Source organism: Primulina eburnea, chromosome 15, assembly GCF_022965805.1.
Source record: "Primulina eburnea isolate SZY01 chromosome 15, ASM2296580v1, whole genome shotgun sequence".
Taxonomy (NCBI): Eukaryota; Viridiplantae; Streptophyta; class Magnoliopsida; order Lamiales; family Gesneriaceae; genus Primulina; species Primulina eburnea.
In genome coordinates this window covers 7,470,219-7,542,307 of record NC_133115.1, presented here as the reverse complement: position 1 = coordinate 7,542,307, position 72,089 = coordinate 7,470,219, and the positions used below count along the sequence as shown (strand labels likewise).

General features: G+C 38.8%; 2 protein-coding genes across 2 annotated transcripts; one reads left to right on the top strand and one right to left on the bottom strand.

The window, feature by feature from the left end:
• Positions 1-39,031: 39,031 nt before the first annotated feature.
• On the bottom strand, positions 39,032-45,812 carry LOC140815428 (uncharacterized). Its single transcript, XM_073174542.1, has 7 exons — positions 44,610-45,812; positions 44,427-44,561; positions 44,172-44,348; positions 44,052-44,070; positions 43,556-43,711; positions 40,506-40,587; positions 39,032-39,119 (listed from the first exon to the last, which is right to left on the bottom strand). The coding sequence occupies exons 1-7, from the start codon at positions 45,810-45,812 to the stop codon at positions 39,032-39,034; spliced, it is 1,860 nt and encodes a 619-aa protein (XP_073030643.1).
• A 10,094-nt stretch (positions 45,813-55,906) lies between these two features.
• Positions 55,907-57,081, top strand: LOC140814437 (bZIP transcription factor 53-like). Its single transcript, XM_073173422.1, has one exon. It carries the CDS (start codon positions 56,313-56,315, stop codon positions 56,778-56,780), a length of 468 nt encoding a protein of 155 aa, XP_073029523.1. The 5' UTR covers positions 55,907-56,312; the 3' UTR covers positions 56,781-57,081.
• Positions 57,082-72,089: the final 15,008 nt, after the last annotated feature.

Here is a 72,089-nt window from a genome sequence, read left to right as displayed (position 1 = left end):
TTGTGCTGTTGTGTGGTTTAAAAGATTTGAGTTGCACCATTACCACTAGTTATAGCTATTGGTAAAGCGGTAAGCACTCGGTCCTACAAGAAGCATACTACCAGAAATGAGAAATCAACTTAGGTTGCATTTGGAGGAAAGATTTGGATTTAAAATGATTCAGTGTTGAGATGAATTTAAAATCCACTACAATCACTTAAAAAATAATTATTAGAGATTTTAAAACAACTGGCCAGTGAATTTACCAAAAAAAAAAAACAAATGAATTTATTATTATAAATTTTACAATCCAAATACAATATTTAGATAATATGTTCAGACATATTAGAAAATCAATCCATAGATAAGTTTACGACAACCTTAGAAATAGTACTCCCTCGTCCCAATTATATAGTCCGCGTTTCATTTTTTTCGTATATCTCAAATATATAGTACACTTTTCACATTTAATAAACCATTTTAAATATACCCCTAATTGTCTTCAATTTGTTTTCTCAATATCATTAAATAAAGATTTATTAGCAAATTTGTCTCTATAATTTATTAAATAATGTTTGAACTAATGATAATCATTAAATATCTATGATATCATGACAATAGGATCTCTTTGGATAATGTGGTCAACTAATTAATTTTAATTCTAAAATATCAAGAAACCAATATTCAAATTAGTTTTGATCATGGAAGCCAATTATGATTTAATTTATTGTCTCTTTCCTCAACATACTCGGAATGTGTACCAATTGATGCGAAGAAAAATTTGACATTTTTTGTTTGGCTGTACTTTTGGAAAAAGTCACCCAACTAAATCGACCTAAACCAGATATATATAGTAGTTGTTGCAAAATTGGTCTTCTCTTAATTCGTACCATCTCTATCTAAATTATAGAGGGGACATGTGTGTGTGTGTGTTTATTACTTACACAAATTATTTTACATTTATAATAATTAGCCATCATGGTAATGGTTGAAAAATACATCATTGACTAAACTAAATTCAAGATAATTGTTTGTTTAAAATAATGTAATATGTAGTCAATGGGTTCAAGATAATTGTATTGCTACAAAACAATAATAGCAACGGACTATGTTTTATATATAAAAAAGAACTGCCTTATTTAATAGCTTTGGTGATGATATATTTGTAATATCTTACCAGGTTTGAGTTTATCTTTTTGATGGAAATTATACCAAGTCCACTGAAGTAACAGTGGAGTCTTGGGGGCAGATAGAGATGGTTATAATTTCTCGTTTTTCTTTTTATCAATCTATATTTTGTAAAAATGCGGTATCATCCCCAACGGTGTAAACATGGACGATGTCGCAATGTTTTAATACTTAATAAATAGAATTTTTTTTTAAAAAAAAAAGATGAAAGAAACTCAAAGATAGTTTCATGCACCTCTGCCCTGGAATTTTTTTCAAGATGAGTTTGAGACTAGTATTTATGGCGTAAACGTAATGTTTTATTGGCAAGGGCATGAAGATGTTCATTCTCACATATGAATGATCATATGATGATACACTGAACAACTTTTTCTCAGAATGTCCAAGTGGTTCTTACTTATCGAGTAGAATAGTCCGCAGTTATGTTTGTGCACCATTAGTCTTTTGATCCGGAACAATGCAAGGGCTATACGTACTAGCATGTACTTTGATCTGTTTACCGGCTCCATTGATGGTCATCAGTGTTTAGGTTGAGTGTAGTTTTGAAATACATATGAGCAAATGTATTGTAGTCGGGGATTCATCGTTCGCTTACGGGTGAAGATATCCTATGTGATCTGATGAGTTAATAGTGCAAAGAGTTTCTAGCTAGAGCAAAAAATGTGCTTTAGAAAAATGTGTTTTCCTAGTTGCACATAATATTCCACTATCAGTGATAAAAGATAAATCACGTCGTTGTCGAATTCATATGCAAGTCTCGATATACCAATGGTTGCAAATTCGATTGAAATTTATGTGTTGAAGGGACCGTAATGTATGATAACCATGACTAAAGGTTCTTCCAGGCACTATCAGTGATACCTAGTGGATTATGGAGCGATGCTACTAGATACTCTTACCATGATCCGATGAGTGCAATCAGAAAAGAGTTCTGAATTCTTGATCAATGAGTTGATGAAAAGAATGAGGTTAACTAGAGTAAACCGGAATAAGAATAAATGTTATTCTGAATCACATGAAGATGTGAACCAATGTTTAGCTGTATTCGTTAACCATTGAGGGCCACACAAGTATCGGATTTTGTGTTCCTGTTGAGATACTCAAATTTCAAGGAGTTGAAATTTGACGACTATAGTTTGGTGGAGATCAAACAGGAAGCTTATAAAAGAGTTTATGAGCTGTTTTCATAATATGGAAAAATGGAAGTTAGTGTGATTGCTAAAAAAGAAATAGAGTGGAACTGTCTGTTTTGTGAAGGGGTTCACTATAACTGACAGCTGCCAAATATAGTAAATGAAAATCTTGATCTTCGAAATTTTCGATTTTCATTATATGTGTTGCGTGTTTTCACTACCGCAAGTATACGGTGTCAAGTTTAGTACTGTTAGAGTACATATATCGATTTCACGAATATTAATTATTTAAAACTGTATATTAATTACCATAATTGACATAGCTCAACTTTATTTAAACAAATCAAATAGTTGGTTTAAAATCAATTCAAAAAAAATAACAATTCCTATAATTCTAGCACGCAGCAGAAAATTCACTGAGGAAATAAATCTAGAGATATGATTTCATCAAGTCTCCCTATGCTAAATTAACATTGACTAACATTTAATTAAATTTGCACCATGTTTATTAACCAAGAACTCAAAATATTTTCTATTCCCTCTGTCGAGTGCTAAATAGAAATGTACTACCTATTACCGATTTTAATATGTCTATTCAAAATCACGTAACACGTAATAAATGTAAACAAGGTTCTTTTATGGATTCGTCAGAGTTATACGTCTTTTGCACGTTATAAATATCTAACGATGTGATTTCTTCTGTCCTAATTTCAACCCCCTCTGTCGAGTGTTAGATTTCAATTATGTAATCAATCGAATTATGACCAGTAATTCAAAAGCATTAAAAACAAGAAATCACAAATAAACACGATGAAATAATTCAATGAAAATTCAAATCGTCATTAACATAGGTTCAACCACGACTACATCAATCTCTAGAAAATAAAATTAGTTCATGCTCAAATTAAGATCACAATGAAACCTGTTTATGATCATTAAAACGTAAAAACAAAGAACCGAATTAGAAAAGTGTTGAAGGGAGATAAAAGTGCGTCTCCGTGTCCGGATTTAGCGTCTCCAGTCTCCGTTCTTCGCGTTCCGTCGTTGGCTTTCGTGTTTCCCTTGCACTCTATGATGGCGGCTGCTTCTAAAAATTTCGGAATCCCTTCAAAAATCAACGCCGAACCCTTTTATTTCTGGACATCGCGCCGCGCGCATATGCGCGGCACAAACTCGCGCATATGCGCGGGTTCTTCTGGTGCTGGCATTCTTCGCGGATATGCGCACTGCTCTCTGGATATCGCCTCAATCTCTCTCACGCATATGCGCGCCATGAGCGGCGCATATGCGCGAGGCTCACTGTATGGAGCGCGCATGTGCGCAGCTTTGGGAGGCACATGTGCGCCGATCTTTCTGTCCTAGTTGCACTTGCTTGGCTCACATTTCTTCTAATAAGAGCCATTTTGGTTCATTTTCACGCCCATGTTGTGGCCGCACCTAGGCTCCTGCACTCACACCAAAAACAACACGAAACGCATAATTCTGCCCAAAAAGACTAACAATCTGTATGAATTATAAAGATAATTTAAGTGCACAAAATGCACTTATCAAATCCCCCCAAACTTAAACTTTGCTAGTCCCGAGCAAAATCAAAATAAAAAATAAATAAAACATTAACTAGACTCGACTAAACACATCCTAAAAAAAATAAATAACTGAACGAACAAGAATTGTGGACTAAAAGGATAACCACTAGCCTCAGAGGTTACAGTTTCCAGGATATTGAATCGAACACATGCCAAATTACTCACAGTTCACGTGCGTGTGTGTTTTGATATTCTCGTTTACCCACTCCAAATGCCAAGATAAGTTCATAGATGTTCATCTCATAAAATTTTGGACTCCTCGACACAAATGCAATTAGCAAAATCATTGAGACACACATTTACCTTCACAAATCAACAGGACTTATAGGGTAATATTTGGCTAAACAAAGTGGTATTGTGAAGACAACAATTAACCAAATAAAATCCAATATCATGAGATGAGCACATGTACAAAATCAAATTCTTTGTCTATCAACGACATTTTTCAAGTGTCCATAGGCTTGACTTTGACAACTCTTCTCCACTACTATATTGGGTACGTGTGACTCGGTTAATAGGTCTTTTAAGCTTATAACGTTAGGCTATGTCTAATGGCTTCAAATGAAGGTGGGGAGTCAAAAGTGAGAGAAAACAAACCAATTTATTTTTCAACACGCGTCTCCTTTCTTTTGTCTCACTTCCACTTGCCTTGCCACAACATTTTCACCATTTTGTCCTCCTTTTCACATCACATGTCATACTCTTTCCCTCTTTATTCAACTTTTTCTTTCTTTTTTTTTTCTTTTCATGATATTCTTATATGCACACAAGGGAGAAGAACTTTTGTAGTGATACACAGGTTCGTTTTCTCTCAGTTTTCGGTGGGTACTAGTGTATATGCTCAAAAGTTGGTAGTTGACGTAGGAGTTTAGAATTGATACGAATGGGGGCTTTTGTGTGCCTTGGCACACTCCATTCGATTTTCATTAAGCTCAAACATGGGACACTAGGGTGTATATGATGTTATGGGTAGGCTTGAAAGGCTCAAACGTTCCAAAAATCGCCTAAATCATCCCTAAGTCACACAATACCCGTATCTCGCCTCGAAGAGTGCCAAACCAAGTTCTAGACTACTTTCAATTTACCAATCAATAAACACAGACAGATCATGTTTTCGGGTATTCAAACAGAAAGAATTCCACATCTCATTCTCATTTAGGATCAAAGGGCTAACAATTGACAAATTTTTCAAGGAAAAACAGGCCCAACTTAAATCAAAGACTGCCTGAATCATTTTTGTGTTAGTGAACATATAACTCAACAACAAGTAATCAACATGCAGGTTTTGAAGTTCATTTATTCATTTCAACTCACAAACCACATGAACACTCTCTCGACAACGGGTGTATCAACAATCATAGCAATAGTGAATTAATGTGTAAACGGTTAAGTAAGGATGGCATGCATTCAGATTCGTAATCAAGGAATAACATGAATTTCGGGTCAACTCTCATCATTGTTTGGTTATTACCTTAATTCCACAATTCTAAAAAAAAAATTAACGACTACGAAAAGAAAAACATAAAGATTAAGTGTAACATTTTTTTTTTCAAATAAACATAAAAAAAAACATCAAAGCAAATAACAACTCAGATCAAGCACAAATCAACAACAACTTAGATCAAGCACAAATCAACTCAGATCAAATTCAGCTCAGATAAAATAATCAAATTACCCCCCAAACTTAAAATATGCATTGTCCTCAATGTATAAACAAGAAAGAAATGGGACACGCATACCTCACACGACGAGCGTCAGTGCTCGCCGTCATCATCGTCGACATCCTCATCCATGTGCTGGGGTGGGGCCTGCGGAGGAGGTCCTGGATACTGCGGTGGCCATGCAGACGGCTGGGGAAACATGAGATCCTCTGGACCTATAGGCGGGAACCGCTGAGCAAGCACGGAAGTGAAATCCATCATGAATCCCATAAACTGGTCGGTGCGGTACTGAAGCGAATCCAGCACCTGGCGCTGCTCAAATAGTAACTGCCTCTGATCCTGCATCTCATTCTCTAGTCGCCTCAATCTGTCTCCCCTGCGCTCTCTCGCTGCTGCCGGTGGTGGTCCTGGAAGCTGTGGATGCGGGAGCTCCTCTTCAGCTGGATACTCGTGGGGAACATAAGATGCCGCTCCAAAGAAAACGACAATGGGAGCCTTAGGCTTGAGTACCGGCTCATCAGGGGCCCATGTGACACCGACCTGGTGGCATAGCTCGGTAACCGTGTGAGGACAAGGAAGAGCAACCGTGGCTAACCCCGCGCCAGCTCTCATAATCGAGCCATAAATGAGTTTCCCCACGTCAACTGATTTGCCCTTTAGGATGGCATAAACCAATGCGGCTTTGTCTTTAGTGACATCGTAGTAGTGAGAAGACGGGAGAATTCGGGCTAGTAAAAACGATGTCCAAGCGCTGGCGTTAGGGCCCATGTCGGATTTCTTTAAAGATGTAGGCCCGCTTGCGCTCATTTTCCTTACAGCGCCGGCCTCACAAATGGTCCGGATGACCTCTGTGTAATTAACTCCTGCTTCGAGGAACTCACTGTATTCGTCCTGATCGAAACTGGGCATCTGATATAGCGTGTTGATCGTTCGAGAATCGAACGACACCAATTTCCCTCGGACTAATACTTTGGACTCGTCGTGCCGAATCCGGAGGTTGGCATAAAATTCTCGCACAATGGAGATAACTGCGTCCGACGGGTGTTGAGCGAATTCCACCCATTGCCTTCGTTCCAGTTCATTTATAATCACACCACGTGCAATGGACAAATTAAACCCCCGTTCCGGTATTATGGGTCGTGTCATAGTACTGTCATATATCTGCTGTGCCTCCTCTTTCCAAAATCTGTGAGAGTCGAAGCTTGACGAGGAAGAAGCACCCTTTTTTGACCTCTTTTTCGGCGCCATATCAATTGATGTATCAAAATATCACAATCAACACCAAACTCAACCCACAGTAACACCAAAATCGAAGATAATCGGACTTCCCAATCTTGAACAATATGATTTCACCACACCAATTAATCCAGTGAGCAATAGACGTGCAAACCCAAGAATCACAAACTAATATAGAATAAATTGAAACGCCCACTTCACAAAAACAGAGGTTCCCCCAAAGATCGAGCACCAATTCTAACAAATCTCAAAATTTTAACAAAATCTGAAGAAAATCCCTTACTTGAACTAGGAGATGACCAGAATTAGGAGTGCGGGCGTAAATCACGGCGGTGATTGGTGGTGGTCGGCTTTTCGAGGGTGACGCGGCGGCGGTCGGTGTTTCGAGGGCGGCGCGGCGGTGTGCTAAGAAAGAACAAATGATGCTGTGTAAATCTGAGGGTTTTGCGAATGTGCACTTTTTTTTGCTTAAACTGAGTCGCGCGCATATGCGCGTCTTAAACCCGTGCATATGCGCGTCTGCTACTGGCATGCGTGGTCGAATGTGGCGCATATGCGCGTCCTTTGTGGCGCATATGCGCCGAGGCTACTGTCTCGCTGGAGGTGCTTCGCGCATATGCGTGATCTAATGTGGCACAGATGCGCCGATGTCTCTGTGTGTTTGGGGCATGTGCGCGCCTTGAGTGGCGCATGGGTGCCGCGTCCTCTGTAAAAATCGCGCATGTGCGCGCAAATACGTCGCGCATGTGCGCTGGGGCACATTGTCCATAAGCTCTTTTTTCATTCATCATTTTTTTAATAAAATACCTGCAAAAATAACAAAATTCAAATTAATACTTGATTAGAGAAAGTTAAAATTAATAAACTAAGGAATTGAAATAAAATAAAATAAAATTTAAAAAAAAAACAAAACAAAAAAAAAAAAAAATATGGGTTGCCTCCCACACAGCGCTTGGTTTAACGTCATCAGCCCGACTATCACCAATCCTGTTCATGGTGGGTCGTATGATTTCTTGGATGACCTTACTGCTACGAGTTGACCTTCAACTTCCATGGTCATCTTTCCTCGTTTCACGTCAATGATGGCTCCAAAAGCAGCCAATAATGGTCGTCCTAGAATAACGTGAACGTCCCGACTATTCTCCATATCGAGTACCAAGAATTCTGCTAGAACTTTCAATTTGTCATTCTTCAGTTCAACATCATCCACAATACCCAATGGCACCTGCACCGATTTATCTGCCAGCTGCACGTTTAATTCGTTGGATCTCAACTTGCTCAATCCAAGTTTCTCGTAGAGAGATCTTGGCATTATATTTATACTTGCCCCTGAGTTACAGATAGCTTTTTCTACTAAATGACCCCTTATTTCACATGGTACAATAAATTCATCGGGATCTAGCAATTTCTGAGTAACATTCCTTCGTGTTCCTTTGGTAAATTCACCTTCCACCTGATCTGCAAACTCAATATTAGTGTTTAGGTTCTTGAGATCTTCAAGACCTTTTTTCTTTTGAAATTCATCTTGTAATTGTATAAATCTTTGGGGGTAGGGAAGTAAAGAAATATCAATGCATTGATTTAAATCGTACCTCTCAGATTTCTTACCTCGGGCTCTTGGTTGGAATTAGCTTTTCATCTCGAACAGGTGTGGGTTCAACCTCCTTATCTTCTCTGCATACCACATCAAACTCTTCATGCTGCATAAAAATGGCATTCACTTCTCTCAGATTTGGGTCTGCAGTCTTTTGGACTGCGCCTGATGGTTGAGACGTGAGTTGCTTCGTTATCTGCCCCACTTGCGATTCAAGGATTTTCGAAGTAGCACCAATACTCGCCATATGTGTCTCAAGGTTGTCAAGTCTAGACTTAGTTCTAGACATCCTCTTACCAGATTCAACAACAAATGTCCCCACTAAATCCTCAAATGATGGCTTCCCTTCCCCATTTGATGTATTGAACCCCGATGGAGGATTCAACACATTCTTATTGTTTGCATAAGAAAAATTTTCGTGATTTCTCAACCCAGGATGATAAGTATTAGGGGGAGGGTTACCTCGATATCCGCCAAAGCCTCCAAAGTTCTTGTTGTTGATGTATTGGACTTCTTCAGGAAAATGTGATTCTTCAACAACAACCGGTGGTCCCTCAGTGTTTGATGTACCCACTTTATTCATAGTCGCTATCTGTGTAGTCAATGCTGATACTTGTGCAGTGAGTGATGTGATAGGATCCACCGCATAAAGTCCAGCAGTCCTCTGTACTCCTGACCTCTCAGACGGCCATTGGTAGCTGTTAATAGTCATTTGCTCAAGCAAGTCGTAGGCTTGAGCAGGAGATTTGGCAAAGATCGTGCCACCTGCCGCTGCATCCACTGTTGTCCGTGTCTGACCATTCAACCCATTATAAAAAAACTCAATCTGCACCCAGTCTTCAAAACCATGATTAGGGCACTTTCGCAACAACTCCTTGTACCTCTCCCATGCTTCATAAAGCTGCTCAAAGTCAGTTTGCCTGAACATGCTAATCTCAATCTTCAACTGTGCAGACTTTGCAGGGGGAAAGTATTTTGCCAGAAATTTCGTCGCCAGCTCCTGCCATGTCGTGATACTTCCCAAGGGAAGCGATTGGAGCCATCCTCTTGCTTGATACCTGAGAGAAAATGGAAACAAACGCAGTCTAATAATATCATCAGAAACATTATTAATTTTTACCGTGTCTGTGATCTCCAGGAAGGTCCTTAAATGAACATGAGGATCAGAAGTGGCAGTTCCAGAAAATTGGTTCTGTTGAACCATATTTATCAGTGCGGGCTTTAGCTCGAAGTTGTTTGCGTTTATGGTCCCTCTTGCAATGCCAGAATAGTGCGTGTTGATCACTGGTCGGAAGTGGTCTCTGATTGGTATCGCATCAGGCGACATCTGTCGGTTGTTTTCTCTATTATCAGCCATCGCTTTGATTTCTTCCCTTCTCGCTTTTCTTAGTCTCCTCGCAGTTCTTTCGATCTCCGGATCAAAGATAAGCAAATCAGGGCTGTGCAATCTTAGCATGCACTGCAAAACAGAAAAAATTATAACGTAACAAAATAAATAAATAAAATAAAATAAAGTCTAAATTAAAGTAAAGACTACTTAGTAATGATATCAATATGCAATTAAATAGTTTACTCCCCGGCAACGGCGCCAAAAACTTGTTGCGTGTTTTCACTACCGCAAGTATACGGTGTCAAGTTTTAGTACTGGTTAGAGTACAAATATCGATCCCACGAAGAGTAAATATTTAAAACTGTATATTAATTACCATAATTGACATAGCTCAACTTTATTTAAACAAATCAAATAGTTGGTTTATAATCAATTCAAAAAAATAACAATTCCTGTAATTCTAGCACGCAGCAGAAAATTCACTGAGGAAATAAATCTAGAGATATGATTTCATCAAGTCTCCCCTATGCTAAATTAACATTGACTAACATTTAATTAAGTTTGCACCATGTTTATTAACCAAGAACTCACAATATTTTCTATTCCCTCTGTCGAGTGCTAAATAGAAATGTACTACCTATTACTGATTTTAATATGTCTATTCAAAATCACGTAACACGTAATAAATGTAAACAAGGTTCTTTTATGGATTCGTCAGAGTTATACGTCTTTTGCACGTTATAAATATCTAACGATGTGATTTCTTCTGTCCTAATTTCAATCCCCTCTGTCGAGTGTTAGATTTCAATTATGTAATCAATCGAATTATGGCCAGTAATTCAAAAGCATTAAAAACAAGAAATCACAAATAAACACGATGAAATAATTCAATGAAAATTTAAATCATCATTCACATAGGTTCAACCACGTCTACATCAATCTCTAGAAAATAAAATTAGTTCATGCTCAAATCAAGATCACAATGAAACCTGTTTATGATCATTAAAACGTAAAAACAAAGAACCGAATTAGAAACGTGTTGAAGGGAGATAAAAGTGCGTCTCCGTGTCCGGATTTAGCGTCTCCAGTCTCCGTTCTTCGCGTTCCGTCGTTGGCTCTCGTGTTTCCCTTGCACTCTCTGATGGTGGCTGAAATTTCGGAATCCCTTCAAAAATCAACGCCGAACCCTTTTATTTCTGGACATCGCGCCGCGCGCATATGCGCGGGTTCTTCTGGTGCTGGCATTCTTCGCGCCATGAGCGGCGCATATGCGCGTTGCTCTCTGGATATCGCCTCAATCTCTCTCGCGCATATGCGCGAGGCTCACTGCATGGAGCGCGCATGTGCTCGGCTTTGGGAGGCGCATGTGCGCCGATCTTTCTGTCCTTGTTGCGCTTGCTTGGCTCACATTTCTTCTACTAAGCGCCATTTTGGTTCATTTTCAAGCCCATGTCGTGGCCGCACCTAGGCTCCTGCACTCACACCAAAAACAACACGAAACGCATAATTCTGCCCAAAAAGAGTAACAATCTGTATGAATTATAAAGATAATTTAAGTGCACAAAATGCACTTATCAATATGAACAAGACTTGTATCCTTGATACATCGACGGTCTCAGATTGTCGATCGGGGTTATCATGAGTTCACGAATCATTTATTTAGTGATTTTATAATTTACTAATTAAATGTTGGAACTAGTAATGGTGACTACTAACATGTATATATATTATTATTTATCATGTGTTATCAAAAATCGACAAACACATAATATAATAAATAATAATATAAGATTTTATATATAATGAAATTAGAGCCCTAGTAGGTAAAGACATAGAGTCCTAGTAGGAGAGAGACTCTTAATTGGATTACAAGTCTCACTCTATATATACATCACTAGGACTCATAAATAAATACCATATATAATTTTGCACACAAATTCACAGCAAATCCTCTCATTCTCCATATACATGTCTCGGCCATACCATAGGTTTTGGGAAATATAATTCGGCCACCTTGTTTCTTCCCACCGCGCGCCGCCATCGCTGCACTGTCTCCGGATTTTGGAAATTCTGAGACCTTAATCTCAACGCAAAATCGTTTGGAATTACTAGTGCAATCCAAGCTAAGAATACTGCTTCTGATCGTGGATCGAATTAGGTGATCAAAAGAATAATCGTTCGTAGTGAATTAAAAGAATGACTATCTCCACCTCGCACCTGAATAGTTTGGAGTCCAGCATTTAATATGTGAAGTTATAACTCTTAAACACCCTATGAATTAAAGTTTTAAACAAACGACGCACAACAAAAAACTTTAAACTTCTGTTGTGTCTTGGGTGCGAGAATACAATGTTTGGAACAGTGGTCTCAGAGCCGGTTATTCTCAATCGTGTGTTTTAATTAAATTGTGTTGAGTTTATTATTTCTAACCGCGTAAGAATTTTACAGAATAACTCCCCTCAAATTTATTTTTGAAAAACCAGAGTTTTTTTTTAAAAAATGTTCTACCCAGAACTGTTCTGGGCAGATGTGAGCATAGGGCCGCGCGCAGCGTCCTCACGGTATGAGGGCACGACCATCACGCCACTCTAGCACGGCGCGCGCGGCCAGCGCACAGCACGCTTGCCAGCGCCGGATCGGATAGGCAGTGGGCGGGCAGCGCGAGCAGGTGCATGGGAACGTTTCGAGCACCGCGCTGAGTCGTGGACTTGAATTGTTCGTGCCTAGAGGACGATTTTCTGATTTTTCAAAATTTCTGGTTACATTGATATTTTATGACAATACAGAAGATTTTACTCCTACAATAATTTTGATAAATTAATTTCTTACAAAATAAATAATTGAAATATGATTTTAATTATTTATGATAAAAGGTGTTCTATAAGAAATTTTATTATTGGAAATTAAATTAAAATATTAATTTAATTTGATAATTATGGCGGTTAGTGATAATTTACGAAAGACACGATTTATTGATGATATATGATATTATCGGATTTATATAATATATGATATTATATGACAAAAGAATGATCGAGAGACATGACCAATGTGCTAACTGTATGTTATGATATTTTACCTGTTGTGTAACGTACCGTACTTTTCACTATTTAAAATTTGCGAAATTTTTTAAAAATTTTCTTAAATAAAAAGTGAACCTTCGAAATCCTGATAATGTAAACCGTTCATCCCACAACCAATGAAACAAAAGATCTCAAAGTAAAGTTTACCAAAATATTTACTAAAAATCTCATAACCGATAACAAGAAATCAGAGTATTTTTAAACATTTCATAAAACTTAAAACTTGGGCGGTCCTCGGGTCTAGCCACCAGCTCAGTCCAAGCCTGCTCCTTGGTTCCCACCATTCGTCTCCTCGAATCCTCAACTGCATCGATCAATTCTAGTGAGTCTAAATACTCAACACGTATAAAATGGGAGTAACAAGTACTATATAATAAAACCACATGCAACTTCAAAATAGAGCATACATAACTTGAAACTTGCACTTAAACTTGAACGTACATACGTATCTACGTAGACGTGCCATAAACATAAAACTTTTCTTAAACGTGCTTGCATACTTGTACATACACGAACATACGTAAACTTCATCATTTTGTGTGGGGACCCGGACGCTAATCATCTTCTTAATCATCGTTGGGATTTATATCAGTTCTGATAAACAAGGTCTAAAAATTTTTGTTTTTAAAATATAAATGCGGAAGGTAATGACATCTAATAATATACCTATCTGTATAAAACTACATTTCAGTATAAAGGTACAACACTGTACAACCTAAATCTAAGGTTCAAATACTAATTTCAAGTATTAAAATCAAATCTATCCAAGTCCGGAATCACCATGCTAAACTCGTCTTCTCTCGTCGTCTTCTCGACCCTGATCCTCTCCCACCTGTTGTCATGCACACATACAAAACAAGACAACAGCCGGATAACTCCGGTGAGAGTAAATCCCAGTATAAAACATGGTAAACATGCATATACACATAATAATTCATGAAACATGCTGTCATGAAGAAAAGCAATAACAATAGTAATAGAGTTCATCATCTATGAAATCTAATCTAACTAAACATGCATCTCAAATCAGATAAACATGCTATCATAACTGAAGGCAATAACAAGGGGTTCCATAATCTATGAATCCCATTCATATAAGCATGCAGTTCTAGTCAAATCATGTCTAGACTCGACTCAACTATAACTCTAGGGATCCCGGTGTGAATAAGACGTCACTGGCTGTCACCTACCCAACCACTCGGGGCGACTGTACGTCTTATTCCTAGACTTCGGTCCGAGCTGTATCGACGGCTGGCAACAGGAGTAATGGCTACTCCTAAGTTGAGATACACCGAACGTCTAGAAGTCTGACAATGGCTGTCAAGACTTTCCTATCTTAAATGCAATGAATAACAATCTGTAAACAAAGCATAATCATATTCATAACTGAATATCACAATTATCTTACATGCTTGAATACAATTCTATAATCAAAGCATAATCAGGTAACAATATAAACAATAATCTAGTATGTGATTTTATTGGGAAACTCAAATTAATCTAATTTGAGTTATGCTTCCCGAATATCACATGAATTATACCTTTGTCGTCCCTGTCTGACGAAGACGATGACCTGTACTCAAATCTGTCCATATCGAATCTGAAATGACAATATCGAATACGCTGTATCAGTGAATAACTCAATACGCAACCTGTTCTGATATGTACTAAATTCAGTACATAATCTGATCAATATCTGAACAAAATACAATCTGATTTATATCAACGAATATCACGATGAAATCTAAATCATAACTGAATCTGATCAATCTGAATCAACTGATGTTTTAACGGTACAACAATACAGTCTTGTTACCCCATAAATCTCAACATCACAGATATAATACTGGAATTCATAATCTGTGTCAATACAATTCATAATCTGAATACTAACACAATTATGGTATAGAATCTCAGTCAATATCTTTCAAAAATCATAACAATTGTATAAACAGTTTGTTTCTCAATCTGACTTCGATTCTATGATGTCTAACATGACAAGAACATCATATATGAATCCTATTCAATTCTAACCATAGCATAATTTCAAAACATGTCTAAACGTAACAAAACTTACGTCCAGTTGTAGCCTGTGTTGATAGGAACACAGTACTGAAGTCGGATTCAAAATCAGACGGACGGAGTTCTCACAAAAGGCGTAAGGATTTTCTAGAACTATCCCCAGACCCTTTTCTCGATTTCTTACCTTCTTTCTGAAGGAACAACGTATATATGTATTTATATATACCAAATCGGTCGGTTAAAGAAACGTGTTTACTTTTCATGCATTTTGGTCGGCGCTCGAGCGGTGCAAATCTACCGCTCGAGCGCGGTATCTTCTGTCCAACAATTTCAAGTCGCACCCTTGGCGCTCGGGCGGTCGAAATCTACCGCCCGGGCGCCGAACCTTCTGCCCGAACGATGAATTACCGAGACATTGGCGCTCGGGCGGTGCTTTTCTACCGCTCGAGCGCCGAGGTTTCTGTCCAAAAACTTGGCTAACAATTGCAACGACGCTCGGCCTTGTCATATCGGTTCATTTGAGTTCGTATAACCTCGATCACGTCAATTAATCAATGTCTGATTAAAATAATTAAATCTCGGGCATTACATTTTGCGTAGAGGCATGTTTCAAAGCAAGTGACCCATACATAAATCGCCTGATCAGACTAAACCACAGTACTGGGCTGACAGGGAAGAATCCATTGCCACATACATGAGATCCCCGTTCATGCTTTAACGGGTGGATTGGTCCCCGTTCATGCTTTAACGCTTTCCAATCCTGATCTAAACCCGTTCATGATTTAACGGGGTGGGTTGGTCCCCGTTCATGCTTTAACGCTTTCCAACCCCATACATAAATTGGTCACAAGATATTTAGCATACCTCAAAAACTTGAAAATATTTTCTTGCACGTCAACATACTTACTTGGCGTTGAGGGATTCGTTAGGTTTCATTTGGGGCCGCTGCTGCACATACTAACATGAATTTCAACACTTAACTTGCATGCTTAGACGTAGGTATTCTTGCTCACCACAGAATTAATTAGATAGCTTATGATATTCTAGATCACTCGGGACTTGACCTCGTTAAATTGTCGTACTAACCCATGACATCGTACCCCGAAAAATCTCTAAAATGATGTGAGGACATTTTTTCAAAAATAAAGACATGAACTCACTATAGAACTTGAAAATAAGAAAGAACCAAGCATTTTTACAGATGGGGCCGCGATCGGGCGGTAACTAATTACCGCTCGAGCGCCAGGTCTACTGCACATTACTCTCGGACAGAAAGGAAGGCGCTCGAGCTGTAAGAAATTACCGCTCGGGCGCCGAGCTTACAAAAATAAAACTCTCGGCAGTGAAGGTGGCGCTCGGGCGGTAAGAAATTACCGCTCGGGCGCCGAGTGTTACGCGATTTAGAAACTTATTCTCCCCAAATTCGATTACGCCGACAGTGAACAACGCCTCGAGACCCATCTTAGGGCACTAAGACACCGATCGACTCCAAAAAAACGCCCCGAACATTCTCAAAGAAACGACGAACCACACGTAACGCAATACACCCATAAACTCAAATTTTGACACCAATTGTTTCCTAAGATCTCTAGTGCAACCAACGACTATCGACACAAAACGAAACATCAAAACTCATCCCAAACTCATATTCCATATACCTAAACACAGAAGCGATCACCCGTCGATCCCCAACGAAGCCTGCAACAATAAAACTTCAAGAACACATCAATATCATAATTTTCTGAAAACGTAGTTTGAGCAGTCCCACAAAAATTATCATAACTCACTCAATTGTTATCCAAATATTTTGAATTTACTGTAAAATCGAATCTATCGAAAATTTCTACAATTTTCATGTTGAAAGTTTTCTCAGAATCACGATCGAAAAATCGCAGTATTTAAAAAGAGAGCAAAAACGTGATTTTTGATCCAAAAATAGTTTCAAAAGTGATCTAGCATAATTGCTCAAACTTCTACACATCACACATTTATTTTTACGCATAAATAACAACACAACGAATAATATGACGAGATCGACGCAGAGATAACTAGATATACATGCCTTTAAATCTTTAACGTTACTGAAACGACGATACCGAAGCAGGAAGAAAGCGATGCTTGATCCGAGACGAACGTGGCGTGATTTTCTTGAAGAAAAATCAACGAAAACTCTTTGGAAATTTCAGAGAGGGGCAGCTGCACTCTTGCTCCAGGAACCCTAATATTTTCTCAAACTAAAATTCTGAAATATGTGTTTGTATGTGTGTCGTGTATTTTAATATAATTAAGGAGAAAGATTGCTTAATTAGGAGTTAATAAGTCTAGTTAAAAATTGCTAATCAAAATGCTAATCAAAATGTTAATCAAAAGAATAACTTTACTAAAATCCCTTAATTAAAATAAAATACATAAGTGCTAGACTTTAAAAGTTTTAATATTCTAAAATCAATAAATTAGACTCTTAAAATGCTAAAACTGAATAAATTATTTAAAATACCCCATTCTCAACTTAAAATAAAATACCACATTCAAAATTGCCAAAATCGTCATCGGTCTCTTTTCCTCAGTCCCGCATCGAGTAATCGTGTGAAACATGAAACTCGAGAAAATATTTTAACGTGCATCACATATAATAAATAATTTAAAATAATGCATTTAAATAATTCATGCATCGTTAAAACACATTTTAAAATTAAATAAATAATTTAACAATTAAATAAATACATGGGTTATACGAGTACTGAATTTGGGCACTACATGCTGTAATTTTGATTATTTGATAATTAAAAGTGTACCTGGTTTATATTCCATTCCCACCCCTAAATTTGTATCCCAATGTGCCATATATATCTTATATAAATACTAGAATTAGTGGGAGATCAAGATTTGAAGACGGTATGCTCGATCCTTGGAAGGAGTTTTGAAAATCGAAGACATGTAAAATATTGGAAGCTTATGTAATATTGCATTTGAATCTCTGCATTTACCTAAGTTATGGACATGGATCCGCATGTGACTCGTACGGATCATTTAGCTCTTGGTTCTCGACCATCCATCCTTTATTATTTATGATGTATGTGATATAATATAAATAATCAGTATGTGCATTATTATTAATATAATAACAAGAGTTGCATAAATCCGGCAATCAGACAAATAATCATGCTATGTGTTTTAAAATTAATCATAAGATGAGTTTTTAGAATAAAATACCTTATTTAGATGAAATTCAAAATTTAAATCAAGCCCATTAAAAGGATAATTAAAAGAAAGTGTAATAATTCATTGCCTTCCATCAACGGTGGTTGCGTGATAAACACTACCTGCGGTCAGTGCTAGCTCAAATTATTAGGGAGGTGGACGCCGGAAAGCTGTGACTTTCACTGACATATTTGATCTAAACTACGTGGAACTCCAATATTATTGGTGATCTCATGGCGATTGTCCACTAAGGTTCAATATTGATGGGTTGGGCTCGACACGTGAAAAGAAATGAGATCATATGTTGGACCCTCCTCAACGTGATGCAAAATTACATAAGGGTTGAAATGTAATGCCCGAGATTTTGATTACAGTAATCTGAGATTTTCTGGAATGATTTCTTGATTTATTGATGTGATTATAGACGGAACGGAGTGGACCGGGAAAGGCGAGAAAAGACGCGAATATATGTGCAAGGTTGTGTACTCGCGCACATGTGCGGCTTGAATGCACGTACATGTGCGAGCATGGCAGAGAAGTTGGCGCATATGCGCCGGATGGAGGCGTGCATATGCGCGAGGGATAATGTGCGGAGACAGCAGGTCTCGCGCATATGCGCGGTGTCAGTGCGCATATGCGCGAGCACTCCAGTAGCAAATACCGGATAGAACTTCCGGCACATATGCGCGGGACTTGAGCGCGCATATGCGCGCGGCATGCAAAATGAAATGAAGCCACCTGTTCATGTTATGCACGAAGTATATATATATACATGCAAGTCTTCATTCAGCAGCCGAGAGATTACGGAAAAAAGGTTTCAAGTTGCTTCGGCGTGGGAAATTGAGATTTACGAGAAATCCGTCCGTCAGATTTTGAATCCGACTTCAGTACTGATTTTCTATCGACACAAGCTACAACTGGACGTAAGTTTTGTTACGTTTAGACATTATTTGAAATTATGATATGGACAGAATTGAATATGAATTATATATGGTGTTTCTGATATAGAAGACATCGTATAATTGAAGTCAGATTGAAGAACAGACTGTGTATGTATTTGTTATGATTTTCGGAGTTGATTTGATTGAGATTCAATATCAGGGTTGTATTGTTATTTATTATAAGTTGTACCGATATTGATTATGAATTCTGGTATTATATCTATGATGTTGAGATTGACGGGGTTATCGAGACTGTATTGTTATGTCGTCAAAACATCAGTAAATTGATATTGATCCGATTCAGTATTGATTGAGATTGTATTGTTGTATCGTTGAAATTGATCAGATTATATTTTGATTTGAGTATTGATCAAAACATGTTTTGAATTGAGTTAAATATTGATATTGTGCTTGTTCGATATTGTCATTGCCAGATTGGGTATGGACAGAGTTGAATTCGAAACTTCGACTTTGTCAGACCGAGAAGAGAAAGGTATAAGTCAATGTGGTATTGGGAGATCGACTCAAGTAGGATATACTTGAGTTTCCATAAATCACGTACTTACTGTTATTATATGCATTGATTTGATTTTATATGCTTGTTCTATTGAGTTATAGGAAGCATGTATTAGACGAGTATTAGACGAGTGATCTTGTGACAGAAGTGCCTGATAGTGGTGGGATCGCCACGGGCACATTACACGATGTCACAAGATAGTGAATTGGCGAAAGTGCCAAAGTCTATCACGTATAGGTCACCAGACGATTGGCTATCGATGTTGATAGAATTGGAGTTTCTTCTATTACTGATGATCGATACCATATCGATGTGGATAGAATTGGAGTTTCTTCTATTACTGGTGATCGATATGGAATGCCAACGTCTGGAAACCGGGATCCCTAGACTAGGAAGGAGTCTAGTCTTAGATGTGGAGTCACGAGTCTGGTTGACAGCTTTATATGGATTATGTTCTTAGGAATTGATATAGTATTACTAGTTCGTGTTCCCGATTGTGGTACATGTTCAGAGTATGATTTATTGTTTGATATTGATTCATGTTTCTGATTGCGATACATGTTATGAATATATGCTTCATGCTTTTATATCTGTTATATGAAATGCATGTTTCGTTGATTTATACTGGGAATATAATTCTCACCAGATTATCCGGTTAGTGTCTTGTTTATATGTGTGCATGACAACAAGTGGGAAATGTTGTCACACCCTTACCCTATACTTAGCAAATCAAACAAGAGGCATCACTTTGATGGTTTATAAAATTCTTGGCATGATGTCCCTACATTTTGTTTAAACCAAACCTCAAGCAATACCATATATACAACAATATCAACTATATTTTCATCTAAAACTATGCACCATATTGTCCATATTCTCATATACATGCATACTATGTATCATCATAAACATAATATGATACTTGTTTCAAACCCTAACATTTCACTCATTATAATACATATGCGGAAGCTATACAATAATAAGTCCCGGTTCTTGTCGAGGTGAGGCACGTCACAAGCATACATTGGTGAACCGGCATCCTACGCATCTTCACTACCTGATCCTGTAATGCATGAGCTACGTGAGTTTATAAAACTCAATAAGTTGGCACTTGTACGTATCAATATGCGTCGAAGGAACATACATATCAAGTCGTGACAACAATGAAACTTTAAACCATTCATATCATAGCATATATTCATGTTCATTTTTGTACTTGAGCCTCATTAGTTGACCTATACTACCGTGCTTGCTTTATTATATAGCTACTATTGTGTTGGACGTCAGGGAGCAACCTTTGGCAACCCCACGCCCCATGAACATTTATTGGCCAATAGCTTTGGTGGACTTAAAACCACCCATGATGTCAACAAGCTCTATATCATGTAAAAATCAGTCCTTTCCCTTTCATGTTCATGTTCATAACATAGCACCCATCTTCAATATTCATGATTTTCTTACATATTTAATACATAACAATGGAATATGGTGCTATGTTTTCATCAATAAGATACTAACAATGTACATATAGCAATAATCAATGGGAAGTATTTGAAATCATAATATTACTCATGTATTACTTCAAGAACATGCCAACTTACAGTCCAAGCTTAAGAACAGTGGTTTGAGACGGTGTTTCTCGCTCCTATACTGTCAAATATACCAATAATTCAGTCACTAATGTAGAAACTAGATGAAAATCATTCATCTACATGTAGAACAAATAAAAGAGAAGAAAACATACACCTCTATGATGTTCTTGTGATGGAGAACTAAGATCTATCTTAAAAATGATGAAGGAAAGGAAGAAGGGAGCTTTGGGAGGAAGTTTTCTTGATTTCTTTCGTGTTTTGCTGAAGAAGAGATGAAGGAAGCTGATGGAAATTTTAAGAACTTCGAAACTTATCATCTTATATAAAAAGGCCGCGCTCGGGCGGTCATAAATTACCGCTCGAGCGCGGAACATTCTGTCCAAGACCAGATTTCCAGAACTAGTGGCGCTCGGGCGGTCATTTATTACCGCTCGGGCGCCACTCTGCGCACTGTCACCTCAAAGATCGCTCACGAAATGGCTCTTCCGTTCATAATCTGAAAAAGTGGTAAACTACAAAGTTGTAGCCCTATGTCTTGGCTTGAAAACTGGTTTCAGGTTATTTGGAGGTCTGAGTAAAAAGTTATGCTCATTCTCCTAACATGTGTCAGTGAAGGAATGACGGTATACACGACACACTTCGGGGCACTTTTGGCTTGTCTTCCACAATGATTTGGACAAAACCCAAAACTAGAAAGTTGTAGCATTATATCTTAGCTTTCCAATGGTTAAGGCCTCACACAATTTGGATCAATATTCAAATCATTATGCTAAAACCCGTACGAACTACCATATTTACATCTCATTTCCCACAAATTCCATTACACTACCATCACCTACACATCTTACTATAACTATTTAGTCATATATTCATTCTCAATATACCATGGACCACATAAAAGTCATGTTCAATCTCAATATTGATACCTCAATAAATATGTAAAACATAATGAGCTAAATAACTATCTATAATGACATAAACGTATTACTAATCATTTGTACGAGTAACCGGGCATTACAATTCTCCCCTCCTTCAAAGAATTTCGTCCTCGAAATTTGACGTACCATATGGTTCAGGATATCTCTGTTGGATCTCGTCTTCTCGCTCCCAAGTTGCTTCTTCAATCGCATGATTGCGCATAATAATTTCACCAAGGGTATTTCCTTGCCTCGTAACACTTTTGATTTCCTATCGAGGATTTGGACCGGTCGTTCTTCATATGAGAGATTCGATTCAAGCTCCAATGGTTTGTAATGAAGAACGTGAGAAGGATTGGCTAAATACTTTCGTAGCAAGGAAACGTGAAAAACATTATGAACGTTTGATAAACTCGGTGGTAATGCAACTCGGTAGGCACTGTCTTCTATTCTTTCCAAGATTTCAAATGGACCTATATATCTTGGACTCAATTTTTCTTTCTTGCCAAAACGTAAAATGCCCTTCAATGGTGATATCTTTATAAATACATGGTCACCACCCTGAAATTCCAATCGACGACGTTGCACATCAGCATAACTTTTCTGTCGACTCTGGGCAGTGTGCATTCGTTCTCTGATCTTGGTTACCAATTCAGCTGTCTGTTGTACCAATTCAGGGCATAATAACTTTCGTTCTCCTACTCCATCCCAATGTACTGGAGAACGACATTTTCTACCATATAATGCATTATATGGTGACATTCCAATGCTTGATTGATAACTATTGTTATATGTAAACTCAGCCAACGGTAGTTTAGTGTCCCAACTACCTAGGAAGTCAATAGTACAGGCCCTCAACATATCTTCTAAGATCTGATTTACTCGTTCTGATTGTCCATCAGTTTGAGGGTGGAATGCTGTGCTGAATGACAATCGTTCGCATAGCATGATGCAAGCTTTTCCAAAATACAGAAGTAAATTTGGGATCTCTATCTGATACAATGGACACTAGGATGCCATGAAACCTCACTATCTCTTTGATGTATTCTTCAGCATATTGATTCATCGTGTATGTGGTCTTCACCGGAAGAAAGTGAGCTGATTTCGTAAGTCGATCCACAATAACCCATATAGCATTGAATCCTCTTTGTGTTCTTGGAAAACCAAGGATGAAATCCATCGTGATGTGTTCCCATTTTCACTCAGGAATGGGTAGTGGTTTCAGAAGTCCTGCTGGTCTTTGATGTTCAGTTTTGACCTGTTGACAAGTTAGACATTGTGCAACAAATTGAGCAATGTCTCTTTTCATACCTGGCCACCAAAATAATGGTTTCAAATGCTTGTACATTTTTGTGCCTCCTGGATGGATCGAATAGGGAGTAGCATGAGCATCAATAAGAATGTCGGTTCTGATCGTTCCTTGCTTTGGCACACACAATCTCCCTTGATATGTCCATATTCCTTCCCCATCCAATTCAAAGTTCAAATTTCCTTTTTCTTCATCTCGCTGCCTCAATTGTTGTAATTCATTATCTGTGTTTTGTTCGACCTTAATTCTGTCTGTAGCGTTGGTCGAATCATGAGGGATGATAACTGGATTACAGCCCCTTTTGGAATAACATCAATCTTCAAGTTCTGTAAATCCCATAAAATTTGTTCTTGTATTTGCATTGCAGCAATAGAACTGGACTTTCGACTTAACGCATTCGCAACAACATTGGCTTTACCTTGATGATAATTAATAACACAATCGTAATCCGTCACCAATTCCAACCAGCGTCGTTGTCTCATATTCAGTTCTTTTTGCGTGAATAAATATTTCAGACTCTTGTGGTCCGTGTAAATTTCACACCGTTCACCATATAGATAATGGCGCCATATTTTCAACGCAAATACCATTGCTGCTAGTTCTAAATCATGTGTGGGGTAATTCTTTTTATACTCTTTCAATTGTCTTGAGGCATAAGCAATCACCTTCCCGTGCTGCATTAAAACTGCTCCTAAACCTTGTTTCGAAGCATCACTATATACTATGAAATCTCCTGATCCTTCTGGAATAGCAAGGACCGGTGCTGATGTCAATTTTGCCTTTAATTCTTGGAAACTGTGATCATATGCTTCGTTCCATACAAATTTCACATTCTTTCTTGTTAAAGCAGTCAAAGGCAATGCTATCTCAGAAAATCCCGCTATAAATCGACGGTAATAACCAGCTAACCCAAGAAAAATACGTACCTCGGTAATAATGGTAGGTCGTAGCCAGTTATTAACAGCTTCAATCTTACTTGGATCCACTGATATGCCTTCTTTTGAAATGATATGACCCAAGAATGCTACTTGTTCAAGCCAAAATTCACATTTCTTCCATTTGGCATATAAATGTTTATCCTTCAAAGTCTGCAAAACTAATTGCAAATGTTCTCGATGCTCCTCTACAGTTCGTGAGTAGATGAAAATATCATTTATAAACACAATCACGAACTTGTCTAGAAATGGCTTGAAAATTCTATTCATTAAATCCATAAAATCTGCTGGTGCATTTGTTAGTCCAAATGGAATTACAAGAAATTCATAATGCCCGTACCTGGTTTGGAAGGCAGTCTTTGAGATATCATCTGATTTAACTTTTAATTGATGATAGCCTGATCGTAAATCAATCTTCGAAAAGATAGCAGCTCCTTGTAATTGATCAAACAAATCATCAATTCTGGAGAGTGGATACTTATTTTTGATTGTCACTTTGTTCAACTCCCGATAATCAATGCATAGACGAAGGGTACCGTCTTTCTTCTTCACAAATAAAACAGGTGCACCCCGAGGTGAAAAGCTCGGTCTAATAAACCCTTTATCAAGCAACTCCTGTAACTGTTCTTTCAGTTCTTTCATTTTTATAGGAGCTAATCGATAAGGAGCTTTTGAGATCGGATGAGTTCCTGTCACAACATCAATTACAAATTCGATCTCTCTATCTGGGGGTAAGCCTGTTACATCATCAGGAAATACTTCTGGAAACTCACACACAACATCTATATCTTTTAGTTCACGAACTGTTGGATCAATAACTAAAATAGATGCTAAATATCCTTGACACCCCTTCTGTAATAATTTACAAGCCTTCATACAAGAGATTATCCGAAGAGGTAAGGATATACCTGCACTTGCTACGGTGAATGGTTCAGCTCCTACTGGTGCAAACTTGATCATCTTTATGCCACAGTCAATAGTAACTTTGTACTTCGAGAGCCAATCCATTCCCAATATCACATCAAAATCGGTCATTTTCAAAACAATCAATTCAGCATACATCTGATGACCTTGGACATATATTAGACATCCTCGCACAATCTGATCTGTCTGTAATTCTTGCCCGGAAGGTAAGGCTATGGCGAGTTGTGTCTCTATTGTACTTGCTGTAATGCCTAGTCTCTTTACAAATGATTCCGAAATAAAGGAATGCGTGGCTCCTGAATCTAGTAAAACAATAGCAGTGATACCAGAAATCAAGAACATACCAGTAATCATCGATGTATCCGCATCCACTTCTTATTTTGTCATGGAGAAAAGGCGTCCGTGTACTTTCTCTGAACTTCTTGGAAAATTCTTGGTGAGATGTCCTGGCTTCTTGCAACGATAACAGACATTAGAACCTTGCATACATTCCCCGCCATGAAGTTTGCCACATTTAGGACAAGGTGGTTTGTCCTGTTCTTTACGTGGAGGGGGACCCTTGCCACGGGGTTCCTCTGGTCGAGCACCTTTGCTATCGGTCTTTTTGCCTTGTCCTGTTCCTTGGCTCTTTTGAAAGTACTATTGCCTTCGTTGTTGTCTGTCTATGTCAATGTCATGTTCATCTTGTTCTGCCATAAGTGCTCTTTCTACTATCTCCCCGTATGTAGCAACTTTCGACATCCTTACATCTCTTTTAATTTCAGAGCGAAGTCCCTGCATGAAGTGTTCGCCCTTACTCGTGTCATCTTGTGCAATATACGGTACATATTGGACTCCAGCCTCAAATTGTTGTATGTATTCTGTCATTGACATAGTTCATTGCTTCAGGTTAAGGAAATCGTTGGCTTTCTTAGCTCGTACGTCTTTACTGAAATACTTGTTGTAAAACACGATTTTGAAAGTTTCCCATGTCAATGGTCCAACCGGTAATGCGACCCTTGCACTCTCCCACCATATTCTTGCATGTTTTGTTAATAAAAAGACGGCACAAGTTACTTTGTCAACATCTTCCATATGAAGGTAGGAGAAGATGGACTCCAATGACTTAATCCACTCTTCTGCTACTGCTGGATCGGTGCTTCCCATGAATTCCGGAAGATTCAAACGTCTAAAATGATCATATACGTCTGTTTGAACAGGCACATGTCTGTGTACTATGGCTTGAGCTTGTGCATGTTCATGAGTAGTCCGTTGCATCTCTAGTAGCTGCTGGATTTGTTCACCATGGACTTTTGCTTGTTGTTGGAGTAATTGAGCGAAGTCATCTACAGGTCGTGGCGCACTGCCCCCACCTTCGACTGCTGGGGCTTTGCCCTTAGATGACTCTCCTTCCTGTACTTTACGTTTCGGCGGCATCGTCGCTTATCTTAACCTACATGTAGGATACATAGACACATAACTTAGCATAAACTATGGAATACAAAGATACTTACTTACCGAGTTCTCCATGTGGATGAAGTTCAGTGTCTTCCCTGTCGAAGAACCGTGGGCTCTGATACCATAAAAATGTCACACCCTTACTCTATACTTAGCATAATTACCATAATTAAAATAAAGTTTATATGATATAAATATATTATGAAGCAAATCAAACAAGAGGCATCACTTTGATGGTTTATAAATTCTTTGGCATGATGTCCCTACATTTTGTTTAAACCAAACCTCAAGCAATACCATATATACAACCAACCTAGCTCTGATACCATAAAAATGTCACACCATTACTCTATACTTAGCAAAATTACCATAATTAAAATAAGGTTTGAATGATATAACTATATTATGAAGCAAATCAAACAAGAGGCATCACTTTGATGGTTTATAAAATTTTTGGCATGATGTCCCTACATTTTGTTTAAACCAAACCTCAAGCAATACCATATATACAACAATATCAACTATATTTTCATCTAAAACTATGCACCATATTGTCCATATTCTCATATACATGCATACTATGTATCATCATAAACATAATATGATACTTGTTTCAAACCCTAACATTTCACTCATTATAATACATATGCGGAAGCTATACAATAATAAGTCCCAGTTCTTGTTGAGGTGAGGCACGTCACAAGCATCCATTGGCAAACCGGCATCCTACGCATCTTCACTACCTGATCCTGTAATACATGAGCTACATGAGTTTGTAAAACTCAATAAGTTGGCACTTGTACGTATCAATAAGCGTCGAAAGAACATACATATCAAGTCGTGACAACAATGAAACTTTAAACCATGTCATATCATAGCATATATTCATGTTCATTTTTGTACTTGAGCCTCATTAGTTGACCTATACTACCGTGCTTGCTTTATTATATAGCTACTACTGTGTTGGACGTCAGGGAGCAACCTTTGGCAACCCCACGCCCCATGAACATATATTGGCCAATAGCTTTGGTGGACTTAAAACCACCCATGATGTCAACAAGCTCTATATCATGTAAAAATCAGTCCTTTTCCTTTCATGTTCATGTTCATGTTCATAACATAGCACCCATCTTCAATATTCATGAGTTTCTTACATATTTAATACATAACAATGGAATATGGTGCTATGTTTCCATCAATAAGATACTAACAATGTACATATGGCAATAATCAATGGGAAGTATTTGAAATCATAATATTACTCATGTATTACTTCAAGAACATGCCAACTTACAGTCCAAGCTTAAGAACACTGGTTTGAGACGGTGTTTCTAGCTCCTATACTGTCAAATATACCAATAATTCAGTCACTAATGTAAAAACTAGATGAAAATCATTCCTCTATATGTAGAACAAATAAAAGAGAAGAAAACTTACACCTCTATGATGTTCTTGTGATGGAGAACTAAGATCTATCTTAAAAATGATGAAGGAAAGGAAGAAGGGAGCTTTGGGAGGAAGTTTTCTTGATTTCTTTCGTGTTTTGCTGAAGAAGATATGAAGGAAGTTGATGGAAATGTTAAGAACTTCGAAACTTATCATCTTATATAAAAGGCGGCGCTTGGGCGGTCATAAATTACTGTCCAAGACCAGATTTCCAGAACTAGTGGCGCTCGGGCGGTCATTTATTACCGCTCGGGCGCCACTCTGCGCACTGTCACCTCAAAGATCGCTCCCGAAATGGCTCTTCCGTTCATAATCTGAAAAAGTGGTAAACTACAAAGTTGTAGCACTATGTCTTGGCTTGAATCTTCAACTGGTTTCAGGTCATTTAGAGTTCTGAGTAAAAAGTTATGCCCATTCTCCTAACATGTGTCAGTGAAGGAATGACGGTATACACGACACACTTCGGGGCACTTTTGGCTTGTCTTCCACAATGATTTGGACAAAACCCAAAACTAGAAAGTTGTAGCATTATATCTTAGCTTTTCAATGGTTAAGGCCTCACACAATTTGGATCAATATTCAAATCATTATGCTAAAACCCGTACGAACTACCATATTTACATATCATTTCCCACAAATTCCATTACACTACCATCACCTACACATCTTACTATAACTATTTAGTCATATATTCATTCTCAATATACCATGGACCACATAAAAGTCATGTTCAATCTCAATATTGATACCTCAATCAATATGTAAAACATAATGAGCTAAATCACTATCTATAATGACATAAACTTATTACTAATCATTTGTACGAGTAACCGGGCATTACACAGGTTCAGGGTCAAGGAGATGAAGAGAAATCGTGATTATAGTGGAGACTACAGACTTTGATTAGAAATAGGGTTTGGACACTTGATGTTAGTTGTTAAACCTTAGTTTGAATAGATGTATGTTGTAAATGACTCGTACCTTAATTTATACTGATATGTATAATAGATGAATGCCATTACGTTCCGCATGTAATAGTGTATGTAAAAAAAAAATTTAGACCATATTTATTATAATTGAATAATTAGTCCCAAAGATAATTACGAATCGAATTAGCGTCCGGGTCCCCACAACAGGTGGTATCAGAGCGATAGATCCATTAGAGTAAGACTGAGATAGAGGCTAGTGAGCGGGGTAGATTGAGTTTTCTTTCCTTGCATGTGTTTGTTAGCATGTGATTTATTATAATGTTGACTTACATTGTATACTCTAATAGTGCAATATGTTTTATTGTTTTGTTTGAAGATACATGTTACCTGAATATCTGAGTTGATCTGATAATGTGTATTAATTGAGGACGAATCAGAACCAATTCTTGATAAGAGGTAAGCTGATCGGAAAGGGACTGAGACGGATTTGTCTCATGTGATTGCTAACTCTTGTGATTATCATATATGCCTCCTAGAAGAATTCCGGAACGGGATAGTACTGCGACCAATCATATGGATGTGTCAGAAACTCCGATGGAAACAATGATGAAGAGGTTTCAGTCTTTTCAACCGTCGATTTTGAAGGGTACTGAGATGCCAGTCGATTGTGAGAATTGGTTAGAAGATAGTAGAAATGTTATTTGAATTTCTGGGTTTCACAGTTTGTAGAGTTAAACTGATTGGGCACCAGTTACGGAAAGTCGCAAGGAGTTGGTGGCTGGTAACCAAAGAAGCCTTAGAACAACGTAGTTCAGTGATTACGTGGAAAATTTTTAAAGTTGAGTTTTATCAAAGATTCTTCCCTGTATCATACAGACAGGATAAAGGTGCAGAGTTTGCAAACCTGAGACAGGGTCAGTTGAATATTGATGAGTATTTGGCCCAGTTCTTGACCTTGCTACGCTTTGCCCCTCACGTCGGATTGAATCCAGAGATACGTACCTTCGTAAATGTGAAACGACCGAATAACTTTGCTGATACCCTGAACAGAGCCAAAAGAGCAAAAACAGTTCTGATGAGACAAAAGGAAGCTTCGTATGTTCTTCCAACACCGAGACCACAACAACTGCTTCCTAGAATCAAGATTGGTAGCAGCACTAGTGGAAAGAAAGAACAGTTGAAAGCTCGAATGAAGCAGTTCAAGAAGTTAGGGAGCGGTTCATCTAGCTCCAGTGGTTCTAGCCCGAGTTATACCGGAATGTATTGTAGAACTTGTGGAGGAAGACATTTTATAGAGCAATGCCGAGGAGTATTTGGTAGTTGCAACGTCTATCATCAGCCAGGACATTTTGCTAGAGTATGTCCACTGAGAGCTTCCCGACAATCTCAGGGAATATAACCATCTGGATCAGTGGCACCGTCTGATAGACAATCACCGGTTGTTCACTATTTCCAACCGCCGACGACTTCTCAAGCACAACCAAGGCCAGGACATACCTGACGAGGTAGTGGCATGTACTGATTTACGGTATGATTAATTTGCATATGTATTGATAGATACTAATGCATTGCATACGATTGTTCTTAAATGAATTGCATGGATATATGATTTGGTAGTGAGTTATCATATGTTGTAGTATTGATCTCTTTTCCGTTTAGAGAGAAGTTAATATCAGTGAATTCTGTGAAATATCTTATACTGCAAGAAGAGGGGAATGAGATCGAGTTAGATTGCGATGTACTTTTGTTATCTGATGCTGACCGCAGTATTGATATTGATGTATTGGCCAAGTACAGAGCTATTGTAGATTATTTCCAGAAAATGGTAAGATTCGGACATGAAATGGCCGAAGAATGAATATCTGACACTTCTTGCCATACAAGAAGTATTGATATTGATGTATTGGCCAAGTACAGAGCTATCGTAGATTATTTCCAGAAAATGGTAAGATTCGTCTCTGTCTCATATTCAGTTCGTTCTGCGTGAAAAAATACTTGAGACTCTTGTGATCAATGAATATCTGACACTTCTTGCCATACAAGTAGTGTCTCCAAATCGTCAACGCAAAGACAACAGCGGCTAATTCCAGGTCGTGAGTGGGGTATTTCTTCTCATTCATTTCAACTGCCTGGAAGCATAAGCTATAACCCGACCATGCTGCATCAACACTGCACCCAACCCGAGCTTAGATGCATCGGTGTATAATACAAAATCTCCTTGCCCTGATGGCACGGCTAATACCGACACTGAAATAAGAGCTTGCTTCAAAGTATCGAAGCTCTTCTGGCAATCGCCACTCCACGCGAACTGAGCATTCTTCTTGGTCAGTGAAGTGAGTGGCACTGCTATTGAGGAAAACACCTGAATAAACTTACGGTAGTAACCGGCTGTACCCAGAAAGCTGCGGATCTCTGTTGCATTCTTCGTCTCAACCCATTCTTTAACGGATGCTACCTTCGCTGGATCCACCTCAATGCCGCTGCTAGAAATTATATGACCCAAAAATGCTACCTTCTCCAACCAAAATTCACACTTACTGAACTTCGCAAATAACTTGCGACTCTGCAATGTCTGCAGAACTTTCCTCAAATGCTGGTTGTGCTCCTCATAGCTCTTCGAGTAAATGAGAATGTCGTCAATAAATACTATGAAAAACTGATATAGGTGAGGTTGAAATACTTGGTTCATGAGGATCATGAAAATTACTGGAGCATTCGTCAGTCCAAATGGCATCACTAAAAACTCGTAATGCCCATTTCTGGTCCTGAAGGCTGTCTTGTGCACATCCGCATCTTTAACCTTCAGCTGGTGATACCCCGATCAGAGATCTATCTTAGAGAACACTGTAGCTTCCTGCAACTGATAAAACAAGTCTTCGATTCTAGGAAGTGGGTATTTATTCTTGATCGTTACCTTGTTCAACTCTCGGTAATCGATGCACAGTCTCATGCTCCCATCTTTCTTTTTCACAAAAACCACTAAATTAGGGCGAATAAATTCCTTGTCTAGAAGCTCCTGAATCTGCTGTTTGAGTTCTAGCATCTCAGCTGGAGCTAATCGGTACGGTGCCTTAGAGATTGACACAGTGCCTGGCATAAGATCGATTGCAAACTCCACCTCTCTCTCTGGTGAAAGACCTGTGACGTCGTCAAAAAAGACGTCTGGGAAGTCTCTGACTACTGGCACATCTGATAATGACAGAGTGGTTATGTCAGGTGTTGAAATGATGCTGACCAAGAAAGCCTGACACCCATTGGAAATGAGTCTCCGCGCCTGCATGCAAGAAATCATGCGAGGAAAACTCCTCCATCTAGCTGGCTCTAAGAGAAACTGCTCCATACCTAAAGGTCTTACTAGCACTGATCTTTTTTGGAAGTCAATCAAGACCCTATTCTTTGTCAGCTAGTCCATTTCTAAAATAATGTCAAACTCTGGCATTGGCAACAGAATCAAATCTGCATACACTAGGTGGCCCTGCAGCTCGAGATCGATGTCTCTGACCACGCTAGTAACTGATAATTCTTCCCCTGATGGGACTGTCACTGAATAGTTCACGTCGAGTCCAACAGATTTCTCGTCCAAGTGACTAGCGAATTTCTTTGAAATGAACGAGTGGGTGGCTCCTGAGTCTATCAGGGCCTTCGTGGTTAATCTCTTGATGAAAATATTCCCTGAGAGACATTAGCACCACGCAAATTATATCCCAAAGTTCTACAGTAGTCTTACGCAACAAAAGGCACCAAAAAAAAATTCCATCTAGCATCCTAATAATCTCAATTGAAATAAACATGCAAGGCGAAAATAATACTGAGCTTAAGTGTAAAAGTTTACCGATCAGTAAAGTCGTGTCTGGGTTCGCCTCCTGCGCATGCATAGCGAACACTCTACCCTGAGTCGGCTGTCTCCACTGCGGACACTCCTTTAACATGTGGTCAATGGCTCCGCATTTGAAACAACCCGTTTAAACATGGCCCCGGGAGTTGGCAGTTGCACTTTGGGCACACCGGGTGTTCTCCTGGCCTCTGTGGCGCCTTCTGCTGTGGCATAGGACCCTTGCCTTTTGGCGGTCCCTGATATAGCCTCTTCCCTGCTTGCCCCTGGAACGGCCTCTTAAACTGAGGTCGCTGTTGCTGCTGCTGCTGTGGAGCCTGATAGGGCCTCTTGCCCAGCCTGTCAGCTTCAATATCCCTCTGATCTTGCTCTGCCGCCAAAGCTCTTGACACGGCAACCGTGTAGGTAGTAGGACCAGCAACTTGGACGTCACGGCGCAAGACTGGCCGCAACCCATCCATAAAATGCCTCAACTTACTCTGGGCATCATTAGCTATCAGGGGCACAAAGTGACACCCCCTTTCGAACTTCTTGACAAAGTCCACCACGCTACTGTCCCCCTGTCGTAGCGTCATAAACTCTCTTGTCAATTTGGATCGTAATTCTTCAATGAAGTACTTGGAGTAGAATATCTCTTTAAAACCATCCCAAGAGAGTGTCTGCAAGTTCACTGCCACTGACGCGCTCTCCCACCACAGTCTGGCGTCCCCGATCAGTAGGAATGTGGCACACCTAACCCTATCTGCATCTTGCAAATCCATATAGGCAAAAATCACCTCGATGGATTTAATCCATCCCTCAACTAACATCGGGTCAGTGGTCCCCGAGAACTCCTTTGGGCTCATCCATCTTAACCTCTCGTATACTACTTTTGGTCTGGGCCTCGCTTCTGTATTTGCCGCAGCCTAGTTCCCCGCAAACTGTGCGAAGAATTGAGTCATGCCTGCAAGCATCTGTGCCTGCATATCTGGCGGTGGAGGTGGGGGATTGGCCTCTCCTCATCTCGAGGCTCTTGGTCTTCTTCCCTAGCTTCGCGGTTAATTAGTGATAAGGGTATTTTATGCACTTAAATTATTCTTATACTTCATATAGATTGTTAGTCTTTTTGGGCGGAATTACGTGCTTTTGTTGTTTTTTTGGTGTAATTGCAGGAATCTAGGTGCGGATACAACACGTGCGTGAGAACGAGCTAAAATGGAGCCTACGAGAAGAAGTGTGAGCAATGCCCCGAAGGGTGGAATGCAGCCCCGCGCATATGCGCGACTTATTCCCGCGCACATGTGCGCAACTGACAGAAAGATCGGCACACATGCGCCCCCAAAGCCGCGCACATGCGCGACCCATACAGTGAGTCTCGCGCATATGCGCCACTCAAGCCGCGCATATGCGCGAGAGACAACAGGCGACATCCAGAGGGCAGCGCGCATATGCGCCGGGTTTGAGTACAGATATCGATCCCACGAAGAGTAATTATTTAAATTTGTATATTAATTACCAAAATTGACATAGCTCGACTTTATTTAGACAAATCAAATGGTTGGTTTATAATCAATTCAAATAAAATAACAATTCCTGTAATTCTAGCACGCAATAGAAAATTCACTGAGGAAATAAATCTAGAGATATGACTTCGTCTGGCTTCCCCTATGCTAAATCAAAATTAACTAACATGTTATTAAATTGCATCGTATTTACTAACCAAGAGCTCGCAATTTGTTTTCTATTCCTCTGTCGAGTGCTAAATAGAACTGCATTACCTATTACCGATTTTAATATGTCTATTCAAAATCAAGCAGCACGTAATAAATGCAACCAAAGTCCTCTTATGGATTCGTCAGAGTTATACGACTTTTGCACGTTATAAATATCTAACTATGTGATTTCCCCTGTCCTAATTTCGATCACCTCTCTCGAGTGTTAGATCTCAATTATTAAATCAGTCGAATTATGGCCAGTAATCCAAAAGCATTAATCACGAGAAATCACAAATAAACACGACGAATTAATTCATGAAATTCAAAATGTCACTAACATAGGTTCAGCCAAGACTACATCAATCTCTAGAATATAAAATTAGTTCATACTCGAATTTAAATCAATACAAAACCTGTTTGTAATCATTAAAAACGTAAAAGTAAGAAACCGAATTAAGAACGTGTTGGCGAGAGATGAAAGTGCGTCTCCGTCCGGATTCAACGTTTTCTATCTCCGTTCTTCGTTCCCCGTGCTCTGACTTTTTTAATCTCCTTTTCTCGAGTGGTATGACGGCTGCGTGTAAAAAATGCGGAGTCCTAAAAAAAACACGCCGAAGCCTTTTTATTTCTGAAAGCTCGCGCCGCGCGCATATGCGCGCTGCCCTCTGGATGTCGCCTGTTGTCTCTCGCGCATATGCGCGGCTTGAGTGGCGCACATGCGCGAGACTCACTGTATGGGTCGCGCATGTGCGCGACTTTGGGGGCGCATGTGCGCCGATCTTTCTGCTAGTTGCGCGCATGTGCGCGGGAATAAGTCGCGCATATGCGCGGGGCTGCATTCCACCCTTCGGGGCATTGCTCACACTTCTTCTCCTAGGCGCCATTTTAGCTCGTTTTCACGCACGTGTTATCCGCACCTAGATTCCTGCAATTACACCAAAAAACAACAAAAACGCATAATTCCGCCCAAAAATACTAACAATCTATATGAAGTATAAGAATAATTTAAGTGCATAAAATACACTTATCAAATTCCCCCAAACTTAAACTTTTGCTAGTCTTGAGCAAAATAAAAATAAATAAAACATTAACTAGACTAAACTAAACACATCTTAAAGAAAATAAATAACTAAGCGAACAAGAATTGTGGAATAAAAGGATAACCACTAGCCTCAGAGATTACAGTTTCCATGATATTGAATCGAACACATGTCAAATTACTCACAGTTCACGTGCGTGTGTGTTCTGCTATTCTTGTTTACCCACTCCAAATGCCAAGATAAGTTCATGTTGTTCATCTCCTAAAATTCTGGACTCCTCGACACACACATAATTAGCAAAATCATTGAGACACACATTTACCTTCACAAATCAACAGGACTTATAGGGTAACATTTGGATAAACAAAGTGGTATTATGAAGACAACAATTAACCAAATAAAATCCAATATCATGAGATGCGCACATGTGAACAATCAAATTCTGTGTCTATCGACGGATTTTTTCAAGTGTCCATAGGCTTGACTTTGACAACTCTTCTCCACTAGTATATTGGGTACGTGTGACTCGGTTAATAGGTCTTTTAAGCTTATAACGTTAGGCTATGGCTAATGGCTTCAAATGAAGGCAGGGAGTCAAAAGTGAGAGAAAACAAACCAATTTATTTTTCAACACACGTCTCCTTCCTTTTCACATCAAATGTCATACTCCTTTCCTCTTTATTCAACTTTTTCTTTCTCTCTCTCTTTTTTTTTATAGACATTTCTTTCTTTCTTTTCACTTTTTCATGATATTCCTATATGCACACAAGGGAGAAGAACTTTTGTAGTGATATACAGGTTCGTTTTCTCTCAGTTTTTGGTGGGTACTAATGTATATGCTCAAAAGTTGGTAGTTGACGTAGGAGTTTAGAATTGATACGAATGCGGGCTTTTGTGTGCCTTGGCACACTCCATTCGATTTTCATTAAGCTCAAACATGGGACACTAGGGTGTATATTATGTTATGGGTAGGCTTGAAAGGCTCAAACGTTCCAAAAATCGCCTAAATCATTCCTAAGTCACACACTACCCGTATCTCGCCTCGAAGAGTGCCAAACCAAGTTCGAGACTACTTTCAATTTACCCATCAACAAACACAGATAGATCATGTTTTCGGGTATTCAAACAGAAAGAATTCCACATCTCATTCTCATTTAGGCTCAAAGGGCTAACAATTGACAATTTATTCAAGGAAAAACAGGCCCAACATAAATCAAAGACTGCCAGAATCATTTTTGTGTCAGTGAACATGTAACTCAACAACAAGTAATCAACATGCAGGTTTTTGGAGTCCATTCATACAATTCAAATCACAAGTCACATGAACACTCTCTTGACATCGGGTGTATCAACAATCATAGCAATCATGAATTAATGTGTAAACGGTTAAGTAAAGATAGCATGCCTTCGGATTTGTAATCAAGGAACAACATGAATTTTGGGTCAACTCTCATCATTGTTTTGTTATTACCTTAATTCCACAATTCTAAAAAAAAACAATTAACGACTACGAAAAACATAAGGACTGAATTAAATATTTTTTTCTTTTTTTTAAATTAAATTAAATAAACATCAAAGAAATAACATCAAAGCAACAAATCAACTCAGATCAAACTTAAAATATGCATTGTCCTCAATGTATAAACAAGAAAGAAATGGGACACGCATACCTCACACGACGAGCGTCAGTGCTCGCCGTCATCATCATTGACATCCTCATCCATGTGCTGGTGTGGGGCCTGCGGAGGTGGTCCTGGATACTGTGGTGGTGGTCCTGGGTACTGCGGTGGCCATGCAGGCGGCTGGGGAAACATGGGATCTTCTGGACCTATAGGCGGGAAGCGCTGAGCAAGCACGGAGGTGAAATCCATCATGAATCCCATAAAATAGTCTGTGCGGTACTGAAGTGAATCTAGCACCCTGCACTGCTCGACTAGTGACTGCCTCTGATCCTGCATCTCATTCTCTAGTCGTCTCAATCTGTCTCCCCTGCGCTGTCGGGCTCCCTCAGGTGGTGGTGGTGGTGGAAGCTGTGCCTGTGGCAGGTCCTCGTCATCTGAATCAATGGGAGACATATATGGAGCAACGATGGGAGCCTTCGGCTTAAGCACTTGCTCATCAGGTGACCAGGAGACGCAAGCCTGTCTTCAGAGTTCGGTAACAATGTGAGGGCATGGAAGGGCGACCGGGGCTAATCCTATGCCGGCTCTCATGATCGATCCATATATTATTCTTCCCAAGTTAACAGATTTGCCCATCAAAATAGCAAAGACAAGCGCAACTTTGTCTTTGGTTACATCGTGGTAATGCGAGGATGGGAGAACCCGAGCCAACACGAATGACGTCCACGCACTTGCATTAGGGTTCATCTCGGATTTCTTCAGCGAGACTGGACCACTCGCACTCATTTTCCATACGGCGCCTGCCTGACACACAATCCGAATGACCTCTGAATAATCAACCCCATCTTCTAAGAATGCACTGTACTCGTCTTCTTCGAGGCTTGGCATCTGATATATCATATTAATCGTCTGAGAATCAAACGATACCAATTTACCGCGCACCAGTACCTTTGACTCATCATGCCGTATCCGCAAATTGGCATAGAATTCTCGCACGACAGAAATCACACCGTCTAGAGGCGGTTGAGCAAATTCAACCCACTGTCTTGTTTCCAGTTCACGCTTAATAAAACCACGTATTGTTGATAAATTAAATCCCCTCTCTGGGATGATAGACAGAGTCATCGAGCTCTCATACACCTGTTGGGCTTCTTCATTCCAAAATCGGTGCGAATCAAAGCTCGAAGAGGAAGAGGCACCCTTCTTCGACTTCTTTTTTGGTGCCATCAGCGCAATAATCAATTATCACAATCACACAATCAAACCCAACCAACAGAAAAACCAAAATCGAAACTAATCGGACCCCCAAATTTAAACACTATAATCGCACCACACAAATAATCCAATAAGCAATTCAACGTACATCCAATTACAGAAGATTAATACCGATTCGACGTACCCAGTTCACAATATCACAAATTCCTCACTAGATTGACACCAACTTCAAGATTGGAGAAAAATTTTGAATTAAACCTTTGACTTCACGAGAGAGTGACCAGAAATCGGAGTGTTGGTGGAAAGATTGCTGTTGTGTAGGCTATGGTGGTCGGCTTGCTGATGGAGGCGACGGCGGCGGCGGCGTGAGGGACTTCTGAAAAGGGGGCGGCTGCTGTGTAAAATCTGAAGAATGGTTCGCGATCCCTTTTTTTTAACTTCAGCCGTGCGCATATGCACGCCTTAAATCGGCGCATATGCGCGCCTGCTTCGGGCCTGCATGCTGGAATGTGGCGCATATGCGCACCCAGAGTGGCGCATATGCGCTGAGCCCACCGTAATTTTCGCGCATGTGCGCGCCTGAAGTGGCGCATATGCGCTGAACTCTCTGCCACTATCGCGCCTGTGTGCGCAAATACATCGCGCATGTGAGCGGTGCACTCTTTCCATTACCTTCTCTTTTCTAGTATCTGCTTGATCTCTCGGTTGGATATCTCCGTTTGCCCATTAGCTTGCGGGTGGTATGCCAGTGTCACCCTGTGATTCACATCATACTTGGCCAATAGTGAGTTAAAAATTTTGTTACAGAAATGCGTACCTTCATCACTGATAATGGCTCTAGGCGTTATGAATCTTGTGAAGATGTTCCTGTGGACAAACTTAACAACAACTCGAGCATCATTAGTACTGGTGGCGATTGCTTCCACCCATTTTGACACACGGCAAGTAAAATGTAAGATTGACCAAAAGAAGATGGGAAGGGACCCATAAAGTCAATACCCCAGACATCAAAGAGTTTCACCTCCAAAATATTTGTTAGTGGTAATTCATATCGTCTAGAAATATTGCCAACTCTTTGGCATTTATCACATGACTTGACTAAAGTATAACTGTCTTTAAATAAATTAGGCCAATAAAAACCTGATTGTAATACCTTAGCTGCTGTTCTAGATGCTCCAAAGTGTCCACCGTAGGGTGAGGAATGACACTGATCTAGAATCGTACCCGCTTCTTCCTCTGCTACACATCGTCTGAATATCTGATCAGCGCATCTCTTGAACAAGAAAGGATCGTCCCACAGATAAAACTTGGCATCATGAAGAAATTTCTTTTTTTGATGGTAAGTTAAATCTAGTGGTAATTCTCCTGCAGCAAGAAAATTAGCTATATCTGCGAACCAAGGATGTGTAACATTTACCTTGAAGAGTTTTTCGTCTAGGAACGACTCATTAATCACTCCACCTTCAGTTCTTTCTTCCAACTCTAGGCGTGAAAAGTGATCTGCCACCTGGTTCTCACAACCTTTCTTGTCTTTGACTTCAAAGTCAAATTCTTGAAGTAGGAGTATCCATCGTATCAACCTGGGCTTTGCATCCTTTTTGGCAAACAAGTAACGAAGAGCTGCATGGTCAGTGAAAACTGTTACCTTTGTGCCAATGAGATATGTTCTGAATTTGTCGAATGCAAACACCACTGCTAGCATCTCCTTCTCAGTAGTTGTGTAATTCTGTTGGGCTGCATCGAGTGTACGACTTGCATAGTAGATGGCATTAAACATCTTGTCTCGCCTTTGTCCCAATGCTGCTCCCACAACATAGTCGCTAGCATCGCACATGAGCTCAAATGGCTCCTTCCAATCAGGCACTATCATGATGGGTGCAGAGATCAGTGCTGCCTTAATCCTGTTAAACGCCTGCAAACAGTCATTGTCAAAAATAAATGTAGAGTCTTTCTCTAATAAATTACATAAAGGTCTAGTAATTTTAGAGAAATCTTTAATATAACGACGATAGAACCCGGCATGTCCCAAGAAGCTTCTGATCCCTTTTACATTCTTCGGCGGTGGGAGATTTTCGATGGACACCACTTTTGCTCTGTCCACTTCTATCCCTCTAACTGAAATTTTATGCCCAAGCACTATACCTTCTGAGACCATGAAATGGCATTTCTCCCAATTCAACACTAAATTCTTTGCCTGACATCTCTGCAAAACAAGCGTTAGATTCTGCAAACAATGGTCAAATGATGAACCAAATACAGAGATATCATCCATAAAAACTTCCATTATTTCCTCGACCATGTCAGAAAATATGGCCATCATACACCCCTGAAAATTAGCAGGTGCATTGCAAAGACCAAATGACATTCTCCTGAAAGCAAATGTACCGTAGGGGCAAGTGAAGGTAGTCTTCTCTTGATCCTCCGGTGCTATGACAATCTGATTGTAACATGAATAACCATCTAGAAAGCAATAATAATGATAACCACCTACTCTATCAAGCATCTGGTCAATAAAGGGAAGGGAGAAGTGATCTTTCCTAGTCGCATCATTCAATTTCCCGTAGTCTATACACACTCGCCAACCAGTCACTGGACGAGTTGAAATCAATTCGTTATTCTCATTTCTTACTACAGTTATTCCCCCTTTCTTAGACACTACTTGTATTGGTGAAACCCATGAACTATCAGATATAGCATAAATAACACCAGCATTTAACAATTTTAATACCTCAGATCTCACAACTTCTTTCATGGCTGGATTAAGCCTCCTCTGATGATCAACATGAAAGCGGATCGGTTACGGTGACCGGAAGCGCAACGGAAGCTCAAAAATTTTATTTTTCATACAAAAATTTCGGCCACCCCTAAATCTTGTGCAACAAATACAATAAAACACAAAAATGTCATACATAGGGTGTTTTAAAGAAATATACCTATCAATCTCAAGAGATTGATTATGGCTCCAACTTTGTTGACTAGCAACAAAGCTCTTGAATGGAAGATGAATCTACAAGCTCTCCTCCAAATCCTTGAAGCTTTCCTTCAAATTAGGCCCACCACCAACTAGGTAGATCCCCTCACAATTTGCACTAGAAAAATGTGAGGATTTTTCAAAGAGAAGTGTAGTGTTCTTCAACAAATTGAAGAACACACAAGAAGAGAAAAATGGAGAGAAATTGGGAGGAGAATTTTCGGCCAAGTAGGTTGTGAATGGAGGAGGGAAGAGTTCTCTTGGGGTTGCAAAAAGTTGATACAAAAAGTTGCATGCCAACCAATATTTTATTCAAAAGTATTCCCCAACTCTTCACCTCCCATGCATTCATATAATATAGTTTTCTATCAAATAAAAAACCATAGACTAAATTTAATTATCTCAAACATATTTGAGACAAATTAAATATTACTTGAATTTACTCAAGTCCCACTAGTTAAATAATTATTTTAATTGAGCTCTACTAGACTCAATATTATTCAATTAATCCAACACTTGAATTAATTTAATTATTTGGGCTCTACTAGGCCCACTAGTGTTTAATTAATTCAACACTTGAATTAATTTAATTTAGTCCATAATAATGTTTATGAAAATCACAATTTTCAAAAAACATTAGTCACTTGGCCAAATTTTAATTTAGGAACACTTCCATAAATCAAAATTTACATTTCTCATAGAAGTCATACTTCTATTTTTCTTTACACTTATAAACACATTTATAAGCCGTTCAACACTTTGAACTATTTTCTCCTTTATAGAAGTCATACTTCTAATTTTCCTTACGCTTATAAACTCCTTTATAAGCCATTCAACACATTGAACTATTTTTACTTCTCATCGGGATTTACAAAGCTAGTACTTGTGTGGCCCTCAATGGTTCATTGATACAACTAGCCGTGGGTTCACATCTCCATGTGATTCGGACTAAACATGTCCTTATTCGAGCATACCCCAATTGCTCCATTCTTACTTATCAACTCCTTGATAGTAAGAACGTCAGAACTCAAGTCTGATAGTACCCAACCAATCACGTTAAACGCCTAGCAGCATCGCTTACGTGATTCCCTAGGTATCACATGATAGTGCCTGCAAGAACCATTCAATTATGGTTAGCGTACAGTACGGTCCCTTCAACTCATATATCCCGATCGATTCGACAACCATTGGTTTATCGAGAGTTGTCAATGAATCGATACTATGTGTCATGTCGTAGTTGCATCGATGGTGTAATCTATGAAACACCTTTCATAATTACAACCATACTCTGGCCAGAGATTTCGATCTACATACACATGATAACACATAGGATATCCATACCCGAAGGTAAGCGGTGAATCCCCGACTACAATGCATCGACTCCTATGTGTTTCGACAGAACACCCAACCTTGCCACCTGATGACCCCATGAGAGTCGGTAAACAAGTCAAAGTGTAATTCTAGCACATAGAGTCTCAATGTTGTCCCGGGTCATAAGGACTAATTCTGTACAACCATAAACCAGGAATTTTCCACTCGATAAGTGAGAACCACTTGGAAAGTCCTTTTATGGAGGGTTGTTCAGTGCACTCTACAAGGAGCACCTATCTGCATGTTCGGACATCACAATGTCCCCTACCAATGAAACATGGTACTCACATCGCAGATACTAGTCTCTAACTCGAGCGGCCTATATCCTTCTTAGTGGCGGCTGAATCGACTAGGAACCGTTTAGAATATACAGTATTACAAATATGAGTTTCATGATACTCATCATATGAGCATCTCATATTCTTTCTACTATTTGTATATTCAAGGGCTTTATCTATGCAGCTAGCATGGGTATACAGATAAAGATTTGCCAAAGTAATAATTTCAAATATTATTAAAATAAAGACTGCTTATTCATAGAGTTTCATTGTGAACACTCGGCCAACACTTGGCTCGACGGGCACCTACTCTAACACAACATAGGGGGAGTAGGACTCCTGCATCAATATTTTATGCATGCAAACAGTGGGGCTAATCCCCTTTATATCAGTAATTGTCCATCCCAACGCAGACTTAAATTCTCCCAACACTCTCAACAACCCGTCCTTCTCATCAATAGTAAGAGCAGAAGATATAATTACCGGATATTACGAACTCTCGTCTAGGAATGCATAGCACAAGTGACTCGGTAAATCTTTCAATTCCGGAGATGCTTTTGGTACCTCTTTACTTGCATCTTCAAGCAACTCTTCATGCTGAGCATCACTTTTTTCCTTAGGTAGTGTATTGAGAGCAAGTAACTCCTCTTGCACATCCCAATCATCTTCATCCAGTGTAGAAGCTGATTCCAACAAGCATCTCTCTAAAGAGTCTTTCGTCATCCTGCCTGCACCAACATGAGATGCATATGAATCAATTACATCAATACTATTGCAAGTACTTACCTCATTTGGTCCTTTGATGGTGTTGTAGATGTTGAACACGACTTCTTCGCCACCTACTCTCAGTGTGAGCTCGCCCTTGTGCACATCAATCAATGCTTTCTCGGTAGCGAGGAATGGCCTTCCAAAGATAAGCGGAGTCTCCTGGTCTTCTTCCATATCTAATATGACAAAATCAGCAGGAAATATGAATTTGTCTACCTTTACCAGCACATCCTCTACTATCCCTCGTGGATAGATAAGTGATCTGTCTGTCAACTGCAAAGTAATAGTGCTAGGTTTCACCTTGCCAAGCTCCAAAGTCCTATAAATAGAAAAAGGAATTAAATTTATACTAGCACCCAAATCACATAAAGCTCTATTTACTCTAGAACCACCAATAACACAAGGAATAGTAACACTCACTGGATCTTTGAGTTTTTGTGGTAATTTCCTTTGGAGTATTGCACTGCACTCTTCGGTCAGCTTTACGGTCTCAAATTCTTGAAGTTTCCTCTTCTTGGACATCACATCCTTGATGAACTTAGCATAATTGGGCATTTGCTCCAATGCATCGGCAAATGGGATGTTGATGCGTATTTTCTTGAAAATTTCAAGGAACTTCGCAAACTGATCATCTAGTCCTTTCTTCTTGAACCTCTGTGGGTATGAAAGATTCACCTTTGGTAAGGGCTGCGGTTTAAGTACTTTCTCAGGTTCCTCTACTTTCTCTTCTCCAACACTTTCGCTATTTCCTTCATCTTCCTCAACTGTAACCTCTACACTTTCTTTAGCAGGCTCTTGAATTCCGACTTCCTTGCCACTCCTAAGTGTGACAGCCTTGCACTATTCCCTAGGATTCACCTCGGTATTACTGGGAAACTGTCCTCGATTCTGATCTTTTAAAGCATTGGCTAGTTGCCCAATCTGTGTTTCCAAGGACTTCATCGTGGCACCCATATTGCCCATGTGTGTCTCCATATTATCAAGATGAGACTCAGTTCTCGCCATCCTCTTCCCAGACTCAGTCACAAATGTACCAACTAGATCTTCAAAAGATGGCTTTCCTTCCCCTTTCTGTGTATTGAACCCCAGTGGAGGATTCAACACGTTCTTGTTGTTCGCATAAGAGAAATTCTCGTGATTTCTCAAACCTGGATGATAAGTAATAGGGGGAGGATTACCTCGATAACCTCCAAAGCCACGGTTGTTGATGTACTGAGCTTCCTCCATAACTGGCTCGGCCTCAGCAGTCACCAATGCTACCTCAAACGTAGATTGGCCTGGCTTGTTCATCGCTGCAATCTGTGCGGTTAATGCCGAAACCTGTGCAGTAAGTGATGTGATCGGGTTTACAACATACACTCCAGCAGGTTTTCTTGATCCAGATCTCTCACTCGGCCACTGATAACTGTAAATGGTCATCTGTTCAAGCAATTCATAGGCCTCATCAGGTGTTTTAGAAAAAATAGTACCCCCGGCGGCTGCATCCACATTTCCTCTGGTTGGCCCATCCAAACCATTGTAAAATAACTCGATTTGTACCCAATCTGCATATCCATGATTCGGACAATTCCTGAGTAATTCTTTGTATCGCTCCCAAGCCTCATATAACACTTCGAGCTCTCTTTTTCTGAAATTGGTGATCTCTATTTTCAACTGAGCAGACTTGGCAGGAGGAAAATACTTTGACAGGAATTTCGTAACTAAATCTGCCCAAGTAGTAATACTTCCCAGCGGTAGAGATTGGAGCCAACTCCTTGCGTGATCCCTAAGAGAAAACGGAAACAGGCGCAATCGAATAATTTCGTCAGAAACACCATTAATTTTTACCGTGTCCGTGATCTCCATAAAAGTTCTGAGGTGAAGATGGGGATCTGCGGTGGCTGCTCCTCCAAATTGGTTCTGTTGAACCATGTTGATGAGTGCGGGCTTTAGCTCAAAATTATTAGCAGCAATAGTTCCACGAGCTATTCCAGAGTAGTGAGCGTTGATGACTGGGCAGAAATGTTCCCGGATTGGCACCTCTCTAGGGAGCTCATTCTGATGATCTCTGTTTTCAGCCATCGCTTTGGTTTCGTCTCTCCTTGCTTTCCTTATTCTCCTGGCAGTTCTTTCGATTTTCGGATAAAAAATTAGCAAGTCGGGATTTTGAAATCTTCGCATGCACTGCAAAACAAAAAGATTATCGATTAACAAAGTAAATAAAATAAAATAAAATAAAGTCTAAATTAAAATCAATACTACTTAGTAATGATATCAATATGCAATTAAATAGTTTACTCCCCAGCAAAGGCGCCAAAAACTTGTTGCGTGTTTTCACTACCGCAAGTATACGGTGTCAAGTTTTAGTACTGGTTTGAGTACAGATATCGATCCCACGAAGAGTAATTATTTAAAATTGTATATTAATTACCAAAATTGACATAGCTCGACTTTATTTAGACAAATCAAATGGTTGGTTTATAATCAATTCAAATAAAATAACAATTCCTGTAATTCTAGCACGCAATAGAAAATTCACTGAGGAAATAAATCTAGAGATATGATTTTGTCTGGCTTCCCCTATGCTAAATCAAAATTAACTAACATGTTATTAAATTGCATCGTATTTACTAACCAAGAACTCGCAATTTGTTTTCTATTCCCTATGTCGAGTGATAAATAGAACTGCATTACCTATTACCGATTTTAATATGTCTATTCAAAATCAAGCAGCACGTAATAAATGCAACCAAAGTCCTCTTATGGATTCGTCAGAGTTATACATCTTTTGCACGTTATAAATATCTAACGATGTGATTTCTCCTGTCCTAATTTCGATCACCTCTCTCGAGTGTTAGATCTCAATTATTAAATCAGTCGAATTATGGCCAGTAATCCAAAAGCATTAATCACGAGAAATCACAAATAAACACGACGAATTAATTCATGAAATTAAAAATGTCACTAACATAGGTTCAGCCAAAACTACATCAATCTCTAGAATATAAAATTAGTTCATACTCGAATTTAAATCAATACAAAACATGTTTGTAATCATTAAAAACGTAAAAGTAAGAAACCGAATTAAGAACGTGTTGGCGAGAGATGAAAGTGCGTCTCCGTGTCTGGATTCAACGTCTTCTATCTCCGTTCTTCGCGCCCCGTGCTCCGTGCTCTGACTTTTTTAATCTCGTGCTCCGTGCTCTGACTTTTTTAATCTCCTTTTCTCGAGTGGTATGACGGCTGCGTGTAAAAAATTCAGAATCCCTAAAAAAAACACGCCGAAGCCTTTTTATTTCTGAAAGCTCGCGCCGCGCGCATATACGCGCCATGAGCGGCATATGCGCGCTGCCCTCTGGATGTCGCCTGTTGTCTCTCGCGCATGTGCGCGGCTTTGGGTGCGCATGTGCGCTGATCTTTCTGCCAGTTGCGCGCATGTGCGCGGGAATAAGTCGCGCATATGCGCGGGGCTGCATTCCACCCTTCGGGGCATTGCTCACACTTCTTCTCCTATGCGCCATTTTAGCTCGTTTTCACGCACGTGTTGTATCCGCACCTAGATTCCTGCAACACGAAAAAACATCAAAAGCGCGTAATTCCGCCCAAAAAGACTAACAATCTATATGAAGTATAAGAATAATTTAAGTGCATAAAATACACTTATCAATTAGATGTCTAGGAGGCATATTGTTCCAACCATTTACCCAACACGTAAACCATAGATGCATGAACATGATATCAATAACATAAGATGCACGTAAATTGAACTTAAAACATAGAAATGCTGAAATCATGGCTTAATGCTTAGTACATAACATAACTCAAAACTTTAAAACTTACAGACTTGAGGTGTGACTTCGTGAGCTTTTTGCGACTGGAAGTAGACATAACCCTTTACAAGAACACCGCTCTGATACCAACAGTAACGTACCGTACTTTTTACTACTAAAAATTTGCGAAAAAATTAAAAATTTCTTAAAGGAGTACTCAACCTTCAAAATCCAATGAAAATATACCGTTCATCCAAAATCTTTGCGACAAAAGATGTCAAAAACGTTGCTAAATAAAGTACTCGTTTCAAAAACGTCATAAATCATAACGTGAAATAAAATTATTTTGCGCATTGCATAAAAACTTCAAAACATGGCGGTCCTCGGGTTTAGCCTCCTGCTCTGTCCAAGCCAGCTCCTTGGTCTCCACCCCTAGCTCCTCATAAACATCTTCACCTGCATCGATCAAGTCTAGTGAGTCTAAAGACCCCACACGTATAAACTGAGAGTAACGAATAATACGTAATACAACCACATGCAACTTTAAAATATGACATACATACTTGAAACTTGAACTTGCACTAAACTTGACCATACATACATAAATTAGACGTGCCATAATGTAAAACTTTCATAAACATGCTTGTACATACATGAACATACGTGAACTTCATTATTTTGCGTAGAGGCATGTTTCAAAGCAAGTGACCCATAACATAAATCGCCTGACTAAACCATGATATAAAACCCCAAAACAAATCCTATATTATTACATAAATAAATTTTAACCATCGTACTAAACCATGATATAGAACCCCGAAACAACTCCTAAAACTTTTTTTATTCTTTATTTTTTTTAAAGAGGGGGTACACGGACCCGTGTACGAGTCCGGGTAGGCACTGGAATTTCGTATTTTTGAAGGAAAACAGACAAAGACTCCGTGCCGGGGTCCGGGAAGGGGTCCGGGTACCCCATGTATTTGGAAATTCACGAACTTAATCATCCACCCTTTCAATCCAAGCCTAAGGACCATGAACCAATACCTCGAGACTCATCCAATGATGCTATTACATTGATTCAAACCCGTACAAACACCCCAAACGTCCCCAAGCATCAATAAGTAACTTCAATACAACAATAACTAGTAATTCGGCATCGTTTCGCTTCCTACGACTTCTATTACATCTCAAGACAATCCCGACCCAAAAGAACCACCAAATAACACCTAAATACATCTCATAACATATAGAAATGCAGTAGCACAAGCCCAGCGATGCCCAACGAATCCTGCAACAAATAACTTCAAGAACACATCAATACATAATTTTCTGAAAAAAGTTGTTTGAGCAGTCCCACGAAAAATACCATAACTCACTCAATTATTATCGAAATATTTCAAATTTACTGTCAAATCGAAGGTATCGAAAAGTTCTACAATTTTCATGTTGAAAGGTTTCTCACAATCACGATAAAAAAAAATCAGTGTTAAAAATGACAGCAAAAACGAGTTTTCAGATCCAAAAACCGTTTCAAAAGTGATCCAACCATACTTACTCAAACCCTTACATAACATACACATGATTTCCATACGATAAACATCAAGATATTTACTATGAAAAGATCGATGCAGAAACGAAAGAATATACATGTCTTTTGATGGTTAGAAATACCAATATGACGATACCGACACGAGGAAAGATGCGAGGTTGATCCAGGACAAACGTGGAATCGTTTTCTTGCAATAAAAATCACCGAAAGCTTGCTGGAAATTCAAAAGGGAGGGCGGCTGCTCAAGAGTGGAGGAACCCTAGGTTTTCTCTTTTAAAAATCTGAAAATAAAATGTGTAAGTGTGTGTTGTGTGTTTTGGTGTGTGTAAAAACATATAAGTGTGTGTGAGTGTGTGTAACATGTGTGTGTTTTAATTAGGAGTAATTGTTGCTAATTTAACAAATTAAAAATTTTAACAAAGGCTAACTCACACTAATTTAATCAAACTCCTCAATTAAAAATAAGTACACACTAATTTTAACTTTTAAAATCTTAAAATCACCTAATAATTAAATTAGGCTATAAAATGCTAGACTTAATAAATCATTTAAAATTATCCAACCTCAACTCAAAATAAAAATACCGCATTTAAAAATTGACAAACTCGTCACCGGTCTCTATCCCTCGATCCCACCTCGAATGATCGCCTGAAGCATGACACTTGAAAAATATTTTAACGTACATCACATAAACATAAACAATTTAAAATAATGCATTTAAATAAATCATGTCCCACTAAGACTCATTTGAAAATTAAATAAATTCTTTAATAATTAAATAAATTCATGGGTTATATGTATACTGAATTTGGGCACTACAGTTCGGTATGTGTATTTGATGAAATACAAGTAGATCAGAAGTAGATAAACAGTTAGGAAAGAATATTAAAACACTACAATCAGATCGAGGTGGAGAATAATTGAGTACTAAGTTTCAAGACTACCTTAAAGAGAGTGAGATTCTCTCATAGTGGACTCCGCCTGCCACACCCCAGATGAACGGTGTGTCAGAACGTCTTAATCGAACATTGATGGACATTGTCCGATCAATGATGGGATTCATTGAATTGCCGCCATTGGGAATATGCGCTTGAAACAACGACAAGGTTGTTGAATCAAGTCCATACAAAAGCCGTGGACAAGATTCCATATGAGATATGGATGGAAAGCCACCCAAATATTTTTACCTAAGAATATGAGGATGTCCTGCTTACGTGAAACATGCAGTGAGAGATAAATTTGATAATAGATACTTTGTCCTACTTTGTGGGATATTTCAAAGAATTCTATTGGATATTACTTCTATTATTCCAGTGAAACAAAGGTGTTTGTTTCAAGGAATGACACATTCGTAGAGAAAGAGTTTCTATTGGATAGAAAATGCGGGATGATAGAACTCGATGAGATTCGAAAACCACCCGCTACACAAATAGCAGAAACCACATCCCAACAGTCAGTCAAAGAAACACAAGCTCCTAAGAGATCCGAAAGGATCTCAAGGCCGCCTAATAGGTTGAGCCTGCTTCTTGAAGAGGGCCAATATGAGCTCATTCCTAGATGTGATCCAATAAATTTAAAGGACGTATTGTCTGATGCCGATTCATCTAAATGGCTTGAAGCCATATAGTCCGAGATGGACTCCGTATTCGAACTAAGTGTCGTCTTTAGTAGATTCCCCTGAGAGAATTGTTCCCATATGATGCAAATGGATTTACCAAAGGAAAATTGGAGCGGATGGGAAGGTGGTTACCTTCAAAGCTAGATTGGTAGCAAAAAGATATACTCAATGGCAAGGTATTGACTATGAAGAAACATTTTCTTCAGTCGTAATGTTCAAGTCCATTAGGATACTGCTAGCCATAGCAACATGGTATGACTATGAAATATAACAGATGGATGTGAAGACAATGTTCCTTAATGTGGATATTAAGGGAGATTTGCATGTCTCAACCTCAATGATTCACATCAGTGGAAAGTGAGCATAAAGTATGCAAACTTCAGAGATCCATATATAGACTCAAACAGGCATCAAGGAGCTGGAACCTCAGATTTAACAACACTATCAAAGAGTTTGATTTTGCCAAAAATCCTAAGGAACCTTGTGTATATAAGAAGTTTGGTGGGAGTGCAGTGATATTCCAAGTGTTTTATGTTGATGAAATACTACTCATTGGGAATGATGTAGGGATGTTGAAGTGTTGGAACTTTTCAAATTCGCAATCTTGATTTTGATGATAATAAAACTTGTTAATTGTGTTACTAATGATCTACCTTAGTGTGCAGCATCTAGGATCACTCACGAGATGTTTACATCGAAAAACTGAAGATCCAACTGATCGCACAAAATGAATCAGTCTAACTGGTTACATCTATTGAGCAGTCCAGCAGATTTTCCAGTTGATATGTGATTCAGCAGGAAAACCTCAGAAGCCTGGCCAGCCGAAGGAGTGTTCAACTGATGAAGAAACCCAGCTGATCAGTCCAACTGAACGAAGTGTGAAATCAGTTCCACTGACGAGTCAACTGATCTCACTAGCCCAACTGAAAGATCAGTTCAACTGACCAGTTCGAAGTATCAGTTAGAATCTTTCAGTTATGGATGAAGACAAACTCTTTCAAGTGGATTCCAGCTGTACGTGAAGGTACAAAGCCATTATACAGTCAAAGGACAATAATGGATGTTGCATCACAGCATTAAAGACAAAACGCTTCAAAAGTGCAGTCGAAAAGTCGAGACACAAAGTCTAAGAAGCCGATTCAAATGCAACGGATACAATAATTTAGTCTCACTGTACGATCAGTTTTCCTGCCTATATAAAGAAGAGATCAGTGAAGACTAAGAAGAACATAACAAGAAGATAACCCAAGAAAAATTGAGAAAGGCAGCATCCATCCCAGTCGAGGGATCTCTTCACAGATATATCAGCTTAAATTAGAAGCATATTTCCCTCAGTTTGTGAGAACAACCTTGTTCAGTTCTCACACACACAAACACTCTCATCCCCAAAAACAGTCTTGCACAAAGACGTTAAACTTGTGTATGTAGTCTTTGACACATAGACATTAAAGAAGTATTGGCTAGAAGGTGCTGCCTTCAGTCATAGCTAGGAGTTCAGTTTAGGTAGTGGGTAAGTCCTAGCTGAGTGGGTTTGTACAAGTACTTGTATAAATCAAAGTCTTCTAGTGGATCCTATCCGTGGAGATAGAAGGGGTGACTTAGGAGCAGTTGAAGTCTCCGAACATCCATAAAAATATTTTGTGTATTTAACTGATTAACTACTGCTTTCAAACTGTTTTGTTCAGTTGGAGTATTCGCCAGTTGAGTTGTCACCGTAACTGAACTGAATAATGCAAAAACTAATCTAGTCTCCTTCAGTTAGTCAGTTTACATAAGTTAAAATGTTTTCTAATATAACAGTATTTTTCACGAAGGATTACTTCGAGTTTCTTCCGCTTGGTTTTAACCAAACTCGATTTAATTCATCGGTGTTAATATTCTTAGAACACGAGCTATTGAAGCTCATTGGAAATTGTCGAGTGCGAGATGTCTTCGAAAGCACTAGCACAAACGATCCTTCAGTTGGTATGTCAACTAAAGTATGGTTAGCTATTAAGTTCTCCATGAAGAATATGGGTGAAGCATCATATGTATTAGGAAGACCGATCTATAGGGATAGATCAAAGAGGATGCTAGGGCTCGCCCAATCCACATATATTGATATCATATTGAGGAGATTTTCTATGGAGGAGTCCAAGAGAGGATATCTCCCAATGTCTCATGTTGTGACTCTATCCAAGTATATGTGTCCTAAGACTGAAGAAGAGATAGAAACCATGAGCCGCATTCCATATGCGTTTTCTATAGATAGTATTACATATTGTATGATATCTACTCGACCTGGTGTTGCATATGCACTGAGTGTTGCAAGTAGATACCAGTCGAATCCAGTACCACTGCATTGGAAAGCAGTGAAAGACATTCTTAAGTACTTGAGAAGAACTAAGAATTTGTTCTTGATATACTGGAGAGGAGAACTAAAATTGGAAGACTACACTGATTCTAGCTTCCAATCAGATGTGGATGATTCAAATCGACCTCTGGATTTGTATTCAAGCTCAATGGTGGTGTTGTATCTTGGAAGAGTTTCAACCAAGACACCAGACTGAGGCCGAATACATAGCTGCAGCAAAGGAGGGTGTTTGGATGATGAGTTTCACCCAATAGTTGGGTATCATTCCTCACGCAGTTGATCCAGTCCCGATCTACTATGACAACACCGGTGCCGTTGGGCAAGTGAAGAAACCGAGGTATCATCAACGATCTAGACATATACTGAGTAAGTTCCACATAATCTGGGATATTGAGGGAAGAAGAGACATATAGGTAGAGAGATCCGCTTCCCGGGATAACGTTGTTGATCCACTGACGAAGCCCCTGCTAGGACAATTTTTTGGGTCTAAGATCTATGGGTAGTTGGCTATAGGACAAGTGGGAGATTGTTAGACTAGATGCCCGAAAAGATAACTTGTGGCTTGAGCTTTTATTGACTATAATATAAAAAAATATTTATTTTAATAATATTTTACAAGTAGGTGCACTATGTGCTGTTACAAATATAAAGAAATAAAGTTGCACCTTGACTAACGGCTATAGCTTTTGACCTAGTTGTAAGTGTTTGATCCTAACAAAGTTACAGCCCGACTGGAAACACCGGATCCCACCAGGACCCAGACTAAGGTGCATAGAAAAGTTGGTGACAAAAGTACTTAGGACTGAGAAAGTTCGACCGAGGTCCAACGATTGATAAGCATGTTGGATATGTAGCCCGAGGCAGAGGTGGTAAAGTCGAGGAGTGGAACATACACCGAGCTAGGGAACCATAGTGCAAATTGATAAAGACTATCTGGATACCGAGGGATTTGGTTGGAGCTATACATTATGGGTTGACCTATCCCTTAATCATGAAAAGGACAATCATCTTACCTATAGCCTAGGGTCAAGGCTATAATTAGAGGGGAATGGCGGTAATTAATGCACAAGATTACTGGAATTCAAATTCAAAATACACATCCTCAAAGCTTGTATCTCGAGTTAAGAATAACTTTAACCCCTATAAATATCATCAGTCGCGTCTTGAAGACGCTATTGATTCATATTTCAATTTTTTGCGTGCTTATATTTGAGCATTCTCTCTTTGGTGAGCTTAATAATGACTTGAGTGTTAGACTAACCACGTCGAAAAACGTTCTTTGTCCATCGCGGACGCCATATTTAGAGAGAAGGCTCACAGATCAGGACATCTTTTTCCGAGCAACATCAATCATACTTTTGCATTATCTTTAATTCTTCACAATTTTAAGAGGTTTCATTTTCACTAGGATTAATTTGCTTCAATGTTTTTATGCAATAATTCTGCGTGCAATAGCCCTGAGTGGTTCAATTAAATTGGTTTATTAATTTATTTTAGTTTAAATTATTAAGCACCGGAACAATGGAACTCCTATAGGCATTAAAAGATATATTAATTGAGACAACGAGAACTAAAACGATGGACATGGAGATTATTTATAAAGGTATTCACTTGCCTCACGCAATTGCACAAAAGAAACTTATCGTACTATTATCATCTCTCTAAAATTATATCAAGAGTGAGTCTCATGTGAGACCGTCTCACGGGTCATAATCCGTGAGACGGGTAAACCCTACCCATATTCACAATAAAAAGTAATACTCTTAGCATAAAAAGTAATACTTTTTCATAGGTGACCCAAATAAGAGATCCGCCTCACAAATACGACCCGTGAGACCGTCTCACACAAGTTTTTGCCTTATATCAATACGACAAATATAAAAAAAAAAAAATTGTATCAATCCCAACGTGAGATGAATTATATATATATATATATATATATATATATATATATATATATATATATATATATGTATGTATTACCTGTTCCTTATTGATTGAAGTCCAATTTTAACTGATTGGATTCCAATTTTAAATATATATACATATAATAATTATTATATATATATATATATATATATATACATGGTATATATATATAATCTTAACTGATTGAAGTCCAATTTTAACTGATTGGATTCCGATTATAACGCACAAATAATAATTATTTTATATATATATATACATGGTATATATATATATAATCTTAACTGATTGAAGTTCAATTTTAACTGATTGGATTCCGATTATAACGCACAAAAAATAGAAGTATAATCTTCTAATTATCTATTTCAATTATTAAGTCTAAAGTTATGGTCTAGTATTTTGTCTTATTATTATTTTTTTATTTTGACATTTTTAAATTGTAGCTTAGTCTCTTATTAATGTTTACAATATTTATGATATGATCTAATATAAATATAATCAATTCAAATTGGAGTATGATCCTTTATTATTTTTTCAATTTTGATATTATCCTTATTTAAATATAAATCAGCTTTTTATTTGTGTTGTTATATATGTGCCACGTTGGAAAAAAATTAAAATGGATAAAAAAATTGATAACAGACTAAAACAGAATTTTGACAATATACAGAATCGAATTATAAATTATAAAGAATATACAAGACCATAAATATAGTTTTCAAATGTAAATAATAAGTTTTGAATATGATATATCATATTTAGAAGAGGTTTTGGGACGATTATTCTTCAATTTTTTAAAATCATAGAGACATCACATCAAGAACATCCAAGAGACAATGTGCAATGTTTCTGCCTATGATATTTTTAGGACCTTATCCAAATTCACGAGTCCAAATTCATGAGGATCAAAGTAAATGTGTATTTTATGCCATCTTTATCCAAATGTTTCCAATTCTTACTAGTCTTGCCAAATATAATTTCTTCCACTTCGAACATTCCCACAAACCAATATAGAATTCTCAAATTACCCACAAAATCTTGCTATAAATACCCATATTAAATCGTTGCTCATCTCAAGAGCTAAAAATTACCCGATTGCCCATATTCGATTTTTGTTTGGTTTTACCATGAATTCCATGCAAATGCCATGATATTTTGGTTGGTTTATTCTCAGATTCTTGTCATGTTGATTTGACTACGTGATATGTATGAGTATTATTATTGCCCTTTTACGTGCTAGAATTGGACTAGTTCAATCATTCTCGGTTGTTTTCCTTTATTGGTTTTATGTTTTTTCTTGATCAGCCCTTGTTTTTATCCTTTTGTCATAAATATACAATTCAGAAAGTTAAAGATATTTCAAAGAATGTCAGCAAGAAAGATTAGCAACTCGAGTTCGGAAGACGATCGTGAAAACCGTTACGCAATGATCACTGATGAAGAGAAGAAGATGAAGAGGATGATATCGAACCGCGAATCGGCTAGGCGTTCGAGGATGAAAAGGGAGCAACATATTCAAGATTTGAATGATCAAACCATATATTTTAGCACCAAAAGAAGTGAAATGGTTCGAAAGATAGATGAAGTCGCACGACGGTTTGGCGCAATCGACTCGGAAAACAAGTTCCTGAGAATTCAAGGCCGGGAGCTGAAGAAGAGGCTGGGATTATTAGAAGAGTTGTTGGCTTCTTATAACAGCAACAACTCTAGGTTTATGTATGATCTACATGGTATGATTGCCAATAAGGACTACTCAGAAATGAATATTTTGATGAAATCAGGGATGAAAATTCCTTTCCAACCTCAGGCTGTTGATGGAATCTACCAGTTTTGACAAAAGCTTTAGAGACTCCACACAAACACGGACATGGCGGGGCAGGGCGGACCGACCAGAAATCGAGGAGGGCGGACAACCTTCGTCGGGGAAAAAATGGTAGATGTACCGTGGAAATATTGCAAAATCGTCCTATTTTAATTCGCGTTTAGTCGAAATTTGTTATACAAATTGTTTTATTGTTCTTTTTTAATGTATATTTATGTAAGAAAAGAGTGATTAGGAGGTTGAGTTTAATTCAAATTTGGCTGTTCTTTTGTAATATCTATGAACAAATTTACTTGAGTATTGTCAAAAAATCAAGTTATTAGAATAATTATTGAATTTTCCTATGAAATACTTTGGACTGCTGAGTTTATGCTGCTTACTTTGTTTGAAATTGTTTTTTTTTCCCGTTGAATCTAGTTTTATATATGTGTCCCTTGTAGGAGTGTAATCTTACAGGCAAAGGGAGCGGCCCAGAAAATCTTTTTCTTTTTAACTAAGTTGTGCAGTGCTTGCAAGTATTTGATCCTATAATTTTAATGTTCCAAAATTATTTAAACAATTTCTTCCAAGAAAGGATTTTCGAGCTTACAATCACTCTGATTTAAAATAACATTGCTAATCATGTGCACCAGCTTTAGGCCGTAACACAACATAGATAAAGCAGAGTTTATTCGACAAGACGAACTCCGGATTTATTAAAGTTACACTGTGATATTAACCTACATAGATACAGCAGAATTTATTCGACATGACGAACTCCAGATCTATTCAAGTACAGGAAAAATCTAGAGAGTTCAGCTTGTCTCTGACTTATGTTCCAAAACCCCACTTCATTTTCAAGTATACGGAACAAGCTAACTTCAGTTTCCATAAGCACATCATCAGACGCCTTCTCCACCCTACGATTAGCTATGGTTTAGAGGTTCTGGCAGTAGTGATCAAAACCTTCATTGCCCCATGGATGTCAAGTCTCCTTTAGTTCGTCTGGAGTTTTAGACCCATCTTCTAAATAGTTAAGCGAATCTCTTAATACTGTTTTCTCGTACCCAAAACGCAACAAAAGTTTAAATTTTTTGTTTTGACGTTGAAATGTTCTTGAATATCGTATGATTTGATTACACATTCATAGACTGCTTAGTTTAATTTATCTTTGAGCATATACGTCGATTTCAAATATTCCGAGTTTTAAGCGGATATAGCATTTCTCGTAAATCCCTACAAACAAATCACCTCCTTTCTTCGATCGTCTAATCAAGTTCATAATCAGAAACTAGATTTTTTTGTATAGATTATGCTAGAGACCTAAATGAAATTTGCTTCGAGAGCTGATCGCCATAATTCTCAAAATTCCGAAGGCTGTGCGACGATGTAGCGGTGTTGTGAAAGATGGTATCCGAATTTTTTTTTTCGAAAATCAGGAGTAGCTGAAATTATGAGGGAGAAAATTTTGTGGGATCAAGAATCTTACTTGACTCATAATATTGTCATTCCATTATCCAAAATTTCTTTTGTATGCTTTTGAAAATATCATGCATAATTAAGTTATTAAACATTCATATAGTGTTTAGTTTAATTTCACAACACCGCTGCGCCGTCGCACTGCCTTTGGAATTTTGAGAATTTCGGCGATCAACTCGTGATGGTATTTTATAATTTAAAGTTGTACTAGGTTATCCATGATTTTTGTTATTTATCTCATTATTTTATTTTAAGATTTTCGAGGCTATCTAAAGTTGTGTGAGATAATTATATCATGTGTACAATATCTATTTGAGACATAAATTCGAATTTGGGAAGAAAATATCATATAAAGATATAAGATTTGAGATAATATTGATATATATGGATCAAGATCAAGTAAAAGGATAATGTAATTTGGGAATTTCGAAATTCTTCATGTATTTTTTCATAATTTTCAAAATTATATAGATAGGAAAAAGTCTACACAATAAAAAAAATGCATCCATGAGAAATTCAAAAGTTTGTCTACCAGGATTTCAGGAAAAATCAAGAGTACTATTTTTTGGATAAATTACCATTAAATTCGTAAATACATAAGGGAAATTTTAGAATTTAAGGGCAAAGATGTAATCATACTGCAAAATAAGAGATTTACTGGATACTGGAAATTAGACAGAGAATTCGAAATTATAGGCCTGGAAAAAGATTATTTTAGAAATTATCCATGGAGATGGATATATATTTTCAAATTATCAAAGTAAAATGGATAAAGAATGAGAAATTATCTTATATTTAAAGTTTGATTCGAAAGATCAAACGTTAGGATAATATCTATACGATCAAGATAGCAGTCAGCCCCTATGAATAGGGGGACCTTCCATTCGAAAATCACACCTGAATTTCACTCCATATTTTTGAAATCTCTCTAGTTCTCCCTAGTAATTTTCAAGAATTTTCTCTCCCAAGTTCTGTCGAGTGTCGAAGCGCTGCAGCAGTCTAGATCAGGAGTAGGATTCGAAAATCACAGTGCACGGAACCCCTTCCATGTTTTTTCATCCAGATCTGAGGTAAGTGAGCTTGTTTTAAAAGTATGTTTTTTGTTATGCATTTTCGTTTTTTCGAAATTCAATCGAGTGCAATTCTTCTTCTTCCTCCTTCTTGATATGATTATCGTACGTTGTGAAGATTCAACTGGATATGTGTGGGATTCCCAATATGCATGATATGTTTATGGCCCTTAGACATTGGGATTGTAATAGTTATATGGCCTAGGCCCTTTAGAGTAGTAAAAATTAGGGACTGATATCAGTAAACTATGGAAAGTAGATGAATCCCAATGCCTAATCAATTATATGCATATGTTGATGATATGAGTCATGTTGACATCATTTTCTGATCTTCCGTAGTTTCAACAAAGTCATCAGCAGCTGAATCGTCTTTATATTCCATTTGAATATCCTTAGAGACTGATTGCAACAAGTAATCTATATTTGCCAATGCCATATCTTCTTCAGTGTATGTAGACGGATGTGTTGTTGGTTCAAAAACTGCTACGATAATCAAGGATGTGGATGAGGAGGGTTGATAATCGATGGAGAGTGGAAGAGGGACCTCTGAAACCAGTTCAACTGGTTGGACTAAAATTGACTCGGATTCAGCTAGAGCTGTCAGCAGCTCCTCTATTGTTTCAGTTGTAACGTCTTCCTCAGCTGATTCAGTTGGAATTTCTTCCTCAGCAGTTCTAGAATTGCTGGCCTATACTGGAACACGTAGTTGATGTCACATCTCCCAATTCTTCACTTTCATCTGGAGGGAGATGTGATCATAGTCCAGTTGTTGAAAAACACTCTGTCTTCAAAGGCAGTAGGACCAGCTGGATCATAATTCGACTTCAGTTCAGTTGTCACCTCAGCCAGCCTCTTGATTCTCCTAAGATCAAAGAAGTATTACATTCTCTCCATGTCTTGGGCGACTGTTGTAGCTTTGACAGCTTTTACGACAGCTGATTCCAAAGAGATTAATCGATTCAGAACTTTCTTCTTGAGTCCACTCATTCAACATAATGATCGAGCTTAAGCTCCGCATGCTCATTAATGGCTTCCATAATGAGGTCAATTTGAGTCTGAATGGCATTGTTGGGTCACGATTCTTTAATCAGATTTGCCTTGCTCTTCGAATCAGTTAGGTCATGAGGCAAGCCCAAAGCTGAACTAGTTGTGTCGACCATCTCTATGATGATTACACCTTTTGGGCGTGCTAGAGGTAGGACTGTGAGGCGGACAACTAATGTGAGAGGAGCTGGAATTGCGGTCAGTTTCAGCTTCTTTCCAAATTTTGTAATTATTGTTGAGGGATAGTCAGTTGCAGTCTTTTGCTTTGGTGTGACAGCTGGCTGAACCGAATGAATCGGAACAGCTGGAAAAGGTTGCTCAGCTCCTGATGGCAACAATCTGAGCTCAGGAAGAGCTCCAGGAGTGGCAGTTGGCTTGGTCTTCTGAGACCTTGGTTTCCTCAGCAGTAAGGGAGAAGGGGTCTTTTCCGAATCACTGGTAGACAGGATCAGCTTCCTTTTAGATTTGGGAGCAGCTGCTGGTTTTATTTTTCAGTTTTCTTGGCCTTATCATCTGGCTTATCAATGCTTGTCTTCTTCGGCTGAAATTTGGCGGGTGTAAAAATATTGAACTTGATAACAGGAGAGGAAGATACTGGAAGTATCCCTGAATCCTCAACTATCCTTCTCAGCTGAAGTGCGAAGCATTTTCACTGGTTCGAAGCTGCACAATATTCTTCAAGATTGTGAAGAGGATAGATGACCAGTTTATTTTATCCCCTTGACAATTGCAGTCATCACCTAGAATTTCTCAACCGTTAGGGCAGCAAAAGAACCTGCTTTTGCTAGAAGGCCTTTGCAACAATATTAGTCAGTTGCTGATTCTCTGGCTTCAGTTCTTTCTTTGGATCAGACACTTTGATTTTTAGCCCAGTTGCTGATAGAGTAGTGAAGGAATGAGTGTGTTAGTGCCTTTGAAGGCATTTCAAAGACTATATTCTCCAATGAGCTGCAATAGCTCATGTTCTAAGAATGTTAACACCGATGAATTAAATTGAGTTTGATTTAAAACCAAGCGGAAGAAACTCGAAGTAATTCTTCGTGAGGAAGACTGTTATATTAGAAAATATTTTAACTCATGTAAACTAAATAACCAAAAAAGTGTAGATTAGTTTTTGCATTCATCAGTTCATTTATGGTGACAACCGAACTATTGTATACTCTAACTGATCCAAATGTTTGAAAACATCATTTCATCAGTTAAATACACAAGATATGTTTATGGATGTTCGGAGACTTCAACTGCTCTTACGTCACACCTTCTACCGCCTTGGGTAGGATCCACTAGAAGACTTTGATTTATACAACACTTTGTACAAACTCACACTACTGCCTAAACTAAACTCCTAGCTACGACTGAAGGTAGCACCTTCCAGCCAACACTTCTTTAACGTCTATGTGTCAAAGACTACATACCAAAGTTTAACTTCTTTGTGCAAGACTACATTTGAGTGGTTTAGAGTGTTCGTGTGTGAGAACTGAACAAGGATATTCTCACACACTGAGGGAAATAAGCTTCTAAACTAAGCAGATAACACGTTAAGGTGTCCCTCTGGGTTGATACTTCTGAAAGCTGATGTGAAATGTCCGTGCCCCTTCTTTTTCTCTCTTGTTTGCGTTGAAGCTTTTTGTTTTTGTATATCGTTCTTCTTGTTGAGTCTTCACTTATCTTCTCTTTATATAGGCAGGAAAACTGAACGTACAGTGAAACTCATTTATTGTATCTGTTGCATCTTGAATTCATTTCTTGGACTTTGTGTCTCGACTTTCCGACTGCCCTTCTGAAATGTTTTGTCCTTAATGCTCTGATGCAACGTTCATTATTGTCCTTTGACTGGACAATGGCTTTGTACCTTCATGCACAGGTAGAATCCACTGAAAGAGTTTGTCTTCATATACAACTGAAAGATTCTGACTGATGCTCCGAACTGGTCAGCTGAACTGATCTTCAGTTGGGCTGGTGAAATCAGTTGACTCGTCAGTTGAACTGATTTCACTCTCGTTCAGTTGAACTGATCGGCTAGGTTTCTTCATCAGTTAAACACTCCTTCGGCTGGACAGGCTTCTGAGGTTCTCCTCCTGAACCACCTATCAACTAGAAAATCAGATGGACTGCTCAATTGACGTAACAGTTAGACTGGTTCAGTTTGTGCGCTCAGTTGGGTCTTCAGCTTGTGATGTAAGCAGCTCGTGAATGATCCTAGCTTCTGCACACTATGGTAGATTATTAGTAACAAAAATTAACAAGTTTTTTTAACATCAAAATCAAGATTGCGAACTTGAAAAGTTCCAACAATCTCTCTCTTTTTGATGATTACAAAAACTTGAGCAGTTAAGCACAATATATTCCGTTCAAGGGTTAGTACATTCAAACATCGTTAAAAGCTCCCCCTTTATAGCCGAATTTAAAGAAGTTTTGAAAAAAAAAACTCCTCCTCAAAAACTGAATTGAAAACCTTTTAAGCGAGATAAACAGAGTTAAGAAAACACTTTTCATTTGATGAAAAAGGAAGAATTTTTCTCAACAACTGAATTTTAAAATTGGTTGAAAATAATTTCAGCTTGAGAGTAAAAGGAAAAACTCCCCCTCAGAGACTGAATTAAGACCCGTATTTGAAAGATATTTATTTAATCATTCATTCAGAAGTTATAATCATTCAAGCAATGTAGACAAGAAATCTGGAAATAGCCATTCACTCACAACAAAACATAGTTGAACAAACATGATGTTTATTTAAATAAATTTCTTTGTATTTACATTTGAGTACATACATCAGTTGAACAAGAAAATTTGCTACAACATTAGCATATTTTAAACAACATCAGATATCAGTTGGTTTATGCGACAGAACTGTATAAACCATCAATTGGTTGCTTGACTGCTTGAAATGCTGCATCGGTTGTGAGTTCAATTTGCTAGAGAAACGAGTTAAACTGCTTGAACTTGACTTCTTTCCACACTAACTGGTCGAGCATACTCTAACTAGGCTCAACTGGTGATTTAATCAACCAACGCCCCAACATGGATGAGTTTCGTCTGAAGAACAGCTGACCTGGTAGGCTTGCAACTGAAAACTTGTTCAACGAGCAATTTAGCCGTGCATCTTTGCAGATGATTCTATCTCCCTTGCATGCTGATTAAAAACCCAAAACTAAGAATCTAGAGAAGTGGCTACAACGTTAGTTACGGAACTAATCATCTCAACTATTTGCTAAAGAGAGACATATAAATATTTTCAAATAGTTTTGAATATTGTATGAAATACTTTTAAATAGCTTTTAACACTATTTTAAAGTAGAGAAGTTACGTTTGAAAACTTAAAAAAAAACAATATTTTAAAGTAGTAAATTTTAAAAACACAGATTTTTTAAAATGTTCTTCATAGAACAACATGCTCTGATACCAATTGAAGGAACAAGTGTGCTAGTGCCTTTGAAGGCATTTCAAACACTATATTCTCCAATAAGCTGCAATAGCTCGTATTTTAAGAATGTTAACACAGATAAATTAAATCGAGTTTCGTTTAAAACCAAGCGGAAGAAACTCGAAGTAATTCTTCGTGAAGAAGACTGTTATATTAAAAAATATTTTAACTCATGTAAACTGAATAACCAAAAAAAGGTAGATTAGTTTTTGCATTCATCAGTTCAGTTATGGTGACAACTGAACTGACAGATACTCTAACTGATCCAAAAAGTTTGAAAACATCAGTTAATCAGTTAAATACACAAGATATGTTTATGGATGTTCGGAGACTTCAACTGCTTCTACGTCACCCCTTCTATCACCTCGGGTAGGTTCTACTAGAAGACTTTGAATTATACAACACTTTGTATAAACCCACTCAGCTAGGACTTACACTACTGCCTAAACTGAACTCCTAGCTACGACTGAAGCAGCACCTTCCAGCCAACACTTCTTTAAGGTCTATGTGTCAAAACTACATACACAAGTTTAACGTCTTTGTGCAAGACTATATTTGGGTGGTTTAGAGTGTTCGTGTGTGAGAACTGAACAAGGATGTTCTCACACACTGAGGGAAATAAGCTTCTAAACTAAGCAGGTAACACGTTAAGGTGTCCCTCTAGGCTGATTGCTTCTGAAAGCTGATGTGAAATGTGTGTGCCCTTTCTTTTTCTCTCTTGTTTGCATTGAAGCTTTTTGTTTTTGTATATCGTTCTTCTTGTCGAGTCTTCACTTATCTTCTCTTTATATAGGCGGGAAAACTAAACGTACAGTGAGACTCATTTATTGTATCCGTTGCATCTTGAATTCGTTTCTTGGACTTTGTGTCTCGACTTTCCGACCGCCCTTCTGAAACGTTTTGTCTTTAATGCTCTGATGCAATGTCCTGGACAATGGCTTTGTACCTTCACGCACAACTAGAATCCAGTGAAAGAGTTTGTCTGCATCTACAACTGAAAGATTCTGACTGATGCTCCGAACTGGTCAGCTGAACTGCTCTTCAGTTGGGCTGGTGAAATCAGTTGACTCGTCAGTTGAACTGATTTCACTCTCGTTCAGTTGAACTGATCGGCTAGGTTTCTTCATCAGTTGAACACTCCTTCGGCTGGACAGGCTTCTGAGGTTCTCCCCCTGAACCACCTATCAACTAGAAAATCAGGTGGACTGCTCAATTGACGTAACAGTTAGACTGGTTCAGTTTGTGCGCTCAGTTGGGTCTTCAGCTTGTGATGTAAGCAGCTCGTGAATGATCCTAGTTTCTACACACTATGGTAGATTATTAGTAACAAAAATTAACAAGTTTTTTAACATCAAAATCAAGATTGCGAACTTGAAAAGTTCCAACAATGTCTCTCTTTTTGATGATTACAAAAACTTGAGTAGTTAAGCACAATATATTCCGTTCAAGGGTTAGTACATTCAAACATCGTTAAAACCTCCCCCTTTATAACTGAATTTAAAGAAGTTTTGAAAAAAAAAACTCCTCCTCAAAAACTGTGGAGACCCGGGCTCTAACTCAATTATTTTGGGATTTATTGGATCTTTGCTCGAAAATGTGAGTCAAAATTTTGCTTTTAACATTAATTCAAATGTATAATTAAAACATAATCTGTCTCTATAATAATTAACAACATAGTGTACATACAAATCTGTTTAGTACAAACATACACTAATATTCAAATACCAACTACACACATAAGTAGTACAAGTCTAGTAGGAAAACACTAAAAATCTTCAACGCCCGAGATCTCCACGCTATCATCAATCTCTCATTGAGCTCGAGACCCAGATCCTGCCCCACCTGTTGCCATGCACACATACAGACACGACAACAGCCGGATAACTCCGGTGAGAACAAATCCCAGTATAAACCATGTATGCATGCAATGTAATAATCATGTACAAAAGCATAGCATATATCAAGTAACATGAATTATAATCTAAACATGTAAAGGAATACAAATCTGTATTCAACATTTAGTTCTTGACTCGATTCATTTCTAATCTAGGGATCTCGGTGTGAATAAGACGGTCTATCACCTACCCAACCACTCGGGGTGACGGTACGTCTTATTCCTAGACTTCGGTCAACTCTGTATCGAGGGTCTACACATAGAGAAAATCTACTACTATGCATCGATACACTGAAACGTCTAGTTTTGGCCGATCTGCCAATATCTCCTATCTCAGGACTTGAATATAAATCAATAAACATGACATTACATAATCAAATGTAATAACAATCTAGTATGTGATTTAGGGAAACTCGTATCAAATCTGAATCGAGTTGTGCAATCCCGTGGCCACATGAATTATACCTTTCTTGTCGCACTGTCTGTGTCGTAGCCGGAGTCTTGAGTTCACAATAGCCAATACAAATCTGAAATGGCATAATCAATGTGCACTCTATGAATATACATCTCAAGCAATTCAATATACAAGGCTGAAATCGGTTTCAATACAATTCGACGGCGTAACGGCGTAATTTTGCAATACCGATGACTCAATAATATTACAGTCAATATTCACAGCTCATAATCTCATCACAATATACTCTCACACTGAATATATCCCATCTTAACTCAATAACATGCTGGAAAATCGCAACAATCGCATACGGTGTCTAAAAATCGATCCGTTTACGTTTCTACGCTGCTCGACATATCAAGAACACATAATCTACTTCAAATATGAATTCTTCCAACACATAAATAACTAAACATGCTGAAAACAACTGAAACTTACATCCTTAAATAGCAAATGATGAGAGGAGTTCAAAACCGAAGTCGGATCTAAAATTGGATGGCTAAATCTTGAAAAAGCATAACTTTAAGCCATGAAGAACTTGAAGAGTTTGGGGTGATGCTCTCGGTGATGAGTACTGCTAAATGAAGACAATGAGTCATACTCCAAGTATATATATATATACCATGCCAAGTGTCAAGACAAGAAACAAAGGTGGCATTCTCGCATGCAGCACCGCAGGTGCGCTGCTTAAGCACCGCGGGTGCGCTCATGTCTCGGCCTCATTTTATTTCTGAAAAATCTTCGACCGCGGGTGCGGTCATGTTCTTACCGCGGGTGCGGTGTCTGCTCGCACCAATTTTCCTACCCTACTGGCCATCTACCGCGGGTGCGGTGCTTCCTAAACCGCGGGTGCGGTCTTGCATCGTTTCAAAACTCTAATTTCTCATGTATTTTATCCTCTCATTCCAGGTCATGCATTCTCATATCTTCCGATTATTTCGTCAATGAAGACTAATAATTCTCGAGCCTTACATTTCTCCCCCTCTCAGACAGAAGTTCGTCCTCGAACTTGTAAGCAATCAATCATGCAATTTTATACAAACAGTAAAATAAAAACTGAAAGGAAGACTCACATCATATGAATAGCTCGGGATGTTTCTGTCTCATATCAGACTATGTCTCCCAAGTTGCTTCCTCGATGCCATGCCGACTCCATTGAACCTTCACAAGCGGAATGGTCTTGGTTCTAAGCTGTTTCTCCTTCCGATCAAGAATCTGTATCGGCTGTTCAACATAGCTCAAAGTCTGATCTAATTTTGCTTCGTCAGGCTGAATGACATGAGAACTATCTGGCATATATCTGCGTAACATCGATACATGAAAAACATCATGAATATCAGATAATGAAGGAGGAAGAGCAAGTCTGTAAGCTCGATCGCCAATCGTCTCAAGGATCTCATACGGACCGACGTATCTAGGATACAACTTTTCACGCTTGCCAAATCTGACAACGCCTCTGAAAGGTGAAATCTTCAAAAATATTCTGTCTCCCTGTTCAAATATCAACGGTCTGCGTCTGATATTGGCGTATTTCGCTTGCCTATCCTGTGCTGTCTTCATTCTCTTTTGAATGATCTTCACTTTCTCGGTCATCTCACGAATCATATCAGGCCCCAACTCTGGTACCTCAGAGATATTATCCCAGTACAACGGAGATCTGCACTTCTTGCCATACAAGGCTTCAAACGGTGCCATTTCAATGCTAGTCTGATAGCTGTTGTTGTATGAAAACTCACACAACGGCAATGAATCTTGCCAACTAGTACCAAAATCTAGTACTACAGCTCTCAGCATGTCCTCTAAAGTCTGGATAGTCCGCTCTGACTGTCCGTCTGTGTGGGGACCTGGGCTCTAACTAAAATCTTTTGGGATTTATTGGATCTTTGCTCGAAAATGTGGGTCAAAATTTTGCTTTTAACATTAATTCAAATGTATGATTAACACATAACCTGTCTCTATCATAATTAACAAACATAATGTACATACAAATCTGTTTAGTACAAACATTCACTAGTATTCAAATACCAACTACACACATAAGTAGTAAAAGTCTAGTAGGAAAACACTAGAAATCTTCAACGCCCGAGATCTCCACGCTATCATCAATCTCTCATCTAGCTCGAGACCCAGATCCTGCCCCACCTGTTGCCATGCACACATACAGACACGACAACAGCCGGATAACTCCGGTGAGAACAAATCCCAGTATAACACATGTATGCATGCAATGTAATAATCATGTACAAAAGCATAGCATCTATCAAGTAACATGAATTAAAATCTAAACATGTAAAGGAATACAAATCTGTATTCAACATCAAATTCTTGACTCGATTCGTTTCTAATCTAGGGATCCCGGTGTGAATAAGACGGTCTATCACCTACCCAACCACTCGGGGTGATGGTACGTCTTATTCCTAGACTTCGGTCAACTCTGTATCGAGGGTCTACACATAGAGAAAGTCTACTACTATGCGTCGATACACCGAAACGTCTAGTTTTGGCCGATCTGCCAATATCTCCTATCTCAGGACTTGAATATAAATCAATAAACAAGACATTACATAATCAAATGTAATAACAATCTAGTATGTGATTTAGGGAAACTCGTATCAAATCTGAATCGAGTTGTGCAATCCCGTGACCACATGAATTATACCTTTATTGTCGTAGGAATCTGTGTCGTAGCCGGAGTCTTGAGTTCACAATAGTCAATACAAATCTGTAATGACATTGTGTAGACACATTCTATCAATATACATCTCAATCAACTCAATGTATAAATCTGTAATTGATTTCAATACAATTCAACGGCGTAATGGCGTAGTCTCGCGATACCGATAACTCAAGCAATATCATAATCAATCCCAATAACTCATAATCTCATCCAACACAAACATGTATACTGAAATCTGTAAAATCTTCACATAATACATGCTGTAATTTCGAAACAGTAACATACGGCGTCTGAAAATCGATCCGTTTACGTTTCTACCATGCTCAAGATATCATGAACACATATAAAGCTCGAATCTGAATTTCTCCAACATGTGTTTTTCGAAACATGCTGAAAATATATGAACTATAACCCTTTTTTAGTCCTTGAGGAGAGGAACAAGAATCTCTACTTAGATTTAATTTTGGATGTGTAAATCTTACCCAACCACAATTCTAGGCTTGAAAAACTTGAAGAACACTTGCACATGCTCTCGGTTCTTAGCTCTGGAATGAAGAAGAAATGATTCAGCCCAAAATCTATATATATGTATGCCATGTGTCACAACAAGAAAACAAAGGTGGCATTTTCACATGCAGCACCGCGGGTGCGGTCACCTAGCACCGCGGGAGCGCTTTGCTCTCGGCCGCATTTTCATTTTCCAGAAATCATCGACCGCGGGTGCGGTCTTGTTCTTACCGCGGTTGCGGTCACCACCGCGGGTGCGGTCCTTCCTGCACCGCGGGTGCGGTCTTGCTTCGCTCAAAACTTCCCAGCCTACTGCCCATCCGCCGCGGGTGCGGTCCACTTCTGAGTGCGGGTGCGGTCTGGCTTCGGCCTTACATTGTAAAATTCTATCTTTTTTTCACTTAACACTTCTTATAATATGACATGCATTCTCATATCTGTGAATCACACATTAATGACAACCGATAATTCTCGAGCCTTACATTTCTCCCCCTCTTAGACAGGAGTTCGTCCTCGAACTCGTAAGCAAATAATCATGCAAGTATATACAAAAAGTATAATCAAAACTGAAAGGAAGACTCACATCACATGAATAGCTCGGGATGTTTCTGTCTCATATCAGACTCTGTCTCCCAAGTTGCTTCCTCGATGCCATGACGACTCCACTGAACCTTCACAAGCGGAATGGTCTTGGTTCTAAGATGTTTCTCTTTCCGATCAAGAATCTGTATCGGTCTTTCAACATAGCTCAGAGTCTGATCTAGCTTGGCTTCGTCAGGCTGAATGACATGAGAATCATCTGGCATATATCTGCGCAACATCGATACATGAAAAACATTATGAATACCAGATAATGAAGGAGGAAGAGCAAGTCTGTAAGCTCGATCGTCAATCTTCTCAAGAATCTCATACGGACCGACGTATCTAGGAGACAACTTCCCTTTCTTGCCAAATCTGACAACGCCTCTGAAAGGTGAAATCTTCAAAAATACTCTGTCTCCCTGTTCAAATACCAACGGTCTGCGTCTGACATTGGCATATTTCGCATGCCTATCCTGTGCCGTTTTCATTCGCTTCTGAATGATCTTCACTTTCTCGGTCATCTCACGAATCATATCAGTCCCCAACTCTGGTACCTCAGAGATATCATCCCAGTACAACGGAGATCTGCACTTCTTTCCGTATAAAGCTTCGAACGGTGCCATCTCAATGCTAGTCTGATAGCTGTTGTTGTATGAAAACTCACACAACGGCAATGAATCTTGCCAATTAGTACCAAAGTCTAGTACTACAGCTCTCAACATGTCCTCTAAAGTCTGGATAGTCCGCTCTGACTGTCCGTCTGTCTGAGGATGATAAGCAGTGCTTAGGTGTAAAGTCGTACCCAAAGCCTGCTGCAAACTGTGCCAGAAGTGAGAAGTGAATCGTGGATCACGATCTGATACGATCGACTTCGGCACACCGTGCAATCTGACGACCTCTCTGACATATAACTCTGCCATCTGATCATGTTGATAGGTCATTCTGTACGGAATAAAGCACGCTGATTTGGTCAGTCTGTCTATCACAACCCAAATCGCGTCACAGCCCCGCGAAGATCGAGGTAACTTCGTCACGAAATCCATGGAAATTTGGTCTCATTTCCATTCAGGAATAGATAAACTCTGAAGTAAACCTCCGGGCTTCTTTCTTTCTGCCTTCACCTGCTGGCAATTCAAACATTTAGACACAAATTCTGCAATATCTGTCTTCATCTGCTTCCACAAGAATTGCGTCTTCAAATCATTGTACATCTTCCTGCCACCAGGATGAATGCTGAACCGACTACAGTGTGCCTCTGACAGGATCTGTCGTCTCAAATCTGAAACCTCTGGCACTACTAGACGGTTATTCACATTCAGAACATAATCTCTAACCTGATACTCTGATATATGACCAGCTCTGACCATATCAATCGATCTCTGAACACTCGAATCAGTTCTCTGTGCTTCTTTGACCCTCATATTCAGATCTGGCTCAATCTGAATAGCAGCAAGTCGCAACGGTCTACTCTCTGTATCAAATGTCAACCCAGACAAGCAACAATCCTCTACTAAATTCGATACACCTATCGTCGACAAGGAAAAAGCACATACCTTTCGACTCAAGGTGTCTGCCGCTGCATTCGGCTTCCCTGGATAGTACTTGATCTCGCAATCAAAATCTTTCAGTAAATCAAGCCATCGTCGCTGCCTCATGTTCAACTCTGACTGAGAAAAGAGGTACTTCAGGCTCTTATGATCGGAATAGATCTCAAATTTCTCGCCATACAGATAATGACGCCAGATCATGAGTGCAAAGAGAATCGCCGCCAATTCAAGATCATGAATCGGGTAATGGTTCTCGTGTGGCTTCAGCTGTCTAGAGGCGTACGCTATCACGTGCCCTCGCTGCATAAGAACACATTCTAACCCTCGGTGAGATGCGTCACAATATACAACAAACTCACCTGTACCTGAAGGAATCGTCAAGACAGGCGCACTAGTCAGTTTTTGCTTCAACTCTACAAAACTGGCTTCACAATCTTCGGACCACACAAATGGCATGTTCTTCTGTGTCAACTTGGTAATCGGTTTCGCTATACTGGAGAAATCTCTGATAAAACGGCGGTAGTACCCCACAAACCCATGAAACTGCGTATCTCAGGCACGGAAGTCGGTCTCGGCCAACTGATCACAGCCTCAACTTTACTCGGATCTACCGCAATACCCTCTCCAGATATAATGTGCCCCAAAAAGACAACCTGTTTCAGCC

Bases quoted from the DNA above. Each gene is read 5' to 3' on its own strand.
- LOC140815428 (XM_073174542.1), bottom strand. From the start codon at position 45,812: ATGGCTGAAAACAGAGATCATCAGAATGAGCTCCCTAGAGAGGTGCCA. The intron at 44,349-44,426 runs GTGAATCTTTCA...GAAATTTTCAAG, and splicing joins AACCGCAGCCCTTACCAAAG to AAAATACGCATCAACATCCC. The intron at 39,120-40,505 runs GTATAGTGCTTG...TGTGAATCACAG, and splicing joins CCATTTCATGGTCTCAGAAG to GGTGACACTGGCATACCACC.
- LOC140814437 (XM_073173422.1), top strand. From the start codon at position 56,313: ATGTCAGCAAGAAAGATTAGCAACTCGAGTTCGGAAGACGATCGTGAA.